General features: G+C 41.5%; 4 protein-coding genes across 6 annotated transcripts; 1 reads left to right on the forward strand and 3 right to left on the reverse strand.

The window, feature by feature from the left end:
• Window positions 1–444: 444 nt before the first annotated feature.
• On the reverse strand, window positions 445–19447 carry LOC139464903 (retinol dehydrogenase 13-like). Of its 2 annotated transcripts, none has more exons than XM_071246482.1 (8): window positions 19249–19447; window positions 13974–14172; window positions 12569–12740; window positions 9843–9962; window positions 8197–8358; window positions 6281–6442; window positions 3671–4120; window positions 445–1993 (listed from the first exon to the last, which is right to left on the reverse strand). In XM_071246482.1, exons 1-8 carry the CDS (start codon window positions 19269–19271, stop codon window positions 1911–1913), a joined length of 1371 nt encoding a protein of 456 aa, XP_071102583.1. In that variant the 5' UTR covers window positions 19272–19447; the 3' UTR covers window positions 445–1910. The 2 variants fall into 2 exon arrangements, with proteins under 2 accessions (XP_071102583.1, XP_071102584.1); XM_071246483.1 differs by lacking the exon at window positions 19249–19447 and adding an exon at window positions 16079–16165.
• A 5695-nt stretch (window positions 19448–25142) lies between these two features.
• Window positions 25143–32813, forward strand: LOC139464399 (uracil-DNA glycosylase-like). The gene is made up of 5 exons (XM_071245928.1): window positions 25143–25283; window positions 27965–28173; window positions 28890–28937; window positions 30296–30468; window positions 32457–32813. The coding sequence occupies exons 1-5, from the start codon at window positions 25175–25177 to the stop codon at window positions 32737–32739; spliced, it is 822 nt and encodes a 273-aa protein (XP_071102029.1). The 5' UTR covers window positions 25143–25174; the 3' UTR covers window positions 32740–32813.
• A 2817-nt stretch (window positions 32814–35630) lies between these two features.
• Window positions 35631–48613, reverse strand: LOC139464400 (leucine-rich repeat-containing protein 46-like). Of its 2 annotated transcripts, XM_071245929.1 has the most exons (8): window positions 48475–48613; window positions 45364–45454; window positions 44263–44374; window positions 41598–41754; window positions 40633–40702; window positions 39729–39892; window positions 38257–38368; window positions 35631–37428 (listed from the first exon to the last, which is right to left on the reverse strand). In XM_071245929.1, exons 1-8 carry the CDS (start codon window positions 48518–48520, stop codon window positions 37308–37310), a joined length of 873 nt encoding a protein of 290 aa, XP_071102030.1. In that variant the 5' UTR covers window positions 48521–48613; the 3' UTR covers window positions 35631–37307. The 2 variants fall into 2 exon arrangements, with proteins under 2 accessions (XP_071102030.1, XP_071102032.1); XM_071245931.1 differs by lacking the exon at window positions 35631–37428 and having other exon boundaries at window positions 37501–38368.
• A 5076-nt stretch (window positions 48614–53689) lies between these two features.
• Window positions 53690–67285, reverse strand: LOC139464401 (calpain-A-like). The gene is made up of 12 exons (XM_071245932.1): window positions 67213–67285; window positions 63684–64054; window positions 62731–62862; window positions 62100–62296; window positions 61078–61255; window positions 60392–60454; window positions 59792–59886; window positions 58966–59129; window positions 57306–57419; window positions 55918–56003; window positions 55078–55292; window positions 53690–53961 (listed from the first exon to the last, which is right to left on the reverse strand). The coding sequence occupies exons 2-12, from the start codon at window positions 64032–64034 to the stop codon at window positions 53913–53915; spliced, it is 1644 nt and encodes a 547-aa protein (XP_071102033.1). The 5' UTR covers window positions 64035–64054; window positions 67213–67285; the 3' UTR covers window positions 53690–53912.
• Window positions 67286–68327: the final 1042 nt, after the last annotated feature.

Below are 68327 nucleotides of genomic sequence, written 5' to 3' on the forward strand. Positions count from 1 at the left end.
TCACATGGTTTCAGCATACCACGAGCAAGGTCTCACATGGTTTCAGCATACCACAAACAAGGTGACACATGGTTTCAGCATACCACAAACAAGGTGTCACATGGTTTCAGCATGCCACAAACAAGGTGTCACATGGTTTCAGCATACCAAAAACAAGGTGTCACATGGTTTCAGCATACCACGAACAAGGTGTCACATAGTTTCAGCATGCCACGAACAAGGTGTCACATGGTTTCAGCATACCACAAACAAGGTGTCACATGGTTACAGCATACCACAAACAAGGTGTCACATGGTTTCAGCATACCACAAACAAGGTGTCACATGGTTTCAGCATGCCATGAACAAGGTGTCACATGGTTTCAGCATACCACGAACATGGTGTCACATGGTTTCAGCATACCACCTCCACCTTACTGAATACAAGGACACTGTTATTAGAAATCATCATCGTCATCTGTTAGGAGGTTTCAAAGCCTGAAGAAACATTTCAAAATATGCACAAGGCAATCACTACACTGAGTTTCCAAAACAACTGAAAGTTCACAAATCTTAAGCTATTGATATTCCCCACATTCAGTGTATGACTAACTCAATACAGTGACACCTTGTTAACGTGGACCCCTGTCTTCCAGGTGATTATTACTGGGACATATCTGTAAAACAAAAGTGACATTACTATTAGGGCTGGGACGGGAAAATCGGGTACCCGGGTCGGGTGGGTACTGGGTAGGTACCCACTGGACTACCCAGACCTGTGGTCAGTCATGTGATCTATTGCTTAATGACAAAAGTTATCTAGAACTCTATGGTTATACTTCAAGTCACTAATGTTCGCATCTCTTTCTGACTATGCACCCACTCCTTCTGACTTTTCATATTTTTGAATAAAGTTATAACTTCAGTCAACTTCAGTGTATGCATGACCAAATTGTTTAATACATGTATCTAAATACGTTTTGCCAGGACTATGGTAAAAAATTCCCAATCGGACATTTTGTACCTATTTCTTTGGGGACCTACAGTGGATGCCAGGGTAGTAAATTTGGACTCGTCCCAGGCCTAGTAATGGGGGGGGGGTTGGGTATCTAGGTAGTAATATCAATTTGGACTCGTCCCAGTCCTAATTACTGCGTACTCATGATTCGTTAATCCTGACAATTTCAGAGAATCATACCCTTGATTAACAGTGTTAATGTAAGTATGTTTACAAACCAGTACTGAACACATGGCAAGATATGGTAGATCAAAAACACGGTACCTGTGATTCACTATTCATATTGAATATCCTTAGCTTTGTAATCAGAGTAATCATTTGGGTCAACAAGAATACCATGTTCGAGTTCCGAAGTCTTTCAGTCGACATGCAATATATTCCCTCTCTGCACACACAAAGATTGATCGATAATAGGACTTGAGGGTGCTTTAAGAAAACAACTAATCAAAGACCTTGTATAAATGAGTAATGGATATTTTAATACGTGAATTGAAACCATAGATCTCATTGGTCATAGTCTCACCGTAGAATGTTTCATGTCACCTGTGCATAACAATTTGCTCTCCAAGACAAAAGTTGTAAAGTTGTAATTATTAACGTGATGAAAAGAAGCAGAGATAAAAATGGGGAACGTGGTCTTTCAGGCATAGTATCCTCATTTGAGGACCTCCAAAATATTCCTCTCTTAACATAAGGGCCATGAAAAGAACCCCCCTTACTTTCAAACACAGAGAAGTAATGTATTGAGAGCCATAATCCATGAAAAACTATCAGATACGATGGTGTTCATGAACTGATGCTTATTATTACATTGCTTATTAAGTTTCCCTAACATAGAAAAGCATTATAACAGGGCAAGACAGGAGTGGTTCCTGTCACCAGAACACTTGGTCAAGCTGAGCACTGTCCATCTTTACTGAGCGGCCACAGCAGTATCAGAGGCAACAATCGTCTCCACCTTCTTCTCCACATCAACATCAACATCCAGATCCTTTCCTGCAATTAAAAGGTGTCAGGCTTATTTATTTATCAATCTACTTCTAAGCCAAGATCATCAGGAACACCCAATCTCTTTAAAATCAGATCTAAGTTCTCGTTGCTGCTAAACAAAGATCTGAGGACATCACATTACGGGTTACGTCAGAACGTCCTTTCGCGAACTTTGACCGACCACTGAAACGACAAAGAAGAAGTCAACATCAGCCAATTAGATAGCAGCTTTCTTGAGCTTTACGGCACTCGTTTCAACCTGGCGACTTCCATTTCAGACTACACTTGAAAAATATGTTTACAGAGTTCTTGATTAAAATTTTGAAAACTGAACAAACGAACATTCCGGAATGTCTAACATACGATTGAGATTGTATAACAGTGCTTCCCAAATACTGTGGAACGCCTCTTCCGTTCAAATGTTTATACCACGGATGCGAGAGTCACTTGACGGAATCAGTCATACGGTCCGTAACTGTCGTTCGGAATACCCTGTGTTAACATCTTCGAGGTTGCATGATCAGAAAACACATTCCAACTGTCATTTTCATGATCTGGTGAGCGACGCTTTGATTGGTCGGATGAAAGGTCGTTCTCATGTGACCCGCAATGGTATGTCCTCAGATCTTTGTTTAGCGGCAGCTAAACTTATATCTGATTTGAATGAGATTGCAGGTACACCCAATTTTAAACAAGTATTTGTCACAAAGTGACGAAATGTCCCCCGCCGCCTTATGCGATATGTGTTTTTTCCCCAAATATTTTATTCCTTTTGAATAATATTGTTTTCTGTGTTAGATACCTCCATGGAACTATTTGTCATACCATTAGAAATAATTACCCAAATTCCTGCAAACCAAATAACAGATTTCCCTACTGTTACCTTGAAAATTAAGTTAAAGTCACCAAAATCGACTGGTGTCTGTGGCGTCTGTATATACACCATAGTACCAAATATGAAGACAATCCAGCGATTAGTTCTTGAGATATTGCGGCAACACCGTTTTCCAACTTCAAAAGCAGATTTGCCTGCTGTGACCTTGAAAATGGGGTCAAGGTCACCAAAACCGACTGGTGTCTGCGAAGTCTGAATATACACCTTAGTTCCAAATATGAAGACAATCCAGTGTTTAGTTCTTGAGATATCGCGGCAACAAACAGGTGGGACGTACAGACGGTCGTGAATACTATGTCCCCCTCTCCGAGCTTTCACGCGGCGGGGGACAAAAATACATTCCTCAAAAGATCAAAATCGTACGACTATCCAGCTTTGAAAATGAAAGGGCCCTGGGGTCCTTGACGTTCTCTCCCCTAGAGGTTGAGTCCAGGGACCCCTATATCATGTATATCTCAGGTGTCAGCATTAGGATCTTTTTTTGTTTGTTGTTTAACGCCGCACTCAGCAATATTCCAGCTATATGACGGCGGTCTGTAAATAATCAAGTCTGGATCAGACAATCCAGTGATTGATATCATGAGCATCGACCCACGCAATTGGGACTGATGACGTGCATCAACCAAGTCAGCGAGTCTGACCACCCGTTCCCGTTAGTCGCCTTTTACGAAAATGCCATTTAAAGATTCATCTATGTCTGAGTTCCAGTGATAAAAATCCTTAAACTACAGCCGGCCTTCTTGTCTGTTTCACTTAATTTTGAGCACTGCTCTCATTTCAGACCTTACCTTTAGTTTCAGGTTCGGCTTCAATGACATTGACAACTTCTTCCTCTGTTGTCGCTTTGCTTGTCCCCTCCTCTTTCTTCTCTTCTTCCTTCTCCTCTTTCTTCTCCTCATCCTTCTTCTCTTCTTTCACTTCCTCCACAGCTGTTACGGCAACCTCAGCTGCTGCTTCAGCCTGACCTTCACCTTCAACTTTAATCTCAACCTGGCCTTCACCTTCAGGTTTGACCTCAGCCTCTTCCTTCTTTTCCTCTTCCTTTTCCTTGTTTTTAGCCGGAGTTGCAGCAGCAGCAGGTTCCTCAACAGGTGGCGCTGGTGCGTCAAGAGGTTCGTACCCCTCCATGTGGCAGTAGCGGCCACTCACTTCCCACAGCTTCTGGGCCAGTTCTTCATTCTTTGATTCAGCCGATGATTCGGCTTCAGCATGATCACGGTAAAACTTGCCACTCACACCTGAAAATAATAGAAAACACAAAAATCAGCTGTCAATATCATAAACATAACACTTATTTTCCTTATTCATGTACGAGGGCTGATCAAAACGTTCTAAGCCTTACAAACAAAACCAACAATTGTGAGTGTTTTTAATTGTATTTTTCAACATAATCTCCCTGGATTTCAATACACTTCCCATGTCGATAGTGAAGCTTTTCAATTCCAGTCAGAAAGAGTTTTCTGAAGCCACCCTGAAAACCCATTTACGGCAACTTTGAGGTCATCGTTTTGTCATTGCGCTTTCCAGAAAGGTGTTCTTTCAGTTTAGGAAACAAGTAGTAATGGAGGGTGAGGAAGCTCTTCGAACCCACATTGTCGCACAGCAGCCTTTGCAAGGCTAGAGGTGTGAGAAGAGGCATTGTCATGAAATAGTAGAACTCCAGCAGTCAGCACTCCTTGCCCCTTTTCTTTGATAGAATCTCTCAGGCGATGAGGCAAATCAGCATAGGATACACTGGTAATCGTCTTTTGACTTTTTAAGTAATCAACAAGGATCACACCCTTTGCATCACAGAATACATTGGCCATAACTTTCTTCACTGATCTTGAAAACTTGAATTTCTTTGGTGCCGGAGAAGTGGAATGGTGCCATTCCATGGATTGATGTTTTGACTGGGATCATAGTGGTAGACCCATGTTTCATCACCCGTTATTAATCTCTTTTTGAATTTGACGAAATCCTCCTCAATTAGCTCTAAATTTTCTCTGGCAATGTCACTTCTTTTTCCTATAGATCAACATTTGGTACCCAACAAGCAGATATATAATTGATCTGAAAATGTTCATGATTAATAGTTTTAATGGATCATGGCCTAGACCTGTGTCTACCTCAAGTTCAGTAATACGTCTATCTGACAGGATAACCTCTATCTATCTCCTCGATTGAATTTTTATTGATGGAAGTTGAGGGACGTCCAGACCTAGGATCATCATCAAGGCATGGTCTCCCAGCCTTAAACATAGCTGCCCAATGTTTAACAAGAGGCCGATAGGGCCTGTATCGCTCACCTGGATATTGACGCAATCATGACAAATATACATTGTGCATGTACATAATACTGCAAATATTTCGTAATTTTGACTCTGTCAGCATCTCTAGATACAAATGTAGAATAAAGATCTGAACCTCTTCCATGTTATGATCCAGGACAAATCATATTAAAGGTATTATTCTCTTCATAACAAACAAATGTATACAATGTATCTGGTTATTATAGATAGGGGATAATATCGGTTTGCATGTTATGGTCAAGGTACCTAGGGATGCTTCCAACCAAATATGGTTGATATCTATCTCTTAGTTCCAGAGAAGTCGTTAAAAGCAATATAGCGAAATTACCCCTATTTGGCCCCGCCCCTCAGCGCCTTGGGGGTCAGCCCCACCATTTGTACAATTTTGAATCCTCACCACCTAGGGATGCTTCCAGTCAAATTTCGTTAATGTCCAGTTAGTGGTTCAGAAAAAGTCGTTTGAATAAATTGTTGACGCATGGACGATGGACGAACGCCACGGTATGACATAAGCTCACCTTGGTCCTTCGGACCCGGTGAGCTAACAATGGAATAGCTAGGGCACTTATCCCCATACACCTGTGACATGCTGTCATGAATTTCTTCGGGAGTACTTTTCTCTGAAGTCAAAAACTGGATGACTGCTTGGTACTTGTTCTTTTCCATTCCTGTGTCCATTTGGACATGTTGGACCCCTACCATGTTCAACTGGCTGTCACTAATACACAAACGGCCTCAACCATTGTCAATAGACCAAACACACTTGCAATGAACTACTCGAACAATGTACTACATTCACTAGTTCACTTTGATATGGCCCAAAGTTGAAAATTAGTCAGAACTTTTTTGACCAGCCCTCATATCAGTAGAAATGGGCTTCGTACAATCTGGGGAATCGAACCCGGCTTTCAGTGTGATGAGCAAATGCTTTAACCACTAGGCTCCCCCACCGCTCCCAAAACTACTAAGAGAAACTTTGAACAACAAACAAATAATTATACTGAACTTGTGGGGGTAAATAGAATTTAGTACTGATGTATTGAGTGAAGGAAAGATCAGGGGAATTGTTCTGTGTATTAATTAGACACTGAAAGATGAAATTCTGACCTTTCAATTTTTCTGATGTAGCAAGTTCAACAATGGCCTTTGCGCCCTGGGCTGTCGATCGAGTGACCTTGGTGAAACGCAAGATGCCGTCAAGGACATAGCGTGTGAAGAACCTCATTGGGGCCGACGCATGCCGCCCCAGGTCAGTTGAGGGGATAAACCCTGTAGGAAGAAAACAACAAATTAATGAGACCTGGGCCATGAGTGAGTGAGTGAGTTGGGTTTAACGCCGCTTTTAACAGTAGTCCAGTTATATCGCGGCGTGTCAGCTTAATGTGGGAGGAAAGCCCGAAGTGATGCAGGTCTCAGACTTTAATCGCTTCGGTGAAACCCATGAGCACGGGTATGGTGCTGACAAACCTTGAAATATAATCAGGGCGAACCAGGATTCGAACCCACAATCATAGGTTTCTGGCGTGCCCAAGGGAGACAACTCTGCACAGCGAATCGCAGCGCCTTAGACAACTTGGGGACCAATGGCCCCACCTAGGCCATGAAGATGCAGGAACCTGATGGAGGCACACGATTGTCACTCATTGTGGACACAAAACAAAACAAGCATGAAATACCCATATCCTCCGCAAACATGACATGTCCAGTGGTGTGCAAGGCAAGAAATATTGTACGTTTTCAAGATCTGCTCTGGAAACAAGCACTACTGCCATTTTTAGTCTAAGTAGAAGTCGTTGCTATGGAAACTATATCTTATTATAAATTCGAAACAGTCAAAAGGCACCAGTCTACCACTAGACCTATCTATGTGCCAAGTTGGTAAAGATATATTGTACAGTTTTCAAAATCTGCTGCTGAAAGCAGCACAACCGCCATTTTCATTCAAAGTCAAAGTTGTTGCCATGGAAACTTGAAAAATAATTTCTTAAAAATTGCAAACTATTAAAACGTACCAGTTCACCACTAGACCTATCTATGTGCCAAGTTTGGTTAAGATATCTCATGTTTTTTGAGTTCTGCTCAGGAAACAAAATGTGACAGACGGAAGGACAGAAAGACGAAGCACAGAAGCACCCATTCATATAATCTTTCAAAGTGTTAAAGACAGGACATGGATAATACCTTCTTTCTTGTCTCTGACAACTTATCAGGGCAACTTGCTCTTTCATCAGGTGAATGAAACACGGTTACAAACAATTAAGAAGTTGTTATCCATAAAAGTGATATGTTTTCTAAATGTCAATCAAACACTAGATTGTTAAAGTCTCGTTGGCCAACCATTCACACATTAAGGCAGTTTTCTAAAAAAAAAGTGCCGTAGGGGTCCTTGCAATTTGTTGCTCAACATTCTTCAGCATCTACGGATCCCCAAATTATTTCACTTTGAACATAAGCATCATAGCATTTTCAACACTGTAACTTGGACAACTCGAGTAGAAAAGTGAAAAAAAAAAAAGAAATCTGAAAAGCCATTTTTACCTCCTCCAAATGCAGACTTACATGTTCATCACAAAGGAAAGTGCATTCAATACAATTGGCTGCAAAACTGGCAAAAAGAAAACTGCACAAATCAGGTGTTATATTTGAAAAACAATTAGTGAACCCCCCAAAAAAACAAGAAATGTGCTTTCTTTTTCTCCCGAAATCTGCCAACCCTTCATTTTCACATACTGTCTGTTACCCCGAGGGGGTCACGGGTCGCCCTGTCGTCAAAGGCGCCACAATTCACTGTGCAGAGTTGCGTCCCTTGGGCACGCCAGAAACCTTTGAATCCCGGTTCGCCCTGATTATGTTTCTAGGTTTGTCAACACCATACCATGCTCATGGGTTTCACCAAAGTGCTAACGTCTGAGACCTGCAACACTTCAGGCTTTCCTCCCAGAGTGCCATCATAATGCTGGAATATTGCTGAGTGCGGTGTCAAACAAACAAACAAACAAACAAACAAACAAACATGAACATACCAGGACACAGAGCATTGACAGTGACGCCGGTGCCATCCAGCTTCTTGGTCAGCTCGTAGGTAAACAGCAGGTTGGCCAGCTTGGAGTTCTTGTATGCCAGGTTAGCGCTGTATTTCCCTGCCGCGCCAATGAACAAATCTTCAATGTCGAGGCCAGGAAGATCTGCAAGTAACAACATTTGAACATCAAACTATAAGATTTCATAGCTGTGGTCATAGTGGTCAACAACGCATCCATCGTGATAAGATGTTCCCTTTGGAATGTTAGTGTGTCAACAATACTATCAATCCATTGCCATGAAGAATCAAGTCCTGGACAAGGTAATCCAGTGACCGACATCATGAACATCAATCTACGCAATTGGGATACGAGTACATGCAGGGATGATGAGGTCTTGTGAATGATTAACTCAAAGAAAGATATACAGTGTTCCCTCGCTATTGTGCTCTTCAATATAGTGCTAACTCGATTAGAGTGTGCGGTTAAGCATGGCTCCCAAAATTTACTTACATTTCTAATAAACTCAAGTTTTCCAATGACATGATGTTTTCCCCATCTCCAAAAGACATAAACAGCTGATCACCACAATCACGTCACACCAGAAATACCGGTCAACAAATCTGAACTGAAGTACGCAATTTAATCCAATTATTACACCATCTGATTATAAAAAGGTATTTATTGTTTATCTGGACTTATGTTTGTAACATATTTTATTCAAAATTTTATTAAAAATGTATAGCTATACTGTTTTGTTGGTCATATACCCCCTACAACTCCACCCTTATAACGCTCATCAATAATTTGTACCTCAAAGGTCACGTTGTAGCAAGGGATCACTGTATATCGATCATCTTGGTAGAATGACAACCAACACTTTGTCATGTTGTGTACAACAACATCTCTATTTGCTCATAAATCACCACGGATTGCAGATTGAGGCAAATGGAAGATCTCAGAGTGCAGGAAAGGTGTTTCAGGGGTGAGGAGTTCTAAACTTTTCAGAGACCCGCAAGACGACTACACGGCCTCAGGTTCAGCCACTTCACGGACACCACCATTTCGTTGTAGGCAGTTTTTGTTTGTTTGTTTGTTGTTTAGCGCCACGCTCAGCAATATCCCAGCTATATGACGGCGGTCTGTTAATACTCGAGTCTGGACCAGACAATCCAGTGATTAATATCATGGGCATCGATCCATGCAATTAGGATCAATGACAAGCATCAACCAAGTCAGCGAGCCTAACCATCCGATCCCGTTAGTCGCCTTTTACGGCAAGCATGGGTTGCTGAAGACCTATTCTACCCCGGAATCTTCACGGGTCTGTAGGCCAGTTAGTTTGGAGAAGGGCCTGTAACTTTTAACAGGACCAAGCCATGCTGCCTACATACAAATTTGTTGTCAAGCCTAAGCCTGAAAACACTACTGTCAGTTGGATTGGTCATACTTGATTACAGTTTTGGGAAGCTATTCATGACAAATCTTATCAAAACAGACTACTGAACCTGATGTTGTTTGTTTGTCCAGCGATCTCATGGAACGAGTCGGGCAGCCAGGCACTGATTTCCTACACCCGTTTGGAGACCTTGTACTTAACACAATCTAATGACAAACATGTCACTCTCAAATATTGTTTGATTACTGACTCTTATTGCGGAAGTTCCCATCATGCAGCATTGATGACACCACGACGATCCTGGAGTCTCCCGTGTCGCTGCCGGTCTTCTTCAGGTCGTCCAGCAGCAGGTTCGTCAACAGGAAGTGACCTGAAACACAACATAACACAACACGTGACACCAATCACAGGAATTGAAAATTGGCACACTTTGCTTCCAAACATGAAACTGAAATATTCCTCAGAGACACATTGAGTGAGTGAGTGAATATTGCTTAACGCCGCATCAGCAATTTTGCAGCTATTCGCGGCGAGAAATGTCTTTTGTGTAATCATATATCAACCAAAATAATAAAAGTGATGTTGAAATCACTAAAATCTCAGTCATGTATCACATTCATAGGTAAAAGACTGACTGTTCAGGTAACAATCTATATTTTATCATAGAGTTTGATTTCCTTTAAATACGCCAGAGACAAAGTAGTGCAAGACGAATTATGTGATTCTGCGATTTAATGCAATGTTTTTATTCTTACCTGACGTTACACAGTGCCATAGGTTTAGCCTCAGGTAAGGTAAAACATGAGCAAATCTGATTAAATGTAATGTTTTCATACTTACCTGACAATACACCTATAGCACTGTGTAGCGTCAGGTAAGGTAAAACATGTAACTTACTGCAGAAATGCAGAAAAATCACAGAATTGCCCCTTTTTTCAATCAACAAGTAGACTAATATTCTTATTTTCAAGCTTTTCTTCAACATTTTGCACTCAAACAAAATATGGAACATTTCACTCTCACAGGTGTTATGACTACATAAACTATATTTACATCCAACCATAAATAAATATCAGTGACACTATGCATATGAGTTGGTATGAGTGAGTGAGTGAGTACGGTTTTACGCCGCTTTTAGCAATATTCCAGCAATATAACGGCGGGGGACACCAGAAATGGGCTTCACGCACTGTACCCATGTCGAGAATCGAAGCCGGGTCTTCGGCGTGACGATCGAACGCTTTAACCACTAAGCTACCTGATCGCCCCGAGTTGGTATGAATTTGTGAGGGGGAAATGGTTGTTTTTACCACAGAATTATGTAAGTTTAGCTGCAGATTTTTGGGTAATTTTACTGCAGAATTCATCTGGGACTGATAAATCTTGGTCCCCACTTCCCCAGGAGAGAATGTCTCATGCAGTGTTCCTGATAATGTTTCGAGTCATCATTGCAGTGTTGTTCCTAGCCTCCATCAACCAAGGGTCCTATGGGCCCCCTGGTGTCAATTAAGTGAGTGAGTGAGTTGGGTTTAACGCTGCTTTTAACAGTATTCCAGTTATATCACGGCGTGTCAGCTTCTTCTGTGAAATTGTGACTGAGTATTTGCTTACAAGTATCATCACAATATATTATAAAAACAGGCTATTGATCTCCAACAACTGAAGGTAGATCACCATACTGGGGACCATGGGGACTTACAGTACTTTTGCTACCTGCATGGACCCCAGATGGATCCGCGCAATTGGGATACAATGACATGCATCAATAAATTCGGCGAACCTGACCACCCGATCCCGTCAGTCGCCTTTTATGACAACCATGGGCTGCTGAGGACCTATTCTACCCCGGATTGTGACTTATCTGAAATATTTGACACAAATACGCAGCATATCTGAGCTCTGTTCATCTAACAAATCCATTGCCTGTAAAAATTGTTAAGCGCCGCACTCAGCAATATTCCAGCTATATGGCAATGGCCTGTAATTAAAACCAGTGTGGAACAGACAATCCAGTGATTGACGTCATGAGCAACATGTCACGCAATCAAACTGGTTGACACACGATAACCATGCCACCATGTCTGACCACATGATCCACCAAGTCACTTGTCGCCTCCTGCAACAAGTATAGTTTGTGGGACACATGTACCTAACTGGGAAGCAACATGGGTGTAACATATTTTCTAGTTAAGCAGAATACACAAGCAGGGATTTATCCAGGATCCTTGTCAGGCAAGGTAAATACATTTCAGAGGCCTTTGAACATCATGAACATAGTATTTTACCATTGCATTCAGGGCAATAACGGAACACTTAGGGGTGAAAGAAACAAGCAGCTTTGACAAAAAGTGGCTACAAGAATGCAGCGTTAGAAATTGGCATTAGTCCTGTAGTCCTTGCCAAACTGTCCAATAGCTTAGGTATACTAAGGACTAGTAGAGATTGGCTGTTTTTGAGGGTTTTCCTATATGTTATCATTATAAGGACTAGTAGAGTAAAACTGTTAGTTTCTACCACTGGAATGGTCTATTGATCTGTTTCATCTCTTATTTACTAATCAGACCCGTGAAGATCCGGGGTAGGATAGGTCTTCAGCAACCCATGTTTGCCGTCAAAGGCGACTATTCTTGTCGTAAGAGGAGATTAACGGGATCGGGTGGTCAAGCTCGCTGACTTGGTTGATGCATGTCATCGATCCCAATTGCGTGATATTGATCACTGGACTGTCCGGTCCATACTTGATTATATACAGACCACTGTCATATAGCTGGAATATTGCTAAGTGTGGCGTTAAACAACAAACAAACAAAAATATATACTAAACAACAACAAACAAATCAAACTGTAATCAACGGTATTTGTAAGAGAAGGCATGTCAAATTATTCTTAAGAGACAGACTACGGCCAAATATCTGCCTCTCAGCAGGTCTAGATAAATCCCAGGCAAGAGTCAATTAATTCATAAGATGGTTGTACCCAAGTGGTTTGTTCCCATGGCGAGTTCAAAGTTGTCCTTTGTGAAGTGTCGCTTGGTGTCTTTAGCCCACAGGTAGATGCCAGCATTGTTGACAAGGCCATGGAGCTTGCGTCCTGATTGGTGGAACTCTTCCGCAAACTGTCGCACAGAGGACAGCTCGGCCAGATCCAACTGCAAAACACACATGGTATTTCAACTCTGATTTTCTCTGAACTTGTGCAATATTATCACTGATACCAAAAAAAATAAGCAAAGCATGTCACGCTTTGTCAACAAGGGACCATTTCATTCCCATTCCCCACTAATAAAGAGACCGGACTCTAAGAAAGATAAACCCCGGTAACTACCTAATCACGCTGATTGCCCTCCTGTTTAACTTACTACCAGCCAGAAGAGAGTGATTCTGTGGTCTTGGTCAGTGCAAAAATGTACCCATCTTGCAGAAAATAACACTTTGTGCAGAACTCATGCAGAATTTTGCAGTTATCTTCTGCAGAATTCGTCAAATAAACTGCAGAATTTTAACATGATTAAAGCTGGTTAAGCTGGTTTTTAAAATGTAAAATGGATATTTAGTTCATTTTGAAGTGAAGTTGACTTTCGTATTATTGCTTACCACAAGACAATGTCTATGTTTTCACTAGTAATCTCAAGATTCACTTCAATAAGCTATTCACGCCATGGATAAGTTTATCACAAAAAAAACCTTCCAAAAGTCAAACAGGTGCAAAACTATGATATTTACCAAAATTAACCTTAACATTTTGCAGAATTATCAAAATCTGGTTGCAGAATTTACAAAGAATTGATCGTATAATTTTGATCTTTTGGCCACCGAACACATTAAGGACTAACAGATGATTCTAGTTGTTCTGACCATAATCAGAGCTTCAGATAAGCTGCGTATCTGCGTAAAATATGCATCAGAAATGCAGAAATACGCAGTGAAATGAAATTCAAGCTAATCAAATACACAACGCACATTACGGTACACTACAAATATAAAACTTGTGTGTATCATCAAAATATTGTGAAGTAACCCTAAGTATTCGATTAGCAAATCAGCAACTTATTTTGAAATTATATACGGATATTCCGTCAACCTTGCCAAACTCCACGATGACAGTTACATCATGATCTTTTGCCATCACACTTTCTTGTGGAAGTATCGCTGTATTTTTGAGTCCTGTAAAGCTCTCGAACCCACATGACACCCGTTTGCAGTGACTAGATGAATAGTGTTTTTAAATATTTAACTTAAATACCCACATGTGTAAAAACTAGTGGGTAACAGAAATTTGAATACCCCGATAGAATTACTGACACCCAATGATTTTAAAATGCATGGGTAAAATACCCACAACACCAAAAGCTTATCTGGAGCTCTGCATAACATTGTCTTACCTGCATGAAGCTAGCCAGAGCATTGGGGTTAGCTTTGAGAATCTTTCCCACGGCTGCTTTCCCCTTTTCTTCATTTCTACAGGCCAGTATCACCTCGTTTCCCCCATCACACAAGTACTTGGCGGCCTCAAACCCAATCCCGGAGTTGGCCCCAGTCACTATGATAACACGCCCAGTCATCGTGGGTTCTGTGTCAGCACTGAAACAACCATCAACATTGCACAAGTTTCTATTTCCAGGAGCAGGCTATTCAGCTGTGGTCAATGTCGTTCTAATAATATAAATGTCCTAAACAGCAACCCTGATAACAATCCTGAAACAAGCTGATTATCCAGATTACAATAAGTTGTACCATGTTGTATGGTGAGAGTGACTTGGTTGAAGCATGTTGTTGTATCCCAATTGCGTGGGTCGATTATCATGATATCAATCACTGGATTGTCTGGTCCAGACTCGATTATTTACAGACCGTCGTCATACAGCTGGAATATTGCTGAGTGCGGCATAAAACAACAAACCAAAACCAAACCAGACAATTAGAAATTTTCCCTTTTTCAGGGTTTTCTTTTATAAATACTACCATTATAAGGACAAGTGGACTATAACTGTTCGTATCTATCACTGTCTTATAATAAATATTATTTGATTGAGATCACCTATACCAGGAAGATTTTAATTTTTGTCAGTACTGAAAAACCCTGAGCAAAAACACTTATTTTTGTATTTTCCCAGCACATTGACCAATAGAAATTGTATCGAAATACATATTATTGCATGGTTTTGCCGTGACTTACAAAATGGATTCACGATACTTTCAAGGGATCTTTACAAGCATGATGAGGGTCTTTTAAAGTAATGAAATGATGTAGTGTACTGTAGGTTTAAATCTGATCATTATTTTAATTACAGAACCTATATATTTCTTGTCAAGAATTTGGAACAACATGTACAATGAACATTACATTGCGTCCCTTGCATTCATTCTATGCATATGTAAGTACTGGACACACATTTCTGTGCCGTGTAAAACCCTGTTATTGTTTCACGGTTTACTGAAATACTGTGCAGCCTTTAGAATATAGTTACCTCCATTTAAAACATGGCGGCCCGAACTTTGATTCTTTAGTCTTTAGCAGGATTAGAGATTACCTGGCTCTTGATACCATGACATGGTGTAAACTATGAGATAGCTTGGTCGACGTCTTGAATGATATAGGCCTAATCATAACATACTCACTCACATACTCAAATTATGTACTGTTTCTTTCAATGGACAGCTGTCTACAGGATGAATGCAGTTAGGCACGTACAAGGAAGACTAGAAACAGTTTCAGCCATTTGTATATTCATCATAAGATATTTATCACGAGGAAATAACAACAGGAAAAAGACGGGAGTTACAGTAGGCCTAATTAAATGCATGACATGTCTTAACTAAATGACAACAATTTCTAGATAGAATTTATACTTTCAGAGAGTGGGAGTCTAGGAAATGAATTATCTGATGTGAATACTCATTTTCCTGGGTTGTTTGATAACGAACTATGATATCACTGCTTGTAATTATTATGTAAACAAATACAGTAGGCCTAGGGTCCTACTGGTTCACGAGGTGCTAAAATATGATGAGAGGGCAGTAATTTACCCAAATCAAAATAATAGGCAGCCATTCCAATCAAACAGATTAATCCAGCCCTGCTGTTCGTGATAACGAATCTACGATACACCCATATCCCCTTGTCTCAAAATAATATTTTGTAAAGTCAGCTGCGGCAGGATAATTAGCTTGATCTAAAAATAGATCTTTCGGCATCAAGAAATGCAGAGATTGTCATAAGCACCAGATTAAAAGGCTGATGAGAAGTAGTTACATCGCCTTCGATTAATTCAATAGAAAGAAGTATTTATTTGACATGTAAACAAACAACCACTTGTGCCCGGTCGTACGGTGCGGCTTACTTCGCAGTCTGAATGAGTGGATCATAACAGTGGCAAGAAATCTTTGTAACACCTACTGCACCTGCATGCAATGCAACCTGCAGCCTCTGGGAATTAAATAGGATAATAATGTATTGTCGTTCAAGAATACAATATAAAAAACTCACCTAAATTTGCTTTAACGTGTTGAAAAGTGTGACAGTAAACGTGCAAAATGCCTCTTTCCCGCCCGATGACCGTAAATATTGTTGAGAGGTCAAGGCCGTAGAACTTCCATGCCCGAACGAGGCTTTACAACACAGTTACCTCCCTTTGATTGCTGGGGTACTGCATGGTTCCAACATGGATACGTGTTGGCAAGGCACAGTAATTTTAATAATCATTCATGTTGTTTTTTTAATTGTCTACTCACTAATTGCACAAATCGATCTTTCTTTTTAATGCAGTGATCATAAGTCTGCCTTAGTACTAAGGTCGTTCTGCGTGGACTGCTTTAGCGAATCATACTGAGTGTAAAAATTATTGTAAGAATTGTAAAAACAGTGAATAAGTGAGATGGGTTAACAGAATTCCAGTTATATCGCGGCGGATCAGCTTAATGTGGGAGGATAAGAACGAAGTGATGCAGGTCTCAGACGTTTACCACTTCGGTGTAACCCACGAACACGGTTTTGGTGCTGACAAACCTAGAAATATAATCGGGGCGAACCGGGATTCGAACCCACAATTATAGGTTTCTGGCGTGCCCAAGGGACGCAACTCTGCACAGTGAATCGCAGCGCCTTAGACGACAGGGCCACCCGTGGCCCCTTATATAAACAGACACATATTTGATATCAAACAATCTAGAGCAAACAAGCCTAAAGAATATAATATTCCTAAGGAAATTTGTCTGTTAAAACATTTCAGCATAGAAAAATGATGGTCTTATATTTGGCAAATAGATATGTTCGTGGGCATTTACAAAGAATAAATAAACAATCACTTTTTGTCTTTACAGATCACGTACACATGGGATGATTGTTTCGAGAGGGGGGGGTGTTTGTTTGTTTGTTTGTTTAACGCAACACTCAGCCATATATGCCAGCTATATGACGGCGGTCTCTAAATAATCGGGCCTGGACCAGAAAATCCAGTGGTCGACACCATGAGCATCGATCCACGCGATCGGAATACAATGACATGCATCAACCAAGTCAGCGAGCTTGACCACCCGATCCCGTTCTTACGAAAAGCATAGTCGCCTTTTAAAGCAAGCCTGGGTTGCTGAGGAGCTATTCTACCCCGGATCTTCACGGGAGTGAGGGGGTATTGAATATATATATTATATATATAATTATGTATTTTAGTTTTTCCCCGCGTTTAGCAGTATTTCAGCACCATCACGACAACAGAGAGGATTTTGTCAAATATAGTCGTTAGGATATCAAAAATATGTATTTAAGAATATAACATCCTGCGATGATCATATAATATATGACACGAACGTTGTGACTTTCCTCGTGACTGTGATTGCTGTGTTTGTGGTGAGACTGTTTTAAGCACAGTGCGACATCTGTGTATCCGGTGTGTGTCATGCGTTAATATCACGATCTAATGGCACGATCTCAAGAGGATGTAACGTGTAGGTTCATCGTGGCGGAAGCGTTGTTATGATTACAGCAGGAAATAATATAGATAGATGTTTGACTGAACAAGCACTATATATACATGTATATACTGAACAAAAAAGTTAGGGATCATTAATATTTTTTTTAATATTTTCATCAAATTTTGTGCTCAGCCTTCCTTGCAGCAATATCCCCACACATATTCACGACCCCCAACTTTGTTCAGTATACGAGATAAAAACAAGCTCATTAAAATCAGATCTTATTTCTCGCTAACGCTAAATACAGTGGTAGCGAGAACTAAGACTTCATTTTAATGAGACTGATAGAAACACAGAGTCACACTGACTGTTTTAGGGGAGTCCACTTGGCCTGGCTTCCCCGAATCTTCTCTCTCCTTAGCCTATTCTTATCACTTCCCTTGGGCACGCCAGAAACCTATGATTGTGGGTTCGAATCCCGGTTCGCCCCGATTATGTTTCTAGGTTTGACAGCACCATACCCGAGCTCGTGGGTTTCACAGAAGTGGTAAACGTCTGAGACCTGCATCACTTTGGGCTTTCCTCCCACATTAAGCTGACACGCCGTGATATAACTGGAATACTGTTAAAAGCGGCGTTAAACCCAACTCACTCACTCACTCACTCACTCACTCATAAATGTTTAATTCCTACTTTTGGGAAACCCACTATCACTACCAGATGCTGACATGTGTCATCAGATTGAATCTGGGATTCGAATCACCGATCATCGGATCCTGGTACATTTCCGGCTGATTCGACACACGTCGTAATAAAACATTTATATAACTTTTCGACGTATGGTTTTAATGCATTTTAATGCTTGCGACTTTAGCCACTGTTCGGATTACTAAGCTCAGCTAATAATGGTTTATGCTATGGCACTAAATTCTAATGAAATCCTGCTAAGAATCATATTTGAGCTGCTATGCTCAAACGTTTTTGGAACAGACTTTAAAATCATATTATACAGGTCAATCGAGATACAAGAATACATACATGTACATAAGTTTCAACGTGTAAATCAGCAATAGCGGAAAGTTTTTATGATACAGTGAACCCTTGTTAGTCCGGATACCCCGCAATCTGGACGCATAGTTTTGGCAGATTCCACACATGGACAAACAAAAGGACACTATTCCAAAACCGAATAATTAATATCAATAATATGTTAATCGGGACTATTTCACAAGGTTCACCACCGTGTACGCATTATATATATATATATATATATATATATATATATATATATATATATATATATATATATAATATCACTGCATATTATAAAATAACAATCGGTGCATATATAGAGGGTGACATGCTTGTCGTAAAAGGCGACTTACGGGTGGTCAGGCTCGCTGACTTGGTTGATGCATGCAATCGATCCAAATTGCTTGGATCAATGCTCATGATATTAATCACTGGATTGTCTGGTCCAGACTCGATTATTTACAGACCGCCGTCATATAGCTAGAATATTGCTGAGCGCGGCGTTAAACAACAAACCAACCAACCAAGCATAAAGGGTGTATGTATATATGTATTCCGCAAATACCAACATGTCTATTGTAAAAGTTACAACATACACCTAAAGAACTGCCAGACAGTAAATTGAAACGTCGAAATGCTGTCCAGTTTCAATCTACCCCCAAGCCACGCCATTAATGAACCAATGACCTCATCCTCCCTTGTCGCCCATCTTACCTGTCTCCATCCATATTTGACATCGCGAGGCCTAGCAGCAACAGTTAGAAAACTCTATCCCGTCAGAATGTCACCACCCGTCCATCCACATGTAAATGAATCCGATGCCTGTCCAGCCCGTGATCACTGCTCGAGTCCTGTCTGTGGACACATATTTGACATTCACGATAGGTAGTATTCAGCGTTAAGTAGGGCAACAACAGACAGCCTTACCTGAGGTCTATTTGGTTTGTTGGCCCGCTCGTACTGAGTTATATATGCCACGTCTGATAGATTGCATTAGCCCGCGCCCTTGAGGAGTGCGGTATAGTTGTGAGGTTGGATTTAATGCAGCTTATTTGTACATTTTGTTTTCATGACGTATGTTAGAAGCATATGGTGTAGATTTCGATAATGCTTATCCTTATCAAAACTGTACATAACTAAGTGCAAGCGCTACTGAACAGTTATAGAGATATTAGGTGAGGTGAGGTGAAATTGGGTTTAACGTCGCGTTCAAGATTATTGCACTTATGTAAGGACGTGCATGCACGTGTGTATGTGTATGTGTGTTTGTGTGTGTGGCTGTTTGTACAAGTCCGGACTAATGCCGATTTTATAGTGCTAGCCCACTGAGATACCATGCCGCAGTTTAACATGAATACCCCACTCAGACACAGTGTGACTCGAGCCAACCAGTCCTTGTTTTAGTTCCTCAATACCGAGCGCCAGACCGGATAACAACAGGTGCCATCGTTTAGCGTTTTTTGGTATGACGCAGACGGGGATCGAACCCCCGACCTTTCGCTCTCCGGGTGGACGCTCTACCACTCGACCACGGAGGAGGTCTGGATATTAGGCGCTACACAAATAAATAACATATCCACATCCTAAAACATGTGCTACAGGGGCGGCGGGGTGACCCCAAGGTTATGAGTTCGCTCGTTAAGGCGAAGACCCCGGTTCCATTCCCGACATGGGTAAAATTTGTGAAACCAATTGCTAGTATACCCCGCCGTGATATTGCAGGAATATTGCTAAAAGCGGCCTAAAACCATACTCACTCACTGAAAGCGGCACATTATTATCCCGGTCTGTGTATACTCGATATTCTCCCTGGGGAGTATACAGTGTATGTATGCTCAGATTGCTCTACAGTAACATCTTTTGTAGTTTAGTTGCAACAAATACATTCAAATAATATCCTCGTTTGGGAAATGAATGTTGAGAATAACAGTATGGATACCTTAAATAGTCTTATTTCTTGTTTAAAGCCGCAATATTGCAGCTATATTGATTTCAATACATGTTTTTTTTCCGTTTATGGAGGCCTAAATGTGAAATGAGGTAGGAACACACGCGAATTTACACACTTCTTTTTACGTGTACACCTCCATGAACTCAAAAAATAATGAAGTCAGTTCTTAAATATTTGCTGTTTTGGGATGGAAACGGATGGTCTACGACAATGGGACCTTTAAACTTGTCCAAGTCTCTAAGGCAAAAATTATTAATTTTAATCATAATTTCCAAGATTATATAACTAATAAGAACGAGTTGTCCCTATAAGAGACTGACGCCCTTGTACTGTCCGCTTTTATTGACTTGCCTACTATATGGAGAGAATTACTATATATCCATGGACTTATCATTCAGTATACAGCCTTGGAGCAAGGCTATGGGACGTGAACTAAATGATAAGAATAGGCTTAGGGGAGAGAAGAGTCGGGGGAAGCCAGGCCAAGTGGACTCCCCTAAAACAGTCAGTGGGACCACTGTATTTAGCGTTAGCGAGAAATAAGATCTGATTTTAATGAGCTTGTTTTTATCTCGTATGCTGAACAAAGTTGGGGGTCATGAATATGTGTGGGGATATTGCTGCAGTGAAGGCTGAGCACAAAATTTGATGAAAATATTTTTAAAAAAAATATTAATGATCCCTAACTTTTTTGTTCAGTATATACATGTAATATATATATAGTGCTTGTTCAGTCAAACATGGCCAGTGACCGTTCCAGTGCATTCGTTCATATGATGTATATTGCATCTGTTCACCGTATTACATATTGATAAGTACTGTTGTTATTAAAAGCTGACAGGCTCAAATTGATTAATATTTTGTCAACAAATGCGGGATATCGAACGGAACTTGTGCACCTGAGTTTATAGTATCGGTTTGTCATTTGATATTTGTTATCACATGCCCGTACAACCACATCTGTTAGGTCGGCTTTGTGTTTTAAATGACACTTTGTTCGGAAAGCCATAACTGTAAACAAAAGTTCACTCGGAGTATGTAAACAACATTTAATGCTATAATGAGCGAGTGAGTATGGTTTATGCCGTTTTTAGCAATATTACAGCAATATCACGACGGGGGACACCAGAAATGGGCTTTACACATTGTACCCATGTCGGGAATCGAACCTGGGTCTTCGGCGTGACGAGCGAACGCTTTAACCATTAGGCTACCCGACCGCCCTACAATGAAACTTCGTTATTCCGGTCCAAACTCCCTGCACCGATGATTTGTTAATTCGGCCATTTTAGCCCGACGATTTCACTGCCAACGGAGCCAGGGTCGACGGGGTAGCCTTGTTTCTATTTCCCACATGGGTACAATGTGTGAAGCCCATTTCTGGTGTCCCCTCCGTGATATTGCTGGAATATTGCTCAAAGAGTCCTAAAACTACTCACTCTCTCACTCACTCAAAGCGCAACATTATCATCCCGGTCGGTGGATCTGTGTATACTCGATTTTTATTCTCAGCTCCCTGGGGAGTATACAGTGTATCACTCATCATCATCATCATCATCATCATCATCATCATCATTTACTACCGCGACCACAACAAATACCACTAACACCGCCACTTTGGTATTTGAAGCAAGTTATGGAAAACATATGTAGCACATGTACACATCCGGAAGCAATTCCGGGTAAGAATATAGGTCCCCGGCATATTGCACTACAGAGTGTCTCTTCCACGTTCGATCTGTCATCAGTGTTTAGGGCGGCTTAAAGACTCTAGGTTAACTTGCGATGCTCATAATGTCAATAACTGGATTGTCTGGTACAAACTCGATTATGAACGACCCCCGGAGTCTTGCTGGAGTGAGGCGTAAACAACAACAACAACAACAACAACTACAAAGCACATATATTTATGTTTCGAGGTCGCCAGGTCTCACCTTTTCGCGAACACCTGACATCATCACTATGTGACTGTGGTTCATAAAAACACGCCCATGATGTAGTCGGAATCGTACTATCGACTTTGCTCTTGGCATAGCTTTCTTATGAATATGTAAAGGGTTTGTCGGGCTTTTGTTAACTTGACGGTTTAAGTGTATACCAATTTCCTTAATTTATAGTATATCAACCTGCCAGTGTTTCGTTTCGTTTTCAGTTTTGTATATATTTTGTCAAGATAAATGAATATTTCAAGGAAACAAGCGAGGTGTCAGTGGTTAAATGAACGAGATGAAAAATATGTTTATGTAGTAATATAATATGTTTGGTGAGTGAGTGAGTTAAAATTGTACGTCACATCGGCAATATTTCTGCCATATAGTGACGAGAACATTCATAATATTTAAACTTTGACGAATACAACCTGTTATCGACGGAAGTATAATAACTAGACTATCACAGTTTAGAAGTAAAACTAGTTGCGAAGAATTAGAAGAAGAATCTATGATTCGACATTACATTATAAAAACGGGCTATAGATCGCCAACAACCAAAGTTAGGCCACCATACTAGGTACCATGGGGACTTACGGTACTTCTGCTACCTACATGGTACCCCAGTGGGATTTACACCATCGCTTCAGTTGCTGGTGATTGTCAATTTTAGCAACTAATTAAAATTTACAAATATTCTGCGATTAAAAATTACGAATAACAAACTGAATGATTTGGTCTTATGATACCCTCTCAAGAGGACAATAATTTTACGCTACTTCAACCCCCTTCGAGGGCACATCAATCTAACCAAACAATCTAGGTTAATAATTATACACTACCATTTCGTAAAAAATAACCATGTACATCAAAATTTATCAATTAATTATACTTCTTTTAAAAAACTTATTATTAAATGAGAACTTAGATTAAAAAGATCCTTTATTGATTAAACTTTGAAATATTCATCCCTTGTAATGGCAAAATCAATACAGTCAAGCAGTACGTGCTTGACTGTGATTCTTTCATCACAAGGGATACAAAACGGATGATCCTCACCTTTTAATAAATATTCATTTGTATATCTTGAATGGCCAATACGACATCCCAAGTAGGTGTAACCGAGAGTTGGCTTAATTTGATGTAATTTATTGATACCTACTTGGGTGTCCCACTTCTTTTGCATAAGATCTCGGATGTAACATCTGATCACATGTTTATAATCACTGTATGGAATTAGAAGTGGTGTCACTAATTTGTTGAGTGCTGCTTTAGCTGCGGCATCAGCCATTGTGTTGCCTTTTATGCCCACATGACTGGGCAATCAACAAAAGACGATGTCCTATTGGCCAGTTGTCATTATAAAGTTCTAAAATGTTTGAAATAATGGGGTGATTAGAAGCGACTTTTTTCAGTGCCTGAAGACAAGATAGAGAATCAGAAAAGATGATAAATTGTTTATATTCAGACTGTTTTTGAATGTATACCAAGGCCGTAAGGATAACATTGGCCTCAGCGGTGAAAATATCGCTATTGTCTGGTATTCTAGATGATAAATGTTTTGATCCAACGGCAGTGGCACATGCTACTTTGCCACCGTCCTTGGATCCATCAGTAAAGATTGAACGGTGTGTGTCGTATGTGTTTCCTTATTGTAAATATTCCTGTTGATATACTAGATGATTAGTGTCAGATTTTATAAAACGTGTGAGGGAAATGTCTACTTCCGGCCTCACCAACTGCCAGGGAGGAGAAGACAAAAGTCGGTAGGGAGAGATGATCCAGATCTAGATTTGCAGCATTAATATGAAATGTGAGCCGATTTCCAAGTGTAGGAACCAGCTTTGGTTTCTTCTGAAACAGTTCTTCAAAGAGGGGATTGAAAACGGAGTTGGAGGGATTGGAACGTAATTAGTAATATACTATGGAGACAATACGGCGTTGTTTTAAAGAGGGTTCATCGGCCAATTGACTTTTACTTTGTAAAGTTGCCTCGTGGGATGCCGAGGTAGAATGTACCCCCAGCACCCCATTATTGGAAGTAAAAAGCGACCGAATTGGGTACCCCGTGAAGATCCGGGTTAAAAAAAAATTATAATCGTTTCCCAATTACGTGGATCGATGCTCATGATATCAATCACTGGATTGTCTGGTCCAGACTAAATTATTTACAGACCACCGTCATATAGCTGGAATATGTTGAGTGCGGCGTTAAACAACAAATAAACAAACAAACAAATCACACCGATTATGTTTCTAGGTCTGTCAGTACCACACCCCTGCTCGTGGGCTTCACCAAAGTGGTAAACATCTGAGGCTTGCATCACTTAGGGCTTTCCACACACAATCCATGACATAACTGGAATATACTGTTAACAGCAGTGTAACTTGCACATGGAAAGCCGTATATCGTTGAAAGGTTTGAAAAGGGAATGGGTGCTACCTAACCACAATGCTTCCACGTCAAGCCACATTGTTTCAATATCCTAATCACATTGTTTCCATGTTCTAAGCACAATGTTTCGATGTTCTAAATACATTGTTTCGATATCCTCATCACTTTGTTTCGATGTTCTAATAATACTGTTTCAATGGCAAAATAGATACGATCTATTACATAGTAAGCAATATAACATTTCAGCGACAAGAACTGCCTAAACGAGGATTTTACTCGCGCTTCCACCAACTTGAACGAGAATCCAATCGAAGTTACTTGCCGTTGTGTTGTCGAAGAACCAGCATTACACACAGAGACAGAACGATGCCACGCAAACGCAAAAGATCTGGTCCAGGTGCAGGTCAACCGAAGGCAAAGAAGCGTGCTAAAGGGAAAGGTGTTAAGACCAAAACAAGTGCGGAAGATAGAAAAGGTATTGACTATTGCACGATGCAGCCATGATATTGATTGCAAGTGAAATGTCGAGTGGTCGATGTTTCAGATTGTTTGTAACAAGTCGTGACAAGTCCTATGTATGTATCGATGCTATTTGTTAAATTATGCTCATTTCATAATCAAAATGGATGTGTGGTTGCATTTGAATAACACATCTAAATATAAGAAAATGTGGACAAAGAACGCTCTACCGTATTTTTCATAATAAGCAGTCCTTTTTCTCGTGTTATGTTTTCCACTTCTAGACAAGGGATTTCACCTATAGACTTTCTATGATCTGTACTGGGTAGACTATGCTTGTCATAAGAGGCGACTAACGGGATCGGGTGGTCAATAGTTTCAATCTCATTGTGGGATTTGGAAATTGTATGGTACTTACATTGGCGCACATTGTGTGGCTGAGGACGTTCATATCAAATTTGAACGAAATAAATTGGGGCCTGGCGTTCTCTGTTGATGTGGAGTATAATTAATACCAGGGCACCGTTCCACAAAATGATCTTAGTGCTACGACTATCGTAAGCTAGTGTTTAAGTATGGGAGTTACAATCACCTTAGCGCTGAGATAACTTTGTGGAACAGGCCACAGGGGATGGAGTCAATCCACAGATGACATCCTTACTTTATCAGCTAGCCTGGTGACAGGTTTAACCTCTAAGGTCATGTGGAAAAGGCGTCTGACCTCAAATCAGAAAGTCCATGGTTCAGATCCCATCACAGGACTTCGAGCAATTTGACTGATTATCAGTAGGCATTGAGTCTTTAATGATAATAATAATAATTATGATGTGTTTAGGCCTACTTGTATTGCGCTAGCCTCCTTACACTCAGTGTTTGCTCAAAGCACTAACGTTATATATATTACTCCAGTCAAAAAAACAGTGTGCACTCGATTTTGATTCTCAACTTCCTGGGGAGTATACAACTCTGCCTTGTCAGGTGCTAGAAGGTTAACACTCACATTACCATCTCATCCTACCGGGTACCCATTTTTACTGCTGTGAACAGATGCATATTTTGAAAGTCACAAGGACACACCACACTCCAGACTAGTACAAGCAGGCACAGACACAGACACAGATGCTGCATGACCTGTCCCTTATCGCTTTGTCGTGAGCGTCCTCGCTCTTCATGATAACAAAACTAAGTCATGAATGGAATGTCGAATCCATGTTGTTAAAGAACCAGATGACTACTTCATTTCGCGATTTTGATTGGACTATGCATAGACTCGTTTGTCCAGCCAAAATGTAATTCCAGAATTCCAGCCTAGTTTGGCCAGCGTGGAACTGGACTTAACAGTGAGTTAACTCCCTTGCCTCGGGCAGATGCATGCTCCTTCCCAGTTAGCGACACCTTCGTTACACTCTCGGTAAAATCGCTGCTACCGGTGTGGGCGTGGCCATTGAAGGAATTTTGAAATTTGTCCTCTAACCCCAAATGTAGTCACGTTCATATTTTTGTATATGTGTTTGGGAGAGCCATCATAGTTCGTTTTGAAAAGGTTTACGTCTGACCATGTTTTTCAGATGAATTTAATTTGTTGTTTGTATAATTAGATGGGTTCGAGATTGCAGACTAACGGAAAATCAACCAACTTCTCCCTTACATTCTTACTTTATCAATTCCATGATAGTTTCAATGAAATAGAAATTCAAATTGACAAACAAACAAAGTAATTTAGCAGGGGTAAGTGTATTCGGCGTCACAACAGTCGTCACCTGTTTGTAAACATAACGGTCAATCAGCTGCATGTTCAACTCCAAGCATGGTTGTGGTCATATATTATTGTGGGGAGTTTTGACTGGTGGCAGCAACAGTATAGAGAGCTTCGCGAACGGGCTATCGCTGTGAGGAGCTTGGGGCAGATGCTGAACCTTTACAGTTAGTTAGCTCCCTTGCCTCGGGGGGGAGGGGGGGAGGGGGGGGATGGAGGCAGGATAGAAAGTAGTGTCCATTATTTTGTGCTGGTGTTAACATTTTATTGCTAAAACATTTAAAGTGCTGAACATAACCTGCTTGTGTGCTAATGTTGATGGACAGAATTGGTCCTTGAACACAAATGTTCTTCCTTGAAAAGTGCTTGACATTGGGTCCAAAGATCTGTAAGAACCAAAGTTGCCCCTGAGCTATGGAATAGGCTGCCATTGGATATCAGGAACATTGACAGTCCTACTTTGTTCCGATCAAGACTCAAAACCTATCTTTTCACCAAATCTTTCTTGGAGTATTGAGGCTTTGTGTTTTCCTAGCTACGTAATGTGTCTTTTTTTTGTAGACTCAAATGAAGCGCTTTTGAGCAGTTCTTCGAACTGGATACCAGCGCTATATAAATCTGTAGTTATTATTATTATTATTACCGTGAATAGCGACAAGATTGTTGATGCGACGTTAAGAGCTATGTCCACTCACTCAATACCTGCCAAACTTGAGAGTTTAGAAAGGGAGATTGTATTTAAAAAGAATATACCTTATTCAAGGCAGGCTATATTCAAGAATTTACAGGAAACTACTTCTTAAGTTTACCACTGTAATAACATGAAAATATTGAAAAATTGGAGCATCGATTAGAATGTTATACATAAGGGTACATACATGTGAAATTTTATTATTGTCAGTCCCTGATAATGTTTTTCTCATTTGATTGTGTTTTTACAGCCCCTGTTAAAGCAAGCAAGTCGTCGACGTTTGACCTGAAAGCCCTGATAACGGAAAAGACCTGGGCAAAAGCTTTAAAGGGAGTGTTCACAGAGAAATATTTTGAAGATCTCCAGGATAAACTGGAGCAAGACTATTCAGGAACTAAGCAAATCTTTCCTCCAAAAGAAAAGATTTTTAATGCTTTTAACCTGACCCCGATTGACCAGGTAATTGTTTCATGAAAGTTTGTTTTTTGTTTAACACCGCATTCAGCAATACTCCAGCAATATGACGGCGGCCTGTAAATAATCAAGTCTGGACCAGACAAACCAGTGGTTGACATCATGAGCATCGATCCACACAATTGGGATTGATGACATGCATCAACCAAGTCAGTGAGCCTGACCACCTGATCCCATTAGTCGCCTCTTACAACAAGCATAGTTACCGTTTAAGGCAAGCATGGGTAGCTGAAGACCTAGTCAATCCCGGATCTTCACGTTGTGGATGTAGCTAGGCAGTGCAGATAAACACAATTGCAAAACGATCGCTTCCAAAAGTGGGAGAGATATGATAATTTGTAATATCATCGCCTAATTTACGACTTCATTAAGTTGAGAGAACATGTTTATCTCGTAGCCATCTTATATATATATATATTATGGGCCCAGAAAATATCTTCATTTCCTGAAACTATAAAAATCTGGACTTGCAGGAGCCACAGCATTGTACAAAATGTATAATAACTCTGTCCACACCAGGACATGACTTATTTATTGTATGGTTTGTTTTAAGATTGTTAAAGAAATATATGCTAGAGTTTCTGATTTAATGATATGCTTGAACAGTTGATTCTTTGTGAAATATAAAGTACTTTGAGGAATGGCACATTTCACTGATTTCCTGTAACACTACTAAATGCTGTGTGTGTTATTTTTGGCAGGTGAGGGTCGTGATTCTTGGACAAGATCCTTACCACGATGATGGGCAGGTGAGAAACTCAGGGAGTGATTGTGGGTTTAACGCCACTTTTAACAGTATTCCAGTTGTAGCGGCCATTAAATTTCTGAGTCCTATGATGGGTTTTAAACCATTGACCTTCTGATCAGAGACGCCTTGTCCACGTGACAACCCCGCCAGGTTAACCCCGCCAGCAAGCTGACAAGGTTAGGATGTCATCTGTGGGATGACTCCACACCCTGCTATATACTACCCCGTCAACAGAAGGCACATCCCGGACTGCATATCAGGGTACTGAGACTTATTTTGCTCAAATTTAATATGAACATGCTCAGTCCCACATTGGGTGCCAATGTAGCTGCCATAAAATTTCCTAGCCTCGTGATGGGATTAAAACCACGGACCTTCTGACAGAAGTCGGACGCCTTGTCCACATGACCAAAGAGGTTAACCCTGTCAGAAAGGTGACAAGGTAAGATTGTCATCTGTAGGATGACTCCACGCCCTGATACATTTCACGGCGTGTCAGCTTAATGTGAGAGGAAACTTCGGTGAAAACCATGTGTATGGTGCTGGGATACCCAGAAACATAATCGGGGCTAACCGGGATTTGAACCCACAATCATAGGTTTCTGGCGAGCCCAAGGGACGCAACTCTGCAAAATGAATTGTGATGACTCAGACGACTGGGCCACCCGTGCACCCTCAGGGAGTTATTGGGGGGGTTGGGATAACCTGATGGTTAAAGAGTTCCAGTGTGATGCAGCATCTCCTGGGTTAAATACCTCCATGTAATGAGACTGCATCAGTAAGGAGGAGAAGTTATGAATGTCAGCTTCTTTATTATGAGGAACACAACGTTTTGGAGTATACCCTTACTCCTTCATCAAGTGAATGAATGATATGAGGCAGAGAGCATACATGTGTACATGTTAGAACAGACCCATGAAGATTCGGGGTAGAATAGGTCTTCAGCAAACCATGCTTGCCGTAAAAGGCGACTAACGGGATCAAGTGGTCAGATTCGCTGACTTGGTTGATGCATGTCATTGATCCTAATTGCGTGGATTGATGCTCATGGGGTCAATCACTGGATTGTCTGTTCCAGACTCAATTATTTACAGACCACCGTCATGTTAGGAATATTGCTGAGTGCGGCGTTAAACAACAAACAAACAAAACATGTTAGAACAACAAAAGTAATAAGATAACAAAAGGTGGAAACTTAATAAGGGAAGCCAACATATATTTGGCGCTGATAGATAATACGCCAACACTTTACAATACGTAAATCAGTAGTCTAAGGGAGGTAACTGTGTAGCAAACAGGGATCTGGTGCAAATGTTGAAGTTTTTGTGCCCTTTGAAACCAAGGTGGTGTTCGTTTCAGGCAGAAGGGTTGGCGTTCTCGGTGCCTGATGGACTGGCTGTTCCTCCGTCTCTGAAGAACATCTACAAGGAGTTGACAACAGATATCCCAGGCTTCAAGACCCCCGGGAGTGGAAGTCTGGTGAAGTGGGCAAGACAAGGGGTGTTTCTTCTCAATGCTACGCTCACAGTCGAGTAAGTTTTGTCTCATAAGGTTTGAGTTATGTAATGGGGTGACTACAGTCAGCTTTGTAGCTTACCAGGCCTGAAAGATCATGCAAGCTTTTGCTGTTGCATGTCGTCGAGAGCACATTAAATATGTCAGATGGGGTGAGGGTGGAAAAAATGGGGTGGAATGAGCACTCCCTGCAACCCTTATTTGGTCGCAAGTGGGCAGTGTTCGTTGACATGTTTTACGATTTATTCGGGTGAGCTACAGTGCTGTGCACTGTGTTTTACTATTGCAATTGTACTACTATCGTGAAAGTTACACCACTTTGCAATACTAATGTCATAGTAGTTTGTTTGCTTGTTCGTTGTCTAACGCCGTACTCAGCAATATTCCAGCTATATGACGGCGGTCTGTAAATAATCGAATCTGGACCAGACAATCCAGTGATTGACATCATGAGCATTGATCCACGCAACTGGGATATGATGACATGCATCAAACAAGTCAGCGAGCCTTACCACCTGATCCCGTTGGTTGTCTCTTACGACAAGCATAGTCGCCTGTTACTACAAGCATGGGTTGCTGAAGTCCTATTCTACACCGGATCTTCACGGGTCGCAACTGCATCTCTTCATCACTGTCTACTACAACTGAACTGTTTAAGACCAATTGACTTTGCTGTCTCTATTTGGATATGATGACATGCATCAAACAAGTCTTACCACCCGATCCCGTAAGTTGCCTCTTATGACAAGCATATTTGCTATTTACGGCAAGTAGGGCTTGGGTGTGTAACTTGGGTACCCGGGTTGGGTGGGTACTGAGTAGGACTACCCGGACCCATGGTTAGTCACGTGGTACATTGTTTAATGACAAAAGTTATCTAGAACTCTATGGTTACACTACAAGTCACTCATGTTCGCATTTCTTTCTGACGAGGCACCCATTCCTTCTGACAGTTCATATGGTTGAATAGAGATATTACTTTTGTCAACTTCAGGGTATGCATGACCAGATCGTTTAATACATGTATCTGAATACGTTTTGCAAGTGCTGTGGTAAAAATATTTCCAATCAGACATTTTGTGTCTCTTGAGACCTACAGTGGGTAAGGGGCGGTCGGGTAGCCTAGTGGTTAAAGCGTTCGCTCGTCACGCCGAAGACCCGGTTCGATTCCCGACATGGGTACAATGCGTGAAGCCCATTTCTGGTGTCCCCCGCCGTGATATTGCTGGAATATTGCTAAAAGCGGCGTAAAACCATACTGACTCACTCAATTGACTCACTACAGTGGGTAACCAGGTAGGGTCGGGTAATAGGGGTGTTTGTACCCGGGTAGTAAATTTGGACTTGCCTCAGCCCTAAGGGCAAGCATTGGTTGCTGAGAATCTCATTTAAATCAGACCTTAGTTCTCGCTACCGCTAAACAAATATCTGAAGACATCCTATTAGGGGTCACATCAGAACGACATCTGACCAATGAGAGCGTTGCTTACCAGATTATGAAAGTGACAGTCGGAATGTGATTTCTAATCATGCAACCTCGAAAACTTTATTCCGAACGATAGTTACGGGCTTAACAACTGAATCCATACAATCTAGCCCATCTATTAGCCATTCCAGAATGTTCTTTTGGTCAGGTTTCAAATTTGTAATCGAGATATTTGTCAAAATATGTTTCGAAATGTAGTCGCCAATTTGAACTTAGTGCCGTAAAAGGACGAGAAAGCTGCCTTCTGATTGGTCATTCCATTGGTCGGTCAAAGTTCGCGCCAGGTCAGTCTAACGTGACCCGTAATGGGATGTCCTCAGATCTCTGTTTAGCGGTAGTGAGAACTATGATCTGATTTTAATGAGATTGTGGTTGCTGAAGACCTATTCTACCCTGGATCTTCACAGGTTACCAGTGTGTATTACATGATCATCCACCGATTTCTGTTGTTTGGGGATTGAGGTCCTGTTTAACTAGCTTGGCTACTTCTGTTTGTGACATAACCTCTTCTCTTTGCAGGGCACACACTCCCAACTCCCACAAGGGCTACGGCTGGCAGAAGCTGACTGACCAGGTCATCAAGATCATCAGTGACCAGTGCCCGTTTGTCGTTTTCATCCTCTGGGGAAACTTTGCACAGAAGAAGGACAAACTTATCAATAATAAAAAGCACACAATCATTAAAAATGCCCACCCCTCCCCACTGAGTTTCACACGGTTCACAGGTTGTAAGTGTTTTTCTGCAACTAATACTGCTCTGCAGAAAAAAGGGTTTTCTCCAATAAATTGGTCTCTCCAGTGACAGGAGCTGTGGCAGCTGGTCGCTGCAGTGACAGGAGCTGTGGCAGTTGGTCCCTGCAGTGACAGGAGCTGTGGCAGCTGTAGAAGCTGGTCCCTGTAGTGACAGGAGCTGTGCAGCTGGTCCCTGTAGTGACAGGAGCTGTGGCAGTTGGTCCCTGTAGTGACAGGAGCTGTGGCAGCTTGTTGCTGCAGTGACAGGAACTGTGGCAGCTGTAGAAGCTGGTCCCTGCAGTGACAGGAGCTGTGGCAGCTTGTTGCTGCAGTGACAGGAACTGTGGCAGCTGGTCCCTGCAGTGACAGGAGCTGTGCAGCTGGTCCCTGCAGTGACAGGAGCTGTGGCAGTTGGTCTCTGTAGTAACAGAAGCTGTGGCAGCTTGTCGCTGTAGTGACAGGAGTTGTGCAGCTGGTCCCTGCAGTGACAGGAGCTGTGGCAGCTGGTCCCTGTAGTGATAGGAGCTGTGGCAGCTGGTCCCTGTAGTGACAGGAGCTGTGGCAGCTGGTCCCTGCAGTGACAGGAGCTGTGGCAGCTGGTCCCTGTAGTGACAGGAGCTGTGGCAGCTGTAGAAGCTGGTCCCTGCAGTGACAGGAGCTGTGGCAGCTGTAGAAGCTGGTCCCTGTAGTGACAGGACCGGTGGCAGCAATATTCCAGCTATATCACGGCAGGGAACACCAGATATTTTGTTTGTACAGTTATGTTTAGCATCACATGATTTGGCCTGGAATTAAAGCTGTTGCAGTGACTGGGTCCAGGGTGTTAATCACAATAGGGTGGCGGGATGATACCCTGTATAACCGAGGATGCATTCAGTGCAGTTCACAGCACACTTCTTTCCAATACACAACATCAAGTGTACATCCAAATGTCATCATTGTTGTCACATGCATATAAATATAGAGAGTGTCCCATTTTATCACGTTTCTTCATCTCCAAATTTGCAGGCAATATCTTTTTACATTACTTTTATTAACTGACATAGATTTTTTATACATCTTGTTAATGTAATATTAAATCTATATTATACACACTCTATTTTTAGGTTGTACTTTTTCTCCATGTTTTGTATAAGCAGTTTTGTGATAGATTATCCAATAAAATACCATACTACAGTTTTGTATGTTTCTTTTTCAAAACTCAAGGTCATGTTGCTCACTGATACAAATCACTGACAAAATTGCAAACCATCAGATGTTGCAAATAGTTGTGAAGGTCAAAGCATGACAAGGACACTGTCTGCAGAATATAAGAAATGAGAATATATTTTGGAATGGTTATGAAAGTTAGCAGTCGTGTTCATATGTACTCGAATTTGACTTATTTTTTGAAAACATGTCTGTTTTGGCGTTCTGACAGTATTTAATGCACATGTGGTGCTTAAATGTGTTAAATGGCTACTTTCAGTTTTTTTAGGAAGTGTTCTTGCAAGTCTTGAACAAGGTTTATTTTACTACTTATATGTGGTAAAAACAGTACAAACCTGTGGCAAAAAATCTTTGATTATGGACCTTTTTAAGTTCATTTTCCTCATAAAGGTAGAAAAAATGGCCTGTTTTATCTCAATTTTGCGAGACCTGAGGTATATCATATTATTTTAGAAAAATTATAATTCAATTTGTCCGTCAAATGAGCACTTTTCAAAGTTATCAGTCACTTTAAGATTTGACATTTCTTGTAGACAATACAGGGCCCTTATTGTACCCTGAGGTTGCTGACACAGGATTACCATCTCATACCCCCGGCTGCCCATTCACTGCTGGGTGAGAAGAGGCATATTTCGAACGAAGTCTCTTAGTTAAGGAGACGTTACATGAAATGTGTTTCTGTGTGGGGCAGGACCGAAGCTACAGAAACGCTCAGGAATCCAGCTTGCCAAGTGTTGTCATCCATCCATCCATCTACTTTACACCAACGTTGCTGAACTTCACCGGATTTGAGGCCTGTGTGTGTTGTCCAGGGAACCATGTGCCATAGCTTTAAACAGTATTTAAGTTGTATCATGATATGTCAGCTTGATGTGGGAGGAAGGTCTGAAGAGATGAAGGTCTCAGATGCTTGCCGCTAAATATAGCAGGGTATGCTGCTGACAAACCTGGAAAAAATCAAGGCGTTTCTTCATATTTGATTGTTTATTTGCCACACTCAGCAATATTCCAGCTATATGATGGCGGTGTGTAAATAATCAAGTCTGGACCAGACAATCTGGTAATTGACATGTGTATCGATCTGCAATTGGGATACGATAAAATTCGTCAACCAAGTCCGCGAGCCTGACCACCCGATCCCGTCAGTTGCCTTTTACGACAAGTATGGGTTACTGAAGACCTATTTGAACTGAGCTCTTCATGGGTCCTTCGTATTAGAACCCACAGTCACAGGTTCCTGCCATGTCAAAGGGATGCAGCTCTGCACAATAAAATTGTGGCACCTCAGATGATTGGCCACCGGTGACTTCAGTGCCTTTTGGACACCTCTGAAACCACTAGGCTTATGCAGCTGAAATTTGTATCTGATTACAGCATCAGTCCGAGTGTCTCTAGGTGGCACGGGTGGCCAAGTCACCTTAGGCGCCGTGATTCGCCTTGCAAAGTTGTGTCCCTTGGGCACGCCAGAAACCTATGATTAGGGGTTCGAATCCCAGTTCGCCCCGATTATGTTTCTAGGTTTGTCAGCACCATACCCGTGCTCGTGGGTTTCACCGAAGTGGTAAACGTCTGAGACCTGTATGATTTTGGGCTTTCCTCCCACATTAAGCTGTCACGCTGAGATATAACTGAAATACTGTTAAAAGGGGCATTAAACCCAACTCACTCAGCTAGTGTCTCAAAACTTTGTTTTCAGAATCCAAATATGGAGTAAAACAGAAAAAATACAACAAAACAGATACAATACCTTTATTTAAAAGTGAAAAAAATAAACATGTTGGCAGTTATACCATGCTTCAAGTACATACAGTCATATGTATAACACATTAGGGCCTTGTTCTTGCATATAATACAGATCTATATGCCCACATAACATGAACAGAGAATTCTATCTCCTTTAAGAAGGTCAATCAGAACCAGTATAAGAGCTTATTGCATGAATCTCCTGAGAATGAGTGATGATAAGGCCTCTTCATCCTCTGTATCTGCAACCTACACTGACCGCTGGATCCATTCATGTGGTTCTCGTGAACTCCCCCGTGGGCCACCCGTGCCCCCAAAATGTCAATGAAAATCAAGGGCAGGTAATTTGAGATCGCAAGAACGACAGGAATGGATCAGGCGGTCAGTGGAAGTTTGTCAAAATGCAAACCCTGCAGATATAGACACTGTGGACTCATGGGTCAACTGAACTTGCCAGTTATAAAAATTATTTAAGACATTTAAACATTTTCAAAAATTCAATGGAAATTTTCTTTTATGAACTTTTTTTCATTTTGGACTTCCGAATGTCGTAAATCTTGTCAGGAAAGTATTCAGATTAACATTATTTCCTTGTAGACACTTGTAACACTGAAAGAGATTCTCAGATTTTGAGTGAAAAACAACTGATATATTTTGATAGGTGCAATATGTGCTGACGTCCCATCACCAGTATTTAACACTTTGTGGTAATATAGTAACTGTTTGGTGACAATATACAGTATATTTCATGCAGTGATAAAACTTTGCTTACTTCAAGCACTTGGGGCTGAAAAGAACCTGCTCATTTCTGATGATTAATGGAATTTTGTCTTTTTAAACATAACAAACATGGAATTTTAAACCAACATTGAACTATAATGGAATGGTAATGAATATATATATTTAAATAAATAAAAGTAAGTAAATCCATATGATAAGTGTAAACACTTCTCAAAATAAAGCTTGTCATCATATATCAGAATAATAAATAATTATGCTTTTGTTGACAATGGAGGGATTTTTTTAAAGGCATCAAACACAATAAATATCACATGGCCTTTGTTTTCTGAATTTATGATTTTTAAGATCGGCAGACCAAGAAAACAAAATATACGACCTTACAACAAAGGGACAGATCGTAGTTCCTTTAAGTCTCAGTAGAAGTACCTTTGCCCATGCAATAGAGATCGTGATATTTGGGGTTATTGTTATGATATATCTGAAAAGTTATACTGATATAATGGTCTTGGACTATATATATATTGTTGACACCCACCATCTTCAAACACCTCCCCTCCCTCACCCCAAAATACATGTACCATTTTTCCATGACCACCCCCTCCCAGTGACCAGACCCTATAATGTTCAAATTAATAATTTAATATTTGATAAAATAAAATAGAACCCTCCTTTTTTCACGTTCCCCTCCATATAGTTGTGGTACATGTTTGTTCACAACCCCTCCTCTTTCCCTGTCATTTTTTCATGACAGCTCCCCCACTCCCATCTCCCCAAGGCAAGGGTGTCCAGAAGCCTTTTTATCAAAGTCTTGTTTCCACCCTTGCCACATCAAGCCCACTTTCCTGTGCTACATATGATTGGACTATCGCACATATCAATAGTCCAATCAGAGAACGTTTCACAAAATCAACATCCACGACCGGTATACCTTCATATGAAAGTGATTTACCGTTGTCTGTCTTTGTTGATATGTGATCTACACGAGGTGGCACTCCAGGGCCGAGCCAAGAAAAGTGACCTTGATGTGGCAAGGGTAGAAGCAAGGCTTTGATATAGGCTCCCTCCCCTATAATAAATGACGAGTGTCTTTATTATTGGTTTTTCATTAAAAAAAATTAAATGAGGGGGCACACATTTAAAAAAAATAATTGGATGTTTTTTTTCAACCAACTGTTCAAGACACATGTTTACATCAACTCAACAGATGTAATTCACATGATGCATAAATGTTTGGTTTGACACTTTAAGGTGTATTTTGTAAAGTTAGGACAAAAAGTAAAGAAACACCGCAATTGTATACATATGTTGGTACTTTGGGATCATAAAAAAGTGCACAGCGTGTTCTGTGGTGTGAAGTCAGGTGTTATGTGGTGTGAAGTCAGGTGTTGTGTGGTGTGAAGTCAGGTGTTATGTGGTGTGAAGTCAGGTGTTGTGTGGTGTGAAGTCAGGTGTTGTATGGTATGGTCAGGTGTTGTGTGGTATGGTCAGGTGTTGTGTAGAGATAGGTGTTACATGGTGTTGCGTGGTGTAGAGTCAGGTGTTACATGGTGTTGCGTGGTGTAGAGTCAGGTGTTACATGGTGTTGCGTGGTGTAGAGTCAGGTGTTACATGGTGTTGCGTGGTGTAGAGTCAGGTGTTACATGGTGTTGCGTGGTGTAGAGTCAGGTGTTACATGGTGTTGCGTGGTGTAGAGTCAGGTGTTACATCATGGTGTAGAGTCAGGGGTTGCATCGTTTAGAGTCAGGTGTTGCGGGGTGTTGCATGGTATAGAGTCAGGTGTTGCATGTTTTAGAGTCAGGTGTTGCGGGGTGTTGCGTGGTATAGAGACAGGTGTTGCATGGTTTAGAGTCAGGTGTTGCGGGGTGTGGCTCTAGCACTGGGGGGCAGCTTGTACTTGAGTCGGATGTTGTCCAGCTCCATGTTGTGTCTGCGGTGGTCAGCGAAACTCTCCTCCAGGCGGGTCTGGGATCGCATCAACACCTCGGACGTCAGACTCTGCAGAGGTACTGAGGAGCACAACATCAGAAAGTACAGCAAACTTCAAACTTTTGTGTGAGCTAGTAAGCCTAACTGCCCTCACTCTATATCATCTTGTATAACTGGTTTATATATATCAGGGGTTTCACGTATCATTGGTTAGAATAGGTCTTCAGCAACCTATTCTTGCCATAAGAGGCAATTATGCTTGTTGTAAGAGGCGACTAACGGGATCGGGCTAAGCTCGCTTACTTGGTTGATGCATGTCATCGTATCCCGGTTGTGTGGATCGATACTCATGATGTCAGTCACTGGATTGTCCAGTCCAGATTATTGGATTATTTACTGACCGCCGTCACATAGCTGGAATATTGCTTAATGCAAAGTTAAACAACAAACAAACAAAACTAATCACAGATATATCGCAAATTGAACCTGAAGATACGATACACAAGGCACTAAAAAGACATTATCCACCTCATGCTCCCTGCCTGAGATACAAAGTCCCACATGTTGTGATCATCTTACCATCCACCTCCTGTTGCCTGACTGAGATACAAAGTCCCACATGTTGTGATCATATTACCATCCACCTCCTGTTCCCTGACTGAGATACAAAGTCCCACACGTTGTGATCATCTTACCATCCACCTCTACTCCCTGACTGAGATACAAAGTCCCACACGTTGTGATTACTTACCATCCACCTCCTGTTCCCTGCCTGAGATACAAAGTCCCCCACGTTGTGATCATCTTACCATCCACCTCTACTCCCTGACTGAGATACAAAGTCCCCCACGTTGTGATCATCTTACCATCCACCTCCTGTTCCCTGACTGAGATACAAAGTCCCCCACGTTGTGATCATCTTACCATCCACCTCATGCTCCCTGACTGAGATACAAAGTCCCCCACGTTGTGATCATCTTACCATCCACCTCTACTCCCTGACTGAGATACAAAGTCCCCCACGTTGTGATCATCTTACCATCCACCTCTACTCCCTGCCAGAGATACAAAGTCCCCCACGTTGTGATCATCTTACCATCCACCTCTACTCCCTGACTGAGATACAAAGTCCCCCACGTTGTGATCATCTTACCATCCACCTCATGCTCCCTGCCTAAGATACAAAGTCCCCCACGTTGTGATCATCTTACCATCCACCTCTACTCCCTGCCTGAGATACAAAGTCCCCCACGTTGTGATCATCTTACCATCCACCTCTACTCCCTGCCTGAGATACAAAGTCCCCCACGTTGTGATCATCTTACCATCCACCTCATGCTCCCTGCCTAAGATACAAAGTCCCCCACGTTGTGATCATCTTACCATCCACCTCTACTCCCTGCCTGAGATACAAAGTCCCCCACGTTGTATTCATCTTACCATCCACCTCATGCTCCCTCATCATCCTGCGTCTAGGCTCCTCTTCTGTCTCATCCGAGTCCTCCTCACTGGACAGTTGGTAGCCTGCCTCCTCCCGCTCGTCCCGAGTGATGTCCACATTGTCCAGCTGCTGCAGATTGTGCAGGTCCTGAATAATGCAGCCTCTGGAGAAAAGTATGATACATATTTGTCAGGCCACTCTTTAAAGGTCAATGTTGGAGTCACTGGGGTTCCAGGGACAGAGAGAGACCCTTATGGAAGTGCCCTGGCCTTTGTCAACACAAGCATGACTGTTTTGGGCTACAATATCAATCACTGGATATTTACATGCTGTCGTCATGCAGATGGAATATTGCTGAGTATGCTGTTGAACAAACAAACAAACTCCATCGATCCAGTTCTGCTTCAGTAAACACCACAGTATTTCATTCATTTTAAGCTTAAAGAAGGAGTAACATCTAATGTTAAGCCACAAAACATAATTCAGAATTTACTCAATTTTTAACCCACCGATAAGCTGATAGCATATTTCACCCAAAAATTATTTTCGGAACAAGGACCCACTGACCTTATATAAAACATGGCAGTCAATATAAAGTTTGTTGTTCCTGAAATTGATAGGATGCATAGATGTTCAACAGTAGTCCCACTTGATTCATCAAGTTTGCATTGCTGAAAGCAACAGCAGTGTTGCAGGCTCTCCTCCCACGTAACTATGTTAATATATTATGCGAGCCTAAATGTAGTGGAGCAGAAAACTTTAAAAACATAGAATTGCTTTTTCCCCCAACCTACCTGTAGGCATTTTCCTGTAAAAAATCTGCACAGCAAGTGTAAAAGTGCTGCTTTATGTACATGATTAATGTAGGTTGTACAAAGTAGATGAAACACGTATACATCTCACCTGTAGTCTGGCATCCGAGTACATGGGTTCCCAGACAAGTTCAGCAGCATCAGAGACTGGGGGAATTCATCTGAAACAGTCATCAATTTTGAGAGCTCCAGATAAGCTTTTGGTGTTGTGGGTATTTTACCCATGCATTTTAAAATCACAGGGTATCAGTAATTCTATCGGGGTATTCAAATTTTTGTTACCCACTAGTCTTTACACATGTGGGTATTTAAGTTAAATATTTCAAAACACTATTCATCCAGTCCCTGCAAAATGGTGTCGTGTGGGTTCGAGAGCTTTGTAGGACTAAAAAATACCACGATTATTCCACAAGTAAGTGTGATGGCAAATGATCATGATGTAACTGTCATTGTGGAGTTTAGCAAGGTTGACGGAATGCCTGTTTATAATTTCAAAATAAGTTTATGATTTGCAAATCGAATACGCAGGGTTACTTCACAATATTTTGATGATAGTCACAAGTTTTATTTTTGTAGCGTATCTGTAATGTTCTTTGCTTTTTTGATACAGTTGGATTTTATTTTACTGAGTATTTCTGCATTTCTGATGCGTATTTTACGCAGATACACAGCTTATCTGGAGCTCTGATATTCTTATGAAACAATGTTAGGAACACAGGTCATCTGTGACACAGAAATATACGTCCAGTAGGCACACGTGAATAGAATGGACACAGAAAAAAATATATATTGTGTCCCAAACATGCACAATAAGATTCATTGTTCCATAAGACAAGAAATATAAAGGTTCTGTAATTAAAATATGAATTAAATCTCTACTGGACCCTCATATTTATGGTAAGGCCGATTGAAATTAGTAGCTGGGAGTCCTCTGACCCCTAGATTTAAAGGTCAAGGTAAAACCCTGCATCAGTGTAATGACCGTGTGAAACAACAAAGCCACAGTCAATATTATTTTCCTTTCGGAAATATCTTTGGGCTAGGATGGCATCTTACCGATGTCAAACTGTGCTATGCGGTTGTCCGAGAGGTCAAGGAAGAGCAGCTTGGAGAGTTTGTTGAGGTTCTCCACCCTCTCCAGGAGGTTGCCGGCCAGTGTCAGGAACTGCAGGTTCTTCAGGCAGTCCAGGTTGTTGATCCGTGTGATCCTGTTCTGGAAGCAGGGACAACTGTCTAAATGAAGCCAGCTTTACTCCAACGTGTGCCAAGAGTTCAGTTAATCTTGTCAGGGAAACAAAAGATTTTGACATGAGGGATCATAAACACACTATATGATCCTGACACGAACAAGATTTTCTATCTAAAGACAAACTTGAACTTCTGTGGAGGGAGTGACTGAGGTGGGGAATAATGTCACTGAGGCTATAACGTCACCGTGTCCATGATGTCACAGTGTATATCATGTCACTGTGAACATGTGACTGAGACTGTGATGTCAAAGTGTCTATGATGTCACTGTGTCAATGATGTCACTGAGTCCATGATGACACTGAGTCCATTATGTCACTGAGTCCATGATGTCACTGAGTCCATGTGACTGAGATCACGATATCACTGAGTCCATGATGTCACTGAGTCCATGATGTCATTGAGTCCATGTGACTGAGTTCATGATGTCACTGAGTCCATGATATCACTGAGTCCATGATATCACTGAGTCCATGATGTCACTGTGTCTATTATGACCATGTGACTGAGACTGTGATGTCACTGAGTCAATGATGTCACTGAGTCCATGTGACTGCGTTCATGATGTCACTGAGTCCATGATATCACTGTGTCTATTATGTCATTGAGTCCATGATGTCACTGTGTCTATTACGTCCATGTGACTGAGACTGTGATGTCACTGAGTCAATGATGTCACTGAGTCCATGTGACTGCCTTCATGATGTCACTGAGTCCATGATATCACTGTGTCTATTATGTCATTGAGTCCATGATGTCACTGTGTCTATTACGTCCATGTGACTGAGACTGTGATGTCACTGAGTCCATGATGTCACTGAGTCCATGTGACTGACTCCATGATGTCACTGACTCCATGATGTCACTGAGTCCATGATGTCACTGAGTCCATGATGTCACTGAGTCCATGTGACTGAGTCCATGATGTCACTGAGTCCATGATGTCAATGAGTTCATGATGTGACTGAGTTCATGATATCACTGAGCCCATGATGTCACTGTGTCTATTATGTCCATTTGATGGAGACTGTGATGTCACTGAGTCCATGATGTCACTGAGTCCATGTGACTGAGTCCATGATGTCACTGAGTCCATGATGTCACTGAGTCCATGATGTGACTGCGTTCATGATGTCACTGAGTCCATGTGACTGACTCCATGATGTCACTGAGTCCATGTGACTGAGTCCATGATGTCACCGAGTCCATGATGTCATTGAGTCCATGATGTCACTGTGTCTATTACGTCCATGTGACTGAGACTGTGATGTCACTGAGTCCATGATGTCACTAAGTCCATGATGAGACTGAGTCCATGATGTCACTGAGTCCATGATGTCACTGAGTCCATGATGTGATTGAGTCCATGATGTGACTGAGTCCATGATGTCACTGAGTCCATGTGACTGAGTTCATGATATCACTGAGTCCATGATGTCACTGTGTCTATTACGTCCATGTGACTGAGTCCATGATGTCACTGAGTCCATGATGTCACTGAGTTTATGATGTGACTGAGTCCATGTGACTGAGTTCATGATATCACTGAGTCCATGATGTCACTGTGTCTATTACGTCCATGTGACTGAGTCCATGATGTCACTGAGTCCATGTGACTGAGTCCATGATGTGACTGAGTCCATGATGTCACTGAGTCCATGATGTCACAGAGTTCATGATGTGACTGAGTCCATGTGACTGAGTTCATGATGTCACTGAGTCCATGATGTCACAGAGTTCATGATGTCACTGAGTCCATGTGACTGACTCCATGATGTCACTGAGTCCATGTTACTGAGTCCATGATGTCACTGAGTCCATGATGTCATTGAGTCCATGATGTCACTGTGTCTATTACGTCCATGTGACTGAGACTGTGATGTCACTGAGTCCATGATGTCACTAAGTCCATGATGAGACTGAGTCCATGATGTCACTGAGTCCATGATGTCACTGAGTCCATGATGTCACTGAGCCCATGTGACTGAGTCCATGATGTCACTGAGTCCATGATGTCACTCTTTACCATGTTTACAAAGAACCATGATAACTTATATAAGTATTACTCTAATCTTGATTTCATGGAATAAACATCCCCCTACAGCTATCATCAAATATGATGAAATATCTTTGTAATGCTCATTCCTAGTGAGGGAGTGGGGCTATGGGGGGCCCATTCGTCGGAGGCTCTGCAATTTTCTGTGCAGAGTAGTGTCCCTTGGGCACGCCAGAAACCTATGATCGTTGGTTCGAATCTTGGTTCACCCCCATTGTGTTCTAGGTTTGTCAGCACACCCATGCTTGCGAGTTTCATCAAAGTAGTAAAGATTTGAGACTTGCATCACTTCGGGTTTTCCACCCACATCAAGCTGACACGCTGTGATATAACTAGATTACTGTTAAACCCAACTCACTCACTCACATTCACTCATCCCTTGTATTTAAAGGTCCTGTGTCCATATGATAAACTCACCTGCTGGAGATACACATTAGTGACTTTATCACTGAGAAGCTCCAGACTGTCAATATGACTGATGTTTTCACGGTCAAGTCGAACATGTGTGATCTCACAAAGGGCTGTTAGGCTGTGAACAGGACATAATGATAGGGTTTATGTCAAAAATAAATCAAAGCAATGATATATATCTAAAGGATTTGGGGGCACGATTTACACATCCTCATGGCATGATCTGCAAAAGCTCTTTAACATACTACATAACATCTTCCCGAGGCAGGCGAATCCACTAGCCTATATCAAAGCCTAGCATCTTCCCAAGGCAACCTCATCCACTAGCCTGTTTCAAAGCCTAGCATCTTCCCGAGGCAAGCATATCCACTAGCCTGTATCAAAGACTAGCATCTTCCCGAGGCAAGCATATCCACTAGCCTGTATCAAAGCCTAGCATCTTCCCGAGTCAAGCTCATCCACTAGCCTGTATCAAAGACTAGCATCTTCCCAAGGCAAGTGTATCCACTAGCCTGTATCAAAGCCTAGCATCTTCCTGAGGCAAGCATATCCACTAGCCTGTATCAAAACCAAGGACCTTCCCGAGGCAAGTGTATCCACTTGCCTGTATCAAAGCCTAGCATCTTCCCGAGGCAAGCTCATCCACTAGCCTACATCAAAGCCTATTTGTTACATTTGATCACTTTCTAAGTTGCATTGTATGATCATTATTACCATGCCTACTATTATTACTATGTCCACTATCATTACCATGCCTACTATTATTACCATGTCTACTATTATTACCATGTCTACTATTATTACCATGCCTACTATTATTACCATGCCTACTATTATTACCATGCCTACTATTATTACTATGTCTACTATTATTACCATGCCTACTTTTACCATGCCTACTATTATTACTATGTCTACTATCATGACCATGCCTACTAGTATTACCATGCCTACTTGTATTACCATGCCTACTATCATTACCATGTCTACTATTATTACCATGTCTACTATTATTACCATGCCTTCTATTATTACCATGCCTACTATTATTACCATGCTTACCATGTTTACTAATGTTACAGCCAAGAACAGACAAAAGATACTTACATTTTCTCCTGGTCCCATGAAGTAGTAGCCTCTGGTGGAAGATGTCGGGTGACTAGGAGATGCAAGGACAGGCGCTGAGTTTTCTTTTCTTCTAAATAAACAGACACAAGGGTGATGAACAAGGAAGATCTACACCTGATGGGTGATGGGGAGAGAAATCAATGGTATCACTGAGTATCACTAAGCATGTTTATTTTCCGCCCAAATTTAGTTTCAGTAAAAATATCAGAATTTAAAGCTGCAGTGAAAATGTTCATGACAACTGAAATTTCTTGACATGTATATGTAACCACGGTAACACCGCTATGCACCTCCTCCAAAGGAACAAATGTTGATAGTAAAGGTTCCACCAGAAACTTATATACATACTGAACCAGATCTTGTTTACAGAGAACCCTGTTTTCGAGTGACACCTGTTTCGAGTGATACCTGTTTTGGAGTGACACCTGTTTTTGAATGACACCTGTTTTCGAATGGCACCTGTTTTCAAGTGACACCTGTTTTTGAGTGACACCTGTTTTCGAACAGCAATATTGACAGTGATTTGTCCTGTTATGAGAATGACGTCAAAGCTGTTGACTTGACAGTGCACACTTCCAGTGGTGTCTTCCCAATGTGCCCACAGTCCCATTCTGCCTATAGTAAAATCATAAAATGATACAGATGCTGTGATAGGAAATAAACTGATCCATACTCAGACAACGAAACACAATGGCACTATGGGAAACACTTGTGAAATTAAATAAAACCATAACACATAATGAAAGTCACGGATGTATTATACTTAAAATATAACACAGAAGTAAAATATAACAACAATTTTGGCAATACTTTCACATTCAATCAATTAACCACAAGCAAATCATGGACAGTTATTGTCCAAATTTGACGCTGATCTGATGAAATCACCAACAGTGATGCACTGACCTTTGCACCCTGAATGAGGCATCTTCCCGAGGCAGGAAAGTTAACAGACTATAAAAGTCCAGTTTCCACCCTTGCCAAACTAGGCTGGGATAATCGAGTTACATTTTGGCTGGATTAACGAGTCTGTGCATAGTCCAATCAAATTCGCGAACTGAAATCGAAATCCGGTTCGTAAACTGTCATGCAGGGTTCGGTCGATTGCAGGATTTGCAAAGCTTGTGCATCGCAAACTCGTTGTCAACAGTTATTTTCCACATCTCTTCATGATTTTAATCAAGGTGCTCACGTGATTTGATATACTTCGCAAAGCAAGAACCGTTTTATCACAAAATAGATCTTAATGGTCGATCAGATCGTCTTGACATGGCGCCACCATTTTGTTCTAAGCAAATGCATGTTGTTACGAGAGGTGGAATCTGATTGGTCCATATGGGAGAGGCATAGAATGGACATAACTCGTCATAGCCACTGGTGGCGCTACGAACGAGCCCAGGAATTCCAGCCTAGTTCGGCAAGGGTGGAAACTGGACTTTTAAAGTCAGTTAACGCTCTTGCCTCGGGAAGATGGAATGAGGAGGAGTTTTGGAGTTTTACGACCGCTTCTGCCATGTCTGCCATAGATAATGTCACAGTCGCAGTCGGGGTCAGGTGGGGGGTAAGTTAAATCCTGAACAAGGGGGAATAGGATGTTAACGCCTGACCTAAAAAACAATAATTTGAATGACTTGTCAACATCTAACTTTATACTTTTCAACGTGATGGGATTAAAATAAAGGAAGTGATATACATTGACCCAATTTACTAAGTCTAATGTTAACTGCATGTATCTCTAAAAGAAAATACAGTTTCAACAGTCATATGTATTAACATCTCTGCTCAGCGTTATCAAAGCTCCTGCCTAGAGGGTGCACAGGTTCGGCCTGTCAACACTGGGTTCATTTAAAGCACTGTACACCAGTCAGAACAGTCCGTCATCATTCAGAAGATTGGGGTGGCACGGGTGGCCCAGTCGTCTAAGGCGCCGCGATTCGCTGTGCAGAGTTGCGTCCCTTAGGCACGCCGGAAACCTATGATTGTGGGTTCGAATCCCGGTTCGCCCCGATTATGTTTCTAGGTTTGTCAGCACCATACCCGTGCTCTCGGGTTTACCGAAGTGGTAATCGTCTGAGACCTGCATCACTTCGGTCTTTCCTCCCACATTAAGCTGACACGCTGTGATATGACTGGAATACTGTTAAAAGCGGTGTTAAACCCAACTCACTCACTCACTCAGAAGATTGGTGCCAGTGTCATGATAATCGTGGTAATGGGAAGTGTACACTATACACTAGTGTGAACACTATAATTTGACAAATATTCATATTTTGTGAATTGGTCTCATACTTTCAGTGACTTTCTGAGTATTAATGCTGACCTACGAGAATTATGTTGAGAAATGTGCACCAAAACACACCTGTTTATTCATGGAAACCCTGCTAAAGAACATAACCAATCGGGTGTATCGAAAATGGGTGACGTCTGTGCAGTGGAAGTTTACAGGCGAGGTATGGCGGTCATGCCTTTTATTGGGGATTGTTTTTCTTTCAGAATGTAGCTGAATTTTATTGCCGAAGACATCACCTACTGGTACGAAGCAGATTCACTCATCCCTCGAAATATCAGCAATACCATCTTAACTGTTCGAAATTAGGGTACGTCAGGATATATCAGCAATTGTACAAAATGCCCCTCCAATGCTTCAAAAACCTAGATCTAGTCGCCTTTCCTGAAATGCAAAATCATGAATGTGATGTGATAGTAGCTCTTCATCGTATTGTTGTTAACATGCCTCCTGTCATCAATTTATAATATTACTGTCATTTTTTATGCACACAATTACCCTGTTTAGATTAGTCATTGATAAGATGGGCCTACCTTTTGTGATTGGCTATTTACTGTCTTATACTTGGTCAAAACAGAGGTGTAACGTAGGCTCTCGTCATCAAATGCTCCATACACAAACAAGGCTTGCCCAGGGGAGAGAATGTAGGCTAGTAGCATTCCACTTTGTCTAACAGAGATGTTGCTAGACCAACAGTGATAACGCGTGCATATTTGTTGGTGTAAAATTAAACGCAGCAACACTCATTTTCAACAAAATCGGAGCAATTTTGCATTTTCCTACAAAATCAGATAAGCACTCACTTTTGAAAACATCAAACGTCTGAAGATCAGCCTCGTCATCTTCCATGATTAGGTTATCTACGTATCATCAGTCAAGCGTACTAGATCTAGAGTTGTGATTACTGTATCTGCAAAAATACTTGCTTGTTTTGTTTTCAGACTCGACAACAAACAAGAGTGCTCTCCCTTCCTTTCCTGCACAAGCTCCTTCCCAGCGCGTGACTCGTTGCAAGATCGCCTGGGATTGCTTGCGTCGCGTACCAGCAGTGGAACCAGTTTACCTGGATTTACAGCCGGTGATTTTGCTGTGTATGAACTGACTCATTCATATTATGGACGGAGGAAGACCTGTATTTTGTGACAAAAGTATAGCTGTCGATAGAGTTTGGCAAACGTTTCATTTAGTGGCAAGCATCATGCACGGTTCCCTTTTGAACTGTTGAAATAGTTTGAATTTAAAGAAAAGAGTGAGTGAGTGCGTACGGTTTTTTTGCCACTTTTAGCAATATTCCAGCAATATCACGGCGGGGGACACCAGAAATGGGCTTCACACATTGTACACAGGTCGGGAATCGAACCCGGGTCTTCGGCGTGACGAGCGAACGCTTTAACCACTAGCTTACCCGCCCGCCCCTTTAAAGATAAGGAAAGAATTTAATGTTATATAGGTCTAGTTGAATATAAAACCAGTAAACGCAGGAGGCTCCTTAGGGTTCGGTCTTAGGGACGTTATAATTTTTAATATTCATAAATGATACACACACACACACACACACACACACACACACACACACACACACACAAATGTAGTTATACAGGAATAGAGAAGTCTGTTATGTATACAAAAGGGTAGTACACGACAATTGTCGGCGAAGTCAGTGACATAAACAAAACGTGAAGCCAGTAGTATAAATAACAGGATTGTGGCTGATTGGGGTCTTTGATGATACGCCGGGGGAATGTATAATAGCCTTGGTCACGGTTGATGGACATGTAGTTGGTGTCTTTTGATGTTGATGGCTTCTTGTAGTTTTCTGATTTTGAAGTCTTTGAGGTTGGTGGTTAAGGCTTTGACTTTTCCCCACTGAATGCTGTGGCTTGGGTTGTCACGGATGTGGTCTGATAGAGCTGATTTAGAGTCATCTTTGGAGACTGTGTACGTAACAGGCTTCTCCACTCCAGTATAACTACATCTGATATCTACTCTACGGTTTAAACATATTGGGCTTCACACATTGTACCCATGTCGGGAATCGAACCCGGGTCTTCGGCGTGACGAGCGAACGCTTTAACCACTAGGCTACCCGACCGCCCCTTCAGTACTGGAACTGAGAATACGAAACTGGGTTGAAGTTAATGATATGCTACACGAAGCACAATCGGGATTTAGAAATGATTATTCCACTACTGACCAACCTTTTGTTCCACAATGTAGATAGAAATAAGTTGAAATATACGTTATTAAATAGAGGTGTTCATGGTAAAATGTTTATTATCCTCAGAAATATGTATGAAAATATAAAAGCATGTGTAAGGGTTGAAGATGTGAAAACAAGTCTTTTTAACACAACAAGTGGTGTTAGACAAGGATGCATGTTAAGTCCTGTTCTTTTTATACTTTTTATAAACGAATTTGTACATGACATGGAAATTCTTGGGCTAAGAGGCATATTTGTGAAAGATAATTTTGATGAAATCATGTTCTTATTATTTGCTGATGATGTCACTCTTACTGACGATTGTGTAATTGGACTGCAGAGAAAACTAGATGCTTTAGATTTATTGTGACAAATGGGGCCTTGAAGATAATTTAGATAAGACAAAAGTCATAGTTTTTATAAATGGTGGTTATCTGAGGAAAACTAGTACTGAGAAATTGTTTTATAAAGGTTCGCAAATTGAAGTTGTATCATATTTCAAATACCTTGGTCTACTATTCTCTTCAAGGCTTGTTTGGACTGTGATACTCTAGCTATTCAAGCAAGGAAAGCGACTTTTCCTGTGTTAAATATGATAAAGAAATTCCCATCTCTCCCATTTTCTACTGCTGTTCCTGCCGTCGCCGTCACCGTTACGAATCTGTTTCGCAGGTGAATGAGCCGTATCTGACCGTCTTCCAGTGGTGTTGTCACTTGGGGTCGTCCGGTTCTAGGCCTGTCCTGTGTCCTCCCTATCTGCCTGTACCATTGAATCAGCCTGGCTACTACCAATGGTGTACAAACAAATCTTCAGGCAGTTTGGACCTGTTTTGTCTCTGTCTTGTGACATTTCTTGTGTGTGCTTTCATCACGTGTGGTTATACCCTGCAGACGAACGCATTTATACAGCTCAGATACACGTGCAGTTTATGCCATAGGCGGGAAACCTGTTTCACCATTTTTTTTTCACCGCACGAGCGCCGTCAAAGGTGGCACGTTTCGGATGAGATGTTTTTTGTACGTGTTCCTGGGCAGTCATATTCCCAATACCCACTTTCCACTAGTTATCGCTGGTTTTTTCCCCGTAAAATTACAAATTGCCAACCTATACTTTCTTTAGCCGCTTAGTTTAGAATGACATCCACCGGCCTGATGAAATTATATCAACCAATCTACTAGAATGATATCAACCGGTCTACTAGAATGATATCAACGGGTCTGCTAGAGTGATATCAACCTGTTTACTAGACTGATATCAACTGGTCTGCAAGATTTATATCAGCCTGTCTGCTAGAATGATATCCACCCGTCTGCTAGAATATCAACAGTCTGCTGTCTGCTAGAATGATTATAACCGTCTGCTGGAATGATATCAATATGTCAATCTGAATGTATCAACATGGCTGCACTCATAATATATAAATTTTATCCCGACGGAATAAAATAAAGTTCACTTACCATTGTGATGCCTCTTTAAGTTAATTTCTATTACTAATTCTCATGTTTAATCACAATGATGCAGCATTGTTCTAAGCCTAAACAAGAGAGATAGAAACATACTTTACATCCCATCATTGTATACGTATTAAATTAGTTTCAGGTACATGTTTCCCCATTGAGCTTAACATACATTTTGCATTCCAACGATCAGCTAGAAAAGCACTTGCCTACGACTATATATATATACTGTCTATCCGTCGTGGTATCTTCCTGCTAAGAAAGAGGTGTGTCAAATTAGTCTTAAACCAATGTTAACAATCTTTCAAGAGGGACGTATACAGTAAGGCAGTTTCAGAGAGTGAGTGAGTGAGTGAGGTGTGACAGAGAGAGTGGGCTTTTGCAGTTTGATCAGTATTTCAGTTACATTATGGCTTGATTAGTTAAATGTGGAAGGATGCAAGCCTTAAATGTTACCATTTTGGTGGAACTTAAGAGCACACAAAGGGTACTGACAAAGCCAAAAGTCCTTGTCAGAATCCAATCACAGGATCCTATCACGTCTAAGGGACGCAACTCTTCATTGCAAATTGAAGCGCCTTGGCCACCAACATCATGTGTACACAGTCTGTCTGAATATTTCTGATAATTATTTGCGCCAAATAAAAATATCAAACGTTGTCCAAAAAAGTCAGGAAGGGGAGCAGTATCTTCACACAGTGTGCTCATGTACAAGGGCGATCGGGTAGTCTAGTGGTTAAAGCCTTCGCTCGTCACGCCGAAGATCCTGGTTCGATTCCCGACATGGGTACAATGTGTGAAGCCCATTTCTGGTGTCCCCCGCCGTGATATTGCTCGGATATTGCTTAAAGCGGCGTAAAATCATGCTCACTCATGTACTCACGTGATGAAGGGATCTATGAAACCGCTATTAACCGGTCTATCGCTGGCTAACGTTCGACATCTATTATACTTACGATGTAAAGGGACAGAAAACATTTGAAAACATGCCTAAAGGTCCTGAGTCTTCCATCTCAAGTTTCATTGCCGTCGTAAATAGAAAATTAGTAAGTCAACATGAAGGAAAGAAAAGCTGGTATTAGTTCCAGTGTTATTTTAATTTCAGCCGATTCATTACATGTATGTTCCTAAGCCATATGTAGATCACTAGTTCATACATACATCTGACTGGATGTTACCAGGTAGCCACGGGGACAAACTATTTTTAAGTGAGTGAGTGCGTATGGTTTTACGCCGCTTTAGGCTATATTCCAGCAATATCACGGCGTGGGACAACAGAAATGGGCTTCACACATTGTACCCATGTCGGAAATCGAACCCGGGTCTTCGGCGTGACGAGCGAACGCTTTAACCACTAGGCTTCCCGACCGCCCCGACAAACTATGTAAGACATACCAGGCTATACTTCATTGGTGTGCCATAAGTTAAAGGACAGGCAGTGTGAAGGACATGGTACTCACTGTATTTAACAACGAGGCATACATTTTCTGCTATACTTTATTTCAACTAATGGTAAAGGTAATTTGTCACACAAGCATACAAAACCAGCCGTTTCTTTTTCTTTATTGTAAGGGTACACACGGTCCTATTCCGTCGAGTCCTGCTAAAAGTCCATGGGGTGTGGGATGTGTGGGGGTGAGGTGTGGGGTGAAGTTGTACACCAAAAAATCCTCTGGAATATGAAAACATCCTCGAGCTCTGTTGTGAATGTGATCAATGTTGAAACAGGAGGTTCCGGGTGGTTGGTGATGATTGTGTGATCACATTCTCTTTAATGTCATACGGCGATCTATGAGGGTTCCATTGTTGTAAAGTTGTTAACAGTTAAACGAGGAGGTTTCAGCTGGTTGATGATGTGGTGCTGCGTTCAATGACTACCTTCCCTATAATGTCATACGGCGACATGCCGTAAAGGGCGACTATGCTTGTCGTAAGAGGCGACTAACCGGATCGGGCGGTCAGGCTCGCTGACTTCTATCACATTCTCTTTAATGTCATACGGCGATCTATGAGGGTTCCATTGTTGTGAAGTTGTTAACAGTTAAACGAGGAGGTTCCAGATGGTTGATGATGGTGGTGCTGCGTTCAATGACTACCTTCCCTATAATGTCATACGGCGATCTCAACCCATGCGTGCTGTAAAAGGCGACTATGCTTGTCGTAAAAGGCGACTAACGGGATCGGGTGGTCAGACTCGCTGACTTGCTTGATGCATGTCATCGTATCCCAACTTGGTAGATCGATTCTCATGATGTCAAAGACTGGATTGTCTGGTCAAGACTCGATTATTTACAGACCGCCGTCATACAGCTTGAATATTGCTAAATACAGCGTTAAACAACAAACAGACAACAATTCAACACATCCACTGTTGTAAACTTGTTCAGTGTTGCAACATGAGTGAGTGAGCAATATCATGTCGGGGGACACCAGAAATGGGCTTCAGACATTGTACCCATGTCGGGATTCGAACCTGGGTCTTCGGCGTTACGAGCGAACGCTTTAACCACTAGGCTACCCGGCCGCTCCTTGTTGCAACATGAAGATCCAGGACGGTGACGATGTTGTTGTTGAGTTTAATGATCACCTTCTGTGATGAGGAAGGACCACCTGTGCCTGCCTTGGTATACTCCTGAAACAGTCAAAATTGTTATTAATGTATACTACTCAAAAGAAGTTAAGGATCACCCGATTCTTTCAAATAACAAAAGTTAATCTCTGATGCCATGACAGATTAACAAAAACCAATATGAAAGAATCGGGTGATCCTTAACTTGTTTTGAGTAGTATAAATATTACTAACCATTAATAATATCAGGCCTTGGGCTTACCGGGGAAATAGTCCCATATAGTCTCCTTGTCGTGGGCCTTTGAGACCTGGTTGATTGCGTGTCATCGTACCCCGACGGCGAGACGATGATCATAATATCAATCACTGGTTTGTCTGACCCAGATTCTATTGTTTGCAACCCGCCGTGACAAAGAATGAACAAAACATGCCCCCATTTGGCGTCTTCAAAACGCGGAGAATAACGCGAAATCACTTCATTGTCAAGTCGATCAATACACTGTAAACAAAAGAAAACCGCCTACATCTCTCCAGTCGTCTTTCAATATGCATACACTCTAGTTGTGGGATCAGGGCAGTTGTTTGTTGCTTTTAAATATCTATGAAATGACATATGACCTTTTACGGTGTAAATATGTACTTTACATGACTTATTAGCATGTTAAGAAAGTTTTGATTCAATAGATCTCCTTGAACACGGGACCCGTGAAGATCCGGGTTAGAATAGGTCTTCAGCAACCCATGTTTGCCGTAACAGGCGACTATGCTTGTCATAAAAGGCGACTAGCGAGATCGGGTGGTCAGGCTCGCTGACTTGGTTGATGCATGTCATTGATCCCAATTGCGTGGATCGATACTAAGGATGTCAATCACTGAATTGTCTGGTCCAGACTCGATTATTCACAGACCGCCGTCATATAGCTGGGATATTGCTGAGTGCGGGTAAACAAACAAAACATATAATTAAATAATCGATTTCCATCAATCCATCAACCTTGAAAACAGATTCGTGACTGTCACAGTGCTAGGATCCCAAGGGTGAAAGGGGGACCAAGACAATCCAGTGATTGATAACGTGATCAACGATCCATGCTATCGGGGTACGATGATACACAATAACCAATTCACCAACTTCGGGTTGCACATGAAAAAAATTAAAAAGCTTCTAGCATATTTTACCTGCAATTATATAAAGGACGGGGAGAGAAGACTCTGATGAGAAACTCCCTGCTGACCCCGGGATGGACGAGGGACGGGAGAACAATGTATCGCCCGGGGGTGAGGCTGTAGCGGAACGTGTACTGGCGCGCAGGGTAGTAGTAGTCCTTTCTTTCTGTATTGCATGGTATCTTTTCTAGAAAGATGTTGCTGGTTGTTTCAGCGCCGTTTATTACCTTCAATATATAAAAATAAATAATAATACCTCATACAAAATATTCTTAAAGCGTGACAAATAGAAAACAGTAAGCTTTCAAGAAACGCTTTAATTGAAATAGTGACGAAGCAGATCCATTGACAGGGAATGGTGATGGTGAGTATGGTTTTACGCCGCTTTTAGCAATATTCCAGCAATATCACGGCGGGGGACACCAGAAATGGGCTTCACACATTGTACCCATGTCGGGATTCGAACCCGGGTCTCCGGAGTGACGAGCGAACGCTTTAACCACTAGGCTAGCCGACCGCCCCCACATTAACAGGGAAGGTCGTCTAAGTGACCCAGGCATCACTTTGGGCTTTCCTCACACTCTTTGTTTGTTTGTTTGTTGTTTAACGCCGCATATAACGGCCGTCTATATGACGGCCGTCTGTAAACAATCGAATCTCGACCAGACCAGTGATTGACATCATGAGCATCGATCCACGCAATTGAGATACGATGACATGAATCAACCAAGTAAGTGAGTCTGACCACGCGATCCCGTTAGTCGCCTCTTACGACAAGCATAGTCGCCTTTTACAGCAAGAATGGGTTGTTGAAGACCTATTCTACCCCGGATCTTCACGGATCACATTTACCTTGAATAGGTCGCACCGCATGTGATAAATCCTGTCCCCACGGTTGGCGTTCTGGACGATGTGGACCACAACCGGTACATCACCTCCTGGAAAAAACGTCGCAATAGTGAAACAAATCTATTGTTACTCTCTGATCGGATAAAGAAATGATCCGTTACATAATAAACACTGTCCACCTATTAGTGAGTGAGTGAATTTGGTTTTACGCTGCTTTTAGCAATATTCCAGCAATATCACGGCGGGGGACACCAGAAATGGGCTTCACACATTGTACCCATGTCGGGAATCGAACCCGGGTCTTCGGCGTGACGAGCGAACGCTTTAACCACTAGGCTACCCGACCGCCCCTGTCCACCTATTAACCATACACTGAGAGTTATGTGGTCCAAAAACTATTTAACCTAGCCTCCGTTATGTTCAGAGATGACTGAGCGAGTAATCGAGTTAAATTCAAACCGTTTTCAACAGTATCTAGGTTACATGACGGCGTGTCTGATTAAAGTGGGAGGAAAGCCGGAAGTAGGCGGCGCATAGCTTAGACGTTTCATATGCTTGGTGAAACCCTTGAGCAAAGCTATGGTGTTGACAAGAGAGGTCATGATCAAGAGAATGCTAGATTTCAATCCATGATAAAGTTTACTACATGTATTGCATAAGTCAATCGTTGTCTTATGAGCAATCTTACTAATATTTCTGTGACCTCACAATCATAAGATTGAGGTTAAAAGGACACTGTCAAGTCATTACAATACGACATGGATGACACCTGGAGTTCTTGAAACGAGTCAACACATATCCTGCCGCTATCACTCATTGTTTGTGTGTTTGTTGTTTAACATCAATATTCCAACTATATAACGGCGGTCTGTAAATAATCGAGTATGGACCAGACAATTCAGCGATTAACATCATGAGTATCGATAAACGCATTTGGGATACGATGACATGCATCAACCAAGTCAGCGAGCCTGACCACCCGATCCCGTTAGTCGCCCCTTACGACAAGCAATGTCGCCTTTTACAGCACGCATGGGTTGAGATCGTCGTATGACATTATAGGGAAGGTAGTCATTGAACGCAGCACCACCATCATCAACCATCTGAAACCTCCTCGTTTAGCTGTTAACAACTTTACAACAATGGAACCCTCATAGATCGCCGTATGTCATTAAAGAGAATGTGACAGAAGTCAGCGAGCCTGACCGTCCGATCCATTTAAGGGCCTCTTACGACAAGCATGGGTTGCTGACGACCAATATTCTTACCCGGAATCCCCATAAGTGTCATCACCCATAAAACGTGCAGGACAGCTCGACGACACCACTCGTCCGACAGAAAGCCTTCTACTAACGTTACTGTCCAGTAAATGTTCTCTGTCAAGTACTCACCTGGTCCAGGAAGCGTAAACGCCATTTTAGGATTTCCTAGTCTCTCCGTTAAATTATGTCCTTGACCCACTGAGGTTCCTCCTTGCCACTGTCCGAATATCTTCAGTACGTAATCTGTCAAACAGAGCACGTGTTACTTCGACCATGAGTGAGCGAGTGAGGTTTTACGCCGCTTTTAGCAATATTCCAGCAATATCAGGTCAGGGGACACCAGAAATGGGCTTCACACATTGTGCCAATGTAGGGAATCGAACCTGGGTTTTCGTCGTGACGAGCTAACGCTTTCACTACTAGGCAACCCCATCGCCCACTTCGGCCATGGCTCTATGCATATGAGTGAGTGAGTGAGTGAGTGAGTGAGTGAGTGAGTTGGGTTTAACGCCGCTTTTAACATGATTCTAGTTATATCACGTCGTCTCAGCTTAATGTGGGAGGAATGCAGGTCTCAGACGTTTACCACTTCGGTGAAACCCATGAGCACGGGTATGGCGCAGACAAACCTAGTAACATAATCGAGGCGAACCGGGATTCGAACCCGCAACCATAGGTTTCTGGCGTGCTCAAGTGACGCAACTGTGCACAGCGAATCACGACGCCCAAGACGACTGGGTCACCGTGCCCCCTCGATACATATGAACGATGGTCCATGTTTTATCAGAGTAGAGAATATGCTGGGGTTCCTTGGTATATTGTTCACATGGCCATGTTCCAGATGTATGGTGTGACTTATGTCAGTTGTGGGATCCGATATATAACTATTTAATGTTCATTTGGTCAACACACAAAGAGGAGAATTCCGTAAAACGTGAGAACATAATAATCCGTCCGCCGTGTGTTAAGTTCAAGGACAGTCCCATCTATTCCACATCACAACCATAAACAACATTGCAGGAATTCATCTGCGATATCACAACTATTTCATAGCAATCTCTCCGGTATTTCATAGAATATAACAGTACCTCAGTAATATCAATATTAGAGGAACGAAGTAGCTCTGTCGCAGCAGGTTCAATACCATTTTCTTTTTGTATCAGAGACATATCACTACAATATCAGACCCATTTCCTTTTTATATCACTGCAATATTGGCGTCATAGAACAGCTATATTCGCCGTGAAGCAGCATTGTGAAGACGTTTTACAGTAATATCAGTACTTTGTCATATCTATGTCATGGCAAATGCACCACAAATTCTAAAACTACTAACTCTCAAACTATAATATCGGTACGGAAGCGTAGTAGGGCCACGGTGATTGTTTTTGTCTAAGTCTCTCCTACGTAGGACTTACTATCTCCTGCGTAGGACTTACTATCTCCTATGTAGGACTTACTATCTCCTACGTAGGACTTACTATCTCCTACGTAGAACTTACTATCTCCTACGTAAGACTTACTATCTCCTACGTAGGACTTACTATATCCTACGTCCTAGGTAGGACATAGTAAGTCCTACGTAGGAGATACTTAGACAAAAAAACATTCACCGTGGCCCTACTACGCTTCCGTATATCGGTTCACCACGTGTCCATAATGTCTTTATATAGCTTATGATACTAATTTAATGTCCTGATGTGGTCCGCACGAACAAATGTATTATTTTGCATATCATTCTTATTACTGGAGACGTCGCGAGGCTGCAGAACAAGAGGTTTAAACTCACTTAACGGGTCGGATCGCCCGTCTATGTCAAAGTCCGGAGTCAGGGAACAGATGGTAGTCTGATGAAAATATCTGATGAAATCATCCACGCCTATCCAGAACTCTCCATCCTCGTTGTCATGGTGAAGGTTGCTGCCTATCTGCAGGGTCGACCACTCATCACTCCTGGTTTATACACACGGAACCAAGTTTGGCAACATCCTTTCACATATCCTGAACCGCGGTGTGTATGTTTAAATATCAGCTACTGACATTGATAACACTTCTATGTTTCTCCTGATGATGACAGCTATTGGGTCACATGATATCGTGCAAAGCAGAATAGGTCTTCAGCAACCGATGCTTGCCGTAAAAGGTGACTATGCTTGTCGTAAGAGGCGACTAACGGGATCGGGTGGTCAGGCTCGCTGACTGGGTTGATGTATGTCATCGTATCCCAATTGCGCGAATCGATGCTCATGATATTAATCACTGGATTGTCTGGTCCAGACTCGATTATTTACAGACCGCCGTCATATAGCTGGAATATTGCTGAGTGCGGGTAAACAAACAAAACATATAATTAAATAATCAATTTCTGTGTTTCAATATAAGTTTCATAAAAAAACCTTGATACAATATAACAATTATTTTGCTTAGAATTAAATGAACAAGCGGTGTTTAATTATTTTCCAGGTATATTTTATTGTTCTGACATTGTAAGTGAAGGAATGGGTGTATTTTTCATCTCCAGCTTAATTTGGTAAAAGTGACCGTTTAAAAGCTGTTAGGTCTATCGGCACCAGAGTGAATGGGTATGGAACTAAGCAGAGTTTTACACTACCTACCTGTCACTCCATTTCCCCTGCCACTCCCCACTGTGTTCGCCATGTGGGTTGCGAATCCGCACTAGGGGGATCTCTTCCCCGTCATGTCGCGTGACCTGTGACAAAGGGAGATAATCACAGATGGATCTGTGAGTGAATGAGTTAAAATCTAACGTCAAGGTGTACCTACTGCCCGGAAATGTCTTCGTAACTTTAAGAACTCCTCTTATTTTGCTGTTTCATTATGGATGTTTATACATATATGCAATTATGATAAAGGAGTCGTTAGTGATGCCAGGATACGCAGATCGTAGGTTCAAATCCAGATTAGCCCTGATTCGAACTATACGCATACTCGTTTTTTCATCAAAGAGTTTTCATCTGACACGCCGTGAGAAGTCTAGTTCAAAACGGCGTTCGACTCATTCACTCCGGGTAATCAGTCTTAAGCAAGTTTGGCTACATGATCTTGTCATCATTGTAAACCAACCCTACCGTTTCTATATCTTTGCAAACATCACTGCCATACATGGATGTGTATGGGAGAAAAGGGGGCCAAACCCATATGATATGTTTTTTTTAAAAAAATATCTTGCTGCAGATATGTAAATTTCTATTCACCACTTTAGCGCCGGTCAGGGAGTAAGCATGTGCTCCAACCAGCCCCATGTTATCTTCCTCTGCCTGAAAACACAAACTGTATTCACGACAAGTTGAACAAGACACATCCACTCCCGATAAACACATTCGCTCACTTCTGGAACATCACTTGTGCAACGCCTGTATCCCATACCGGCCATGGGAATCGAATCCAAAACGACCATATTCCTTAAAGGCAATGGAACTCAAAGCCAAATCGACCATATCCCATAACGGCCATTGGAATCGAAGCCAAGACGTCCATATTTCTTAACGGCCATTGGAATCGAAGCCAAAACGACCGTATCCCATAACGGCCATTGGAATCAAAGCCAAAACGACCATATCACATTACGACCATGGAAAGCATAACCAAAAAGACCATATCCCATAATAGCCACTGAAATCAAAGCCAAAACGGTCAAGTGAAATTGTCAAAACGGGATTTGTTATGTACGATGACCAACACTTAGAATGCTCCAATGAATATGGATTTTAATAAACGTGAAATTAGACCATGCCGAAAATGACTGAATATAAAATAAAAGAAAAGTGTAATATATCTGAAAAGTAAAAAACGAGTACTAATTTGAAAACAAGTTTCTTTAACATTAAGCTTTATGTTAACAGATTAAATGATTCTGAAGTCCACTGAGAAAGCTACTCACAAGATTACAGCAAGTCACCATGCCGCCACTGCCCAGCGCATTTGCTATTCGCCGGAAAAGATGTCGGGGATGATCGCTGTAGATAGCAAAGTCAATAGTCTCTGCTACACCTCCGGTCAGCGACAGGTAGGCGTCGCTTGGCCAACCCCCTTCAACAACGCTGTAGGACCCATGGAGCCTAAACACGAGGTGGCAACGGTAGGTAGTCCAAGACAGACAGACAGATAGACACAGACACACAGACAGACAGGCTGGAATAACTAACATATCTTTAAAGAATAAAAACTTTGCAACGACCAACGTGATATTAGTCTGTCTCACAGTCCCTGAAACATATTATATTCCGGTCCCTTCATCCCTTGCTCCTATTCAAAATCATATATATGATATGCACGTACTAGAAATAACTGATTTTCACCGTACATATGACTGAGCGAGTCGGGTTAAAGGCTGCTTTTAAGAGTGTGTCAGCTTTCTGAGTTTCATGCAGAAGATCCGACAGGGCACAGGAGGAATACAGTTGTAACCATATTGAGCCCGGATATACACGTGGGGACCACGTACTAATCATCCGAACTCACCATCAAGAGATCCTGACCTAACAAAGGGACGTAACTCTACACATCTGTTCGACGCATTTACTAAATAGTTAGTACGAATAGTTCCCATACATAACCCAGACTTACCACATCTTCGTATATTGTATAAGGACACAGAAGCCACAATGTGTCCATCCAAACCACTGATTCTTACAGCTTTTGAATTTACCGATATTCTCCAAAGTTCTAAATATGAGTTTGGGGTGCGATTTATGACCGGTTTCAGCGCATATCATATTCCAGTTGACGGATGTGCATAGCTGTTACAAATATTTCTTGAGATATTACATATCATGGTAAAGAAGTTATGATGAAACATGCACAGAGAACGATATGTCAATAAAACACGAGGATGAGTCGGATATAACTCGGTCTGCAACATGGGACATAGGCCTAAGGGTATCCAGAGATGTGATTGCATACCTTGCAAGGGCCTTTTCTAGCAGAGAGACCCACAACTCTCCGGAGAGTGACGGAGCGGCAGCCCCAAACAGGAACACTGATTTCCTCCTGACTGGCAGCAGATCATCCGTGTAAACGTCCAGCCACTCCCCAAACCGCCACATCCTGCAGTGGAAGATTCCGTCCGTTCTTGGAGTGTACGACATTTCGTTGATAACCTTAAATGTAAAATGAGTGAGTATGTTGGTTCTTTTATGCGAACTCCTGAATGTCAGTGATTCATTTAACTATCCCCCCACCCCCAACCCACCCCCAACCCACCCCCAACCATCCCCCACCCCCACCCCCACCCCCCATTTTTGTCTTTTGGTGATAGTGTAATCTGTTAAGGTGGAAAATCTGGTTATTCTCTGGCGTTGAGTTTAATTTTTACGTCACGTGTAGCCTAATGCCCAGCCGTTTCACGACATTAATGGGCTTTGTGTCCACGTTAGGGAATTGAAGCCTAGCCTTCGGCGTTGACGAGCTAACCCTCTAACCACTGGGCTACCGATTGTCCCTCCGTTATATATGCCATTTCTCTGGCTTGTTGCACTTCAAGGTATTTGTCCATACAGTTCAAAGTGTGGACATTAGAACCTTTAATACAAACCTTTCTTCGAAGAACTGGATTGTCGGCTATATTTGCAACCATCGCCAAAAACCAACATGTTCCAAAGCTGCGTTGATTAATGTCACCTCTTTCAGTTTCTTCGTGGAACAGTACAGGGTTTCTGAATATTTTCTGAAATTCCACAAAAATGCATCAATCATGAAATACGAAAGTATGAAATGCATAATCTTACAATATGTCGATTACATAAAGTTCAATTAAGATTCAATTATGAATACATGACACTTTTTATGGATACCAACTTCTTTTATTCGTTGTCACGACGTTTCAGAGCTACTACCTGCTCCTTCATCAGGTGACTGCCAAGTATGCTATCCATAAAAAGGTGTCATGTATTCATGTTCTCCCAACTTCTAAATGCCTATTGGGGCAGTCGGGTAGCCTAGTGGTCAAAGCGTTCGCTCGTCACGCCGAAGACCCGGGTTCGATTCCCGACATGGGTACAATGTCTGAAGCTCATTTGTGGTGTCCCCCGCCGTGATATTGCTGGAATATTGCTAAAAGCGGCGAAAAAACCATACTCACTCACGCTCTATAAATACCTTTCAAAGACTTCATTGATTTAATTTATTTGTATATTAAAAATTCACCTCAACTGGCTCAGAAAATATACTAATTTCGAAATTGATAATAGTAATTGATGTCTGTCCGAGCATTGTGTGACGTCAGAACTTACATTTATCACACAAGGGAATAACTTGCGTGGATTAAATATTTTTACCAAGTCATAGTCCTATAACATTTGCTGTAACGTAACGTTGAATGCTGATTCTAGCTCATGGATGTATGGATTACAATGACAAACAAAAGCTAAGGGGGTTTAAGGTTACTGTACCGTTACATTTACATTATCATACAGCAACAAAATCAAATATTCCAACGCCGTTTAAATTTGAGTACTAAAACCTACGTACGATGTTGTTTCCACTTACGTGTGGTCTCTTCCACTCCAGCAAACACATCTTTTTATTCACTTTAATTTTCATTGGTCGGGGAAAATCTGGATCTGTCCACATTTTACTGCTAGGAACTACTGGACGTTGTGGTCGGTGTGGATCTGACCTCGGTGGCAGGAATATTTTAGTGTAATACTTCAGGCTTGAACCAAGAGCATCCTGGCTGTAGTGCTTGTCGCTAGGATTGTGGGGATCGTAGTCATCCATGACGTTGGTGTCGGTGTCCTCAAAGTCATCGTCTTCTTTATCGTCCTTCTTATCATCGTTTTTGTTGTCAATATCTTTATCGCTATACTTATCTGACGTTTTTGGACAAAAACATTCCATTCTTTAAAAATGCTGAAACCCTGTAACAAAATTTGAATTTTATTTATTTGATATGGGTTAATTATTTGAGGCGTCATATCGTGACCTCTCTTGTAATTATATAACATATGTTCGAAATAATTTAAAAACTCCAGTAATCACAAATTTTGATCTAATATAAAGATGCGAGTTAGAATGGATCATAAGCAATCCATGCTTGTCCTAAGAGGCGATTAACGGGATTAGATTGTCAGGCTCTCTGACTTTGTTGGTGTATGTTATTCCATCCCAATTGAGTAGATCGATGTTCATGGCGTCAATCACTTGATTATCTGGTCCAAACTCGATTATTTACAGACCGCCTTCATATAGTTGGAACACTGCTGAGAATGAGTTCGGCGTTAAACAACAAACAAATAAAACAGGAGTCAATCCCCTCATGGCTAGGACGTAACTTGTGTGATATGAAGAAACGCTGCAATTCAAATTATATCTGTAAGTGTACATGCAAACTCGCAAATGCGCGTTTTTATTTTCACCATGTCGTATTTCAAGTGTAACGGGGTGTAACACAAGGAATTCAAAAGGCTCTACTCAGTTTATTTGTATTCATAGTTTCTATTCAAGTGTGTATAATATACTAGTCTTGGCCACAATGTGCAATAATACAAGCCTAACAGAGACAGCTCGGACCTTTATGTGGCACCAACAAACAACCCGGATCTGGAGTCTCATGTCATTTAACGGTTACCTGAATTCACCGACCGTCAAAGGCTCATGGCTCTGTACATTTATTCATTGCTGTAACTCGTTTCAAAAGTACAATGTTCACAGAAAGCATGTGTAGACGCGTGGGCAGTGTTGACTTACAAAGTTGTTTAGGTGTTGACGTGTAGACTAACATATAGTCTCTGAAATGAACATATCATACAGAAAATAAAAATCTAATAAAAAGGGAGCCCAGTGATTCTCTTCATTTGCAGTAATCTAGACTTGCCAAACATTATAGACTTGCATGGGCTGTAGTTGATATAAATGTATCAGGGTCTGTAAGACAGACTAGTTGACGTGGGACGGACTGAGATCTGACATGTATGCACCCCAACGACGATATTGTATTGTAATAACGCTACAGGTGTTGAGGACCGCTCCACAGTGTGCAATACCACCTTCTTATTTCGTACAGCACAGACTTTAAGTCAACGCTCTGTTGATAGAATATACCTTGGGCCTATTGTCTCTTCGCGTTATGTCCTGCTACAAACTTGACATGATCAAACACAAACTAAAACTATATAGGATGAGTGAATGGTTCATTATAAGAAAGTTATGTTTAATGTGACAAAATGTCTACACATATTTCACATATAAAGAAACAAATCTGCCATTCCATATAAAGTAAACGACGTTTATAACGAACAAGGTTAAAACGAACTGACCGATATAACGAACCTATTTTTTAGTCCAGACCATTTGTTGTATAAATGCTGTATATATGCTCATAACGATCTATGGTTAATACGAACTAAAATTTGTGGTCCCTTCGAGTTCGTTATGATCGTAGTTGACTGTAATGATAAAAGCATTCACGAATCGTTTTCGTTAGACTTCATTTTTCACAATAGTGTTTGGTGAATATGCAAGTAGTATCATTATTGTTGTTTTCTTGATGTTGTTAATGTCGATGAAAAGACCACGTGGAGTAATCAATGGTCCTTTAACATACATCGGAAACATGTGTTTTGTTTTTCCTTTTTGGAAAACATTTATGGAATTTAATCCTAAGCTGTTTAGTTCTGGGTGCGTCACAGTACCTATGCTTCAACGCGTGCCTGTTCTTGCCAATGTTAGTTCTCGACCCATATCTCCCAACACTGGAGTGACACTGGCCTTATAATCATATGCGACAGTCGCATTTATATATAGGTCAAATATGCTGACACGCAAAAGCTTGTGACCGCTTATACAGATTTATTAATGGCTTCAACTGAATAGACCATTCTCATACCTGAATGCAAGTGTGTTGGTGTATCTGAAACCCGAGCCAGTCCTCCCGCCCCTAATACATAAACGTATTGCATATGTTTGTTTGTAGAGCAGCATAACAACAAAAAACTAAATATAACCGTTGTAAGACATTATATATAACGCAAAGGACGTTACTTCATGTCAAGCCGCTGTAATGCATGGACGCTTCTAAGTTTCTGTCTTTATGCCATATATGAGTGAGTTTTACGGTACATCGGTACCAGAGCAGCCATATCTTGAGAAAAACCTGTTAGACATTAAACTTTATTTCAACAACGGGCAGTAGAACAGAAGATCAAGGAAGTAATTAAAAACTTCAAGAGAGATATCCAAAACACATTTAGACATGATATTACTTACAATTAGTGGCTGACTATAGGCCACATCAACTAAAACTAGAAAATACCCAATGTTTGTTTGTTTGTTTGTTTGTTTATGTGTTGTTTAACGCCGCACTTAGCAATATTACAGCTATATGACGACGGTTTGTAAATAATCAAGTCTGGACCAGACAATCCAGTGATTGATATCATGAGCATCGATCCACGCAATTGGGATACGATGACATGCATGAACAAGTCAGCGAGCCTGACCACCCGAACCCGTTAGTCGCCTTTTACGACAAGCATAGTCGCCTGTTACGGCAAGCATAGTCGCCTGTTACGGCAAGCATGGGTTGCTGAAGACCTATTCTACCCCGGATTTTCACGGGCCTTATACCCAGTGATATTAGTGTCACATATTTAACCCACTGTGAAATAGCTGGAATACTGATGATTTACACAACAAACAACATTTAGTATGTATGTATGTATGTATGTATGTATGTATGTATATATGTATGTATGTATGTTATATGTATGTATGTATGTATGTATGTATGTATGTATGTATGTATGTTATATGTATGTATGTATGTATGTATGTATGTATGTATGTATGTATGTACGTACGTATGCTCGTGTGTGTATATATGTGTGTTTTCCGTATTCCATGTCCAATATTCAGACGACAGTAAACACGTGGTAGTAGCTGCTCTACCCAAAGAATAAATGATATGAAAGGCGATAATGAGACAATCTCCTAACATATGCCATGTCTGGGTTCTGAAGACAGATCACCTGTACGACATTATCGTATATCAATAAACGTGACATTGAAGGTTACTTACGTAGTACGCTACCTATTAATCCTGTCCCTCGCCACCACCCACGTTGAATAACTACCAACATACTAACTGTGCGAGAAGGTGACTATCTCTTTTGGACTAACAAAAGCGACGGAACGGATCGTGTCAAGAAATATGTGTACCCATTGAAATGAAGACACGATACGTAGTATCACTGTATTCCGCGAGACCAACGGGAACCTCTCACTGATCGTGTTAATATGCATTTAAATTTGCATTTATACATCAAACTGTTGATATGGAAGTGTTATGAATACATGTATTGTACCTGTGAAGATCTGGAGTGTCTTCAGCAACCCACACAGGATGTGTTCGTCAGGTTTGTTGACTTGGCTGATGCATATAAATTGTATCCCTAATGCTCGATCGATGCTCATGATGTCAATCACCTGGGTGTCTGGTCCAAACTCGATTATTTACATACCGCCGTCATTTGGCTTGAATATTGCTGAGTGTTGCATTAAACAACTAACGAACAATGAAAACAAGAGTCAATCCCCGTACGGTCACGACATAACTTGTTTTCTTTGACGCAACGCTGCAATTCAAATTATATCTTGTACATGCAAACTAGCGCGTGTTTACAATGTAGTATTTAAAGTAAAGTGGTCTAACACAAGCTCCGACGGTTTATGCCTGTGTTACAGTGTCAGTGACACGGGTAAGAAGTTCCTGGTGTCAGGAGGGAAACACAAAATACCATGAAAGGTGAGGTGAGGGGAAATTCGGTTTAACGTCGCGTCCAAGATTATTGCACTTATATAGCGACGTGCATGCACGTGTGTGTGGCTGCTTGTACTAGTCCGGACTGATGCCAATTTATTGTGCTAGCCCGGTGAGATACAATGCCGCAGTTTAACATGAATACCTCACTCAGACACAATATACTGACTCCGAGACGACCAGTTCTTGTTTTAGCCCCTTAATGCCGGGCGCCAGACAGGGTAACAACAAGTACCATCTTTAAACGTCTTTTGGTATGACGCGGCCGGGGATCGAACCCCGGACCTTCCGCTCTCCGGGTGGACGCTCTACCACTAGACCACGGTGACGGTCACACCATGAAAGGAAAAGTGGAAGCTAGCTCAAGGTGAAAT

This window comes from Haliotis cracherodii, unplaced genomic scaffold, assembly GCF_022045235.1.
Source record: "Haliotis cracherodii isolate W230 unplaced genomic scaffold, xgHalCrac1.p SCAF_17, whole genome shotgun sequence".
NCBI lineage: Eukaryota > Metazoa > Mollusca > Gastropoda > Lepetellida > Haliotidae > Haliotis > Haliotis cracherodii.

Bases quoted from the DNA above. Each gene is read 5' to 3' on its own strand.
- LOC139464399 (XM_071245928.1), top strand. From the start codon at position 25,175: ATGCCACGCAAACGCAAAAGATCTGGTCCAGGTGCAGGTCAACCGAAG. The intron at 25,284-27,964 runs GTATTGACTATT...GTGTTTTTACAG, and splicing joins AAGTGCGGAAGATAGAAAAG to CCCCTGTTAAAGCAAGCAAG. The intron at 28,174-28,889 runs GTAATTGTTTCA...TATTTTTGGCAG, and splicing joins ACCTGACCCCGATTGACCAG to GTGAGGGTCGTGATTCTTGG.
- LOC139464400 (XM_071245929.1), bottom strand. From the start codon at position 48,520: ATGGAAGATGACGAGGCTGATCTTCAGACGTTTGATGTTTTCAAAA. The intron at 40,703-41,597 runs GTAAGATGCCAT...TGACTGTTTCAG, and splicing joins CATAGCACAGTTTGACATCG to ATGAATTCCCCCAGTCTCTG. The intron at 39,893-40,632 runs GTGAGATGTATA...ACTTTTCTCCAG, and splicing joins ACTCGGATGCCAGACTACAG to AGGCTGCATTATTCAGGACC.
- LOC139464903 (XM_071246482.1), bottom strand. From the start codon at position 19,271: ATGTCAAATATGGATGGAGACAG. The intron at 9,963-12,568 runs GTACAACCATCT...GTTGTGTTTCAG, and splicing joins CATGGGAACAAACCACTTGG to GTCACTTCCTGTTGACGAAC. The intron at 1,994-3,670 runs GTAAGGTCTGAA...TTTTAATTGCAG, and splicing joins AGCCGAACCTGAAACTAAAG to GAAAGGATCTGGATGTTGAT.
- LOC139464401 (XM_071245932.1), bottom strand. From the start codon at position 64,034: ATGGAATGTTTTTGTCCAAAAACGTCAGATAAGTATAGCGATAAAGAT. The intron at 62,863-63,683 runs GTAAGTGGAAAC...GTGGAATTTCAG, and splicing joins TGGAGTGGAAGAGACCACAC to AAAATATTCAGAAACCCTGT. The intron at 59,887-60,391 runs GTGAATAGAAAT...CCTTTGTCACAG, and splicing joins CCCTGACCGGCGCTAAAGTG to GTCACGCGACATGACGGGGA.